Raw genomic sequence first — 72089 nt, forward strand, 5'->3', positions numbered from 1 at the left:
AATTGTCTTTAGGCTTGTATTCGTGAACTTGGGAGGATTACTAGCAGAAAGATAAACCCACCAATGCTTTCAAGAACAGCATTGGGTATCCAAGAAGCTTTCTCACCTATTGAAATCAAAATGTACAAGCTGCATATCTTCTGATATTTCCACTTCAACAGTTGCATGTGGGCGAGTCTACAGTTTCAAGAAATTAGGAAAAACAATTGTCAGAAAGACTACAAAGAAATAATTCCAGAGCCATGCACTATTATTATGTGCATTATCTAATTTTCTAATTTGAAGTTTCTTCCTTTTAAAATCTGGCCTGTAATATATAAATGAAGAGAAAAGAGACATAGTAGAGGGGAGGGGGAGAGGAGATGAAGACACATGGAGAACAGGGAAACAGAGGGAGGGAGGAAGAAGCGCAATTCAATACATTAATCTAAAAATCCTTGATTACAAACTAACCCAGCCCATTTTTATAGCATAATAGCCTTAACCCTAACTTCCTAACTAATTCATATTTTCCAATTTATTACATAGCATTGACCTTTAATTAAATTATAACAAGGCTGCACTCTCCTAAGCTCGACAACTATGATTCCTACCATGATCCACAACATAGAATTGTGAAAATGTAATCCCAAACAAATGGTCTGAGAGTTCAGGGAACCAAAAGTGCTGGCTGATATGGTTCTGGCAAATAAAATATCTTACAGTGAATATGACGAGAGTAGACCCACAAAAACCATGTCAGACAGGAAGACTGCTCAAACCAAGAAAAAACCGAGCAACAATTTCATATGAACAGGTTCACCAAAAAAATCAGAAGATAATGAGAAGATAGTATTACCTGTACAAGAATAAAAGGCAAGGACACACCTCCACTGGGAGCATTTCCTGAGCCATATAATTGCTCATTTCGTTGTATGAGATTCTGAAGACCTATGTACTTGATGTAATAAGACAAGGAGTCAGAAAATAGACACGAATAAAAATACAATAGAAGCCATTTGTCAACAGCTACTTATAACCAACAACGCATTCCAACAGGGAAAACTACAAAAGTTTCTTGAACTGGGAAATTGGTATTTGATTCCCAAAATCAAATCCATTAGTGATTACTGGCTTACTTGCTCCTCCAGCTCCTGCAGGTAGGCAGCTTTCTTTTCAATCCGATTCCTAAGCTGAAGGCGCTCTGTCTGGATATATTACACTGGAGGTGTCATAATCCTTCTAGTATTTTTGTATTTTCTCATAACATTACAGGGAAAGCATAAACCATTTGACCCAAAAAAGATCATGTGAAATGTATGCAAACCTTTAATTCTTCAATATCATTCAGACTGGTACGAGGGAGACCCTTCCATTGAATTTCCTTTTTATCCTTGGAAATTATATCCATTGCCATCAGAACATTCAAAGCATCATAAACCCTTCGACGAATGTTCTTCTCATCATATTGTTGCTGTCAAACATTTGCGCTCAGTTAGTCCAGAACATCTAACTTATTCTTCCATTCAGTATATTGCAATTGATAGTCTTAGGAGCAAACCTGATCGGGAGATGAAATGCTACTACTCGGGTCAGCAAATTCAGCCACAAGTTCATCTGCAACCTATCATAATAACTAGAAAACTTCAGACATATCAAATTGAATTAAATTAAATTATAAGAACCAAATCGAAGGTTAGCAACTTGTCCAGAGGAAGAAAAGACAATATTTTGCATAGAATTCTAACTCAATCAGTTCATAACTTCATGTAACAGGTTGGGGGGCGGACCTCACAGGATAGGTACCAACCTAAAAGATTTACTGATTGTCAATCTTCCCCCGAAAACCACTCAATCCTCAGACAATTCTAATATAAAGAAGCCCGATAATGTCTCCTAAACAGCTACATGTACAATACTAATAATATGCAACAATGCAAATTTTTATTACATTTCCTCAGTATTGTTATTTCATCCCACCAGATAACCCTATTGGCCATGTTGCATTGAAGAAATCCTGCATCAATGCCACATAGGCCCTTGTACCTTTCATTTAATATGCAAGATCAATAAAATGCTTGGGAGTTCCAAAGTTCACTGATTGAAAATCCCCTTCGAAATCCAAGGCCAAATAAGAGTATCTGATTTCGTAGTTACTATAAGAGACTACTGTAGTTTAGAGGGCTTAGCATGCATTACACAACTCCAAGCCATACCTAGCTTGATGAATTCTACTACGAGACATCAACTTATTGATAGAATATCAAGACCCATACAGTAGAAATAAGAGAAAATTAAGAGGATATAGGGATAGTTAAGTGTTGTTTGTGGTTGATTTCTCGTGTGGTTGTGCTGTCAATTTCCTAGGGGTTAGTTATGTTCAGTTATTTTAATGACGGTTATTTCCTAGCGATATACATGTGCTGCACTAACTATTAGGTCCCGTTTGGTTCCCAGGAATATTTTAAAGCAATAGGAAGAGGAAAATGAATTGGAATAAGCTCAAAAGGTATGTTTGATGTGAAGGGGGGAAAAAAAGAATGGAATCTTGAAATAATTTTTCTCTGAGAAAGGTGGTAGATCTATGAGGAAGCTTGATTTGCTGAAGAAAATTCAAGACCGTCGACAATGCCATCACAAAAGAGGGTAAGGTTGAAGGTGGAGGGTGAAGGTATGAGAAGGTTGCATCTAGGTTCTCCATCCATGAAGACGGCAGATTACTCTCCATAGGAACAGAATGGATGAAGATTATTTTCCAAGGAAAATAAAAATTTTCCAGCCTTTGCCATGAAAATCAATTCCTAAAAAGCCAAAATCATGCAAGCCAAACCACAGAAAATGGTTTTTTCTCTTCCTTTTCGTGCTATTGGGCCCTCTTTCCAGTGAACCAAAAGGGGCCTTAGAGAATGGACGTGAAGTATAATTCAGTATAATATCTTGGAGATTCTTCCATTGGCTTTATTGGACTCTGAACTTCAGATTCCAGTTCATAAACTGATAGAGAAATCTTTTATTCCCCTTCTTCCTCATCCATCTCTATTTCTTCAGTTCCCAAGAAGTTCCCTTGAATTTACTACAAGATCCACAGAAAATCCCCACAATCTATCATATTCACGACTCAAAATTTGATCACCTATGGCTAGATACCACGACCCCACCACCTTAAGACCATAACACAGAAAATTACTCTTCTTTGGTGGGTCCATCAATAACAGATTCATCATACAATCTATGCATAAAATTGAAGTAAAAACTAATGCACGTAACAGATTGCGAAGTAATCACCTAACCTCATTGTAAGTGGTTCTCCCCTTACTTTCCACCTTTTCACACACTGCAGGAGAAAAAGATAAATATATTACTAAGTAAACATAAGCAGCAACTGCATAAAATTGATGTCTAAGAGCAAAAGTTTGTAGTTATTGAAGTACACAAAATGCAACTCAGCAAGGCCAACATTAAAAACAAGAACATAAAGGGGAAATGGATGGATAATAAACCTTTCATGCTAAATTGGCGGAGCCCTCTTCCACTCTTGTCGCCTCCAACAGCACGCTGGCCTCTTTTTTTCTTCTTGCTACTGTTTAAAAACTAAGAATAAATAAGAACAGAATAACTTTGTAAACAAAGAACAAAAAAGCATATAGAGAATTGTAAAACCACATGAATTAACACTCGCAAGTATTAATTATAATTCACATCCAGTATCTAATTCTACAATGAAAGTAAATGCGTGAGCACGTGTTACCTTGAACCAAACTAGAAACAAAGCAATCCAGTGAATATCAGGAAATAAACAAATAAACCACATTTAAAAATGTAATCTGCTAGAACCTTAAAAAGGAAAGCCACCAAGGTCCAGATCATACTACATTATAACAACTACACATTCACTACAACCTCATAGAATAACAGAGAACTCACGCAACTGCTCCCTGAGATCCCGCATCATCACCATGGATGTCAAGATGATTTAGTCTTAGAAAAGTGTTATCACTGGCCGGTGTAGCCATTGTCTGCTCACTCCGACTGGATGGAGACCCAACACTTTTACTTGTAGAAATTGATTGGCCAGAAAGTGTTGTTCCACGACCTAGCAGCTCATCTTCCTCTTCCTCTCGACATGGTTGCTGAGGTCGTGTCCCCATTTTGGTAAGTTACTTACCTATCCTCCTGATAAGAAATCCCTATGATAAAAAAAGACTTCAATTGAACTGGAGATTCAAGGTAGAATAAATGGTTTCCTGCATGATATAAACAAAGATCAATTCAGTAGCGCCTCAAGCACCATTCCAACACTATTCAACATGAGAAGGTCCATACAATAGAAAAAGTATGACAAAGCACCAGGAAAGACCTTATAGCAACTATTCGATCACAATGAAAACATAAGATTTCTGCCGTACAGAGAACTCCATCAAGATTCATAATAACATATAATAATAAACTGAAGCAAGATAGATAAACGAATCAGTCAAAAGAATGACTTGGTTCCTACCACATAATATGAGTAGAACTTACAAAAATCAGCATCAACACAAAAGATTCAGACTTGACACAGAATTATTGAAGAAACATAATGATTCTTACCACATAGGGAAATCAATAATTTTTCTGATCCTGACTGCTAAAAGAAGACAGTTTGGATATGAAGAGACAGAGGAGAAGGGACATAAGAGCTCAGTAGCAATATGCTTCTCCGCATGCTCACCGCCTAAATTGAAAGTTACAAATATCAGTATAAAAATATAAAATGCAAGAGGTTAAATAGTTAAGAAAGGCAAATAGGCGCCCAATTAATTGCACAAATCTCTACTGACATGCATGACGCAATTTTGCAAATTGAAAAGCTACACGTTCTGTATCACAGAACTAAAATATCGAAATCAATAATCAAAGTTTTACAAAACAATGTCAGCTGGGATTTCCAACACTGTAGATAGAAAAGCCAAGATTGCTCAACTACAAGCTCTTGTTCAACAATTAAATTTGTTCCGGTCTCTGCCACAGGAAATATAACACTGAACAAAACCCTAGAGGATCTCACTCCATAATAACAATAAAACCCTATTAAAGTTCAACGCTACTATAGTAGCATATAATAAAAATCACTCATCAAACCAATAATACTTCCAAAGAGCAGAAAGTTACTCTGACCCCAATATTCCACTTGAAAAATAATATATATCTATGATAATATGCGTACGTACTCTAACAGTATCTTGGTACATAATAAACACCGCAGGAGGGAAAAGGATTACGGTATGAAAGAGTCAGTAGGTTGCTATTTAATTCTAGAGAAAACACAAAAGAAGCAGAAGGAAATAACAAGAACAAATAAACAAACCAGATGCAGAAGCAAACGAGAAGCATATTCCGAAAACGGAGGACACCGAGAGAACGCGAAAGCAAATCTGAACGAGATTCAGACACGATGTTTGACGCCGAGAACGAGAATCCAAACGCCGGGGACGAATCTGAGCTCGAGGCGAGAGATAAGAACGGCAACTGTGAGGGGAGTATGAGTGAGAGGGTGTCGAATGAAAAAACCTAACCCGTTTTGCTTGGAAGGAGAGAGAACGTGCGAGGAAACGCAAGCAGGAGAGAAAAACACCGCTTGGATGAGGAGAAAACTAAAAAGGAAGGAAAGGTGGGAGAGAAAATAGTAATGCCACACCACATTTGATACTTGATAGCGTGGAAGAGTGGTTAATGGAAATGAAAGTTAAAAAAAAAAAAAAACGAAAGTAAGAATTAAATGGATTTGCAATAAAAAGTTGTCTAGATTAACTTTTTAAAAATAATTTTACAGTTTAAAATAAATCTATGAGACAAATTTTACCTCAAATTACATAAAAATATTTTTTAAGTATTTACTAGAGTCTTCAAACATCCCGAATTTAAATCCCGTTTTAGCCATCTTTAATGCATGAGAGGACCATCGTTGACAAAAGCATTATAGTCAATTTCACATTAAATTACCATTTATTTTCATTCTTAAATATTAAACAGAAATTTTGAAATTATTTGGAAGTTAATAGATATTAAATTGCTAATATTTTTCCTAATTTTTTCAACGGGTTTTTTTGGGTTAACCATCATATATAGAAATATGATATGATGCTAAACTTTTAAGGACCTAAATTAAAAGAATTGAAGTGGATTGATTCCAATTTTTAAGGATATCACAATTAAATTTCTAATATTATTTATTAAAAATTATTTAGACCCTGAATTTTTGAATTTATGCGAAATGTATACGTACTTCTTAAATGTTTATAAACATTGTTATATAAATAAAAACAAAACTCTTTTCACATATTATTTATTTCTTATTTCCACTCATGAACGCTCCAGTTGCCATTCAAAACAAATCCTAATTAGAAAGATTTGATATTGACTGGTTATACTAATAATTGTTGGTTGTTGATGCGAAGTACTAGTTTTTCTAGTATCATGCTTATCATTGTGATTTGTGAACATTGTCTCATTTCCGTTTGCGTTTTTCTTTTTCACTTGGAATAAAATTCCACTTACCCTGAAATTATATTTTAGTTGATAAACCCATCACCAAAGATCACCTTTTTCGGGCACCATTAGTATGCAGGTGAGAGAGCGTAAACAAGTCCCTCGTCCATTTCCTTTCCTCAACTACGCCTCTAATAATCTCATTCCCCACTTTAATTCAAGAGACAAATATTATTAACTAGGATCAAACCCGCCACTGCCCATTTAACTTCCTATTCACAGAAAAGCTTCCATCCCACTAACCATAGCCCCTTCTAGCTGATTGAAGAACAAAATGCCCCTCCTAACCCCAACTTTCCAAAACATCACAGAAATTCCAAGAGCCAACCGACAAGATGATCAGACACCGGTGGATCCAAAACCGCCTTCACCTCTGGCAGTGGAATCCAAATCTTGAACCTCTTCAACCTCAGGCGTCATGATCCTCTCGATTATCAGTTGCGCGATCCTGTCTCCAATCTTCACTTCAAAATCAGCATCCGAATGGTTGAACAAAATCACTCCCACAGGTCCCCTGTAATCCGCGTCAATCACACCCGCACCCACATCAATCGAATGCTTCCAAGCCAAACCCGAACGTGGTGCTGCAGAATCCAGGAATTTAGCCGAATTAATCCCACAAACCAATGGCCTGAAATTGTTAAGAGATATTAAATTTGTCATTACCTATTCGAGCATAGGTTCCTTCAGGAATCGCTATGCTCAGGTCAGTTGCTACCAGAGCCTTCCCTCTTGCTGGCACCTTCGTCTCCACCGCGCTGCAACATTATTCAGAAAACATGGGTTTTTAGTTATTCACAATAAATCTGAGAGTGTGAGAGAGAGAGAGAGAGAGAGAGAGAGAGAGAGAGTTTCTGATCAGAGACTCACCTAGATAGATCGTAACCGGCGGAAAGAGAGGAAGCCCTAGAAGGCAAAACGGCCTTGTCAGAGAGCTTCTTCACTCGAAGAAAAGGCACAACGGTGGTGCCATTGTATTCAACCTTTTGGATATTGGGGGAAGGTTCCCGGGCCTCACAGCCATTGCTCTGCATCGCTGTTTGAGCCATTGTAGGAAGACGAAGACGATGAGGAAAGATTGGAAAGGAAAATGGTATGAGGCGAGGCGGAGAAGATGGAAGGTAGGAGTTATATAGAGGAAGAGACAGGAAAGATTTTAGGGCGCCAAGTTTTCCCGCCATTTTACTCTGTAGTATGAAATGTAGTCTCCATCCCCTGCTTAATGCTCAATCCTCACATTTCACGAAATTGCATTGAAACTTGGCAATGGCCATGCATTCTTTCTGCGACCCAAGATCAAACCCAACTCCTAAAATTAAAACCTCCGAATATCAAATGTCTAAATCCAAATTGAAAATGCTAAATTCAACAACTTCCTTAACTAAAATATATATACTTTCCAGAATACCTAATCTCTAAATAAATAAATGCGAGGGTGAGAACAATAAGAAACCTGAGATGAGGAGGAAGAAGAAGAAGCGAAGGAGCGTTGCGCGAAGGACGGTTTATGGGTTCTGATCTCCCAGGACAGGAATACGGCGGAGAAAACTCCTCCTTTCAAAGCGAGGGGGGTTTTCGCCCGAAAAAAAAAAACATAAAACAAAACAAAACAAAAAAGAGGCAAGTGGGATCAATTTTGGAGATCCTTGTGACAGCCTCTTTTGCGGGCATCAATTTCAATATTGTTATCATAAAATTTGGGCTTAAAATTTTAGTTGGAAAAGTATTAACAAATTTCATTGGTCTAGTTGTATTATCTATTAGATTTTCGATTCTAATTGTCTAATAATTATCTACTGAATTTTTATTCTTTTTGTGATTCTTATATGGTGCTCATAAACTATATTCATATATGTCACAAAAAAAAACCTATATTCATATAAATAAATATATATAATTGTAATAATTATTAAGACATTAGAATCTCATCCTTCCATCATTTTTAGATGAGGAATCAGATACAAGTCAAGAGAAAGCACCAACTGAGCTTATGGGGGTGTTTGGATAGAAACCAAAACATGGTTTCAAAAATGTTTTTACGGTTTACGAAATAAATATGTGAAAAAATTTGTCTCGTTTTACGAAAAAGTGCTTCTAAAACTATGATTTGGAGGTTGCCAAACACCCCCTATATTTAGTAGTCATGACTCCTTGTTGCTTTTACTTTTGTTATTTAAAATATTTAAAAAGGTTGAATTGAAATATATTATTTTAATAAATGAAAGCATCAGCATGCATTAAAGACTGCTGGCAAAAAAAAAAAAAGCTATGCATTAAAAACAGTTAAAAGCAAGCAAACTGATACAAAACGTAAAGGGAAAAACTATTCCTCTCATTAAGTTCCAGTCCCATAACCACAGTGGAAAGTACCCTAAACAATAAACACCCATGAAGATAGCAATAATAATGAACTTACAAACATAAAAGAACACAAGTAAAAAACAGTAAACAAGAAGACAGGAGCCAAAAAAATTATCATTCTATTTAATCAGCTTACGTTAATTCTGAGAGATATTTAGGTAAAAATCAAATCATGATTTTAAAAATAATTTTAAGATATAAGAAATAAACATATAAAAAGAGTTTCATACGCATGAAAATATTTTTTAAATGATTTTGGAATATCCAAACCAAATATTATTTGTTGTTGAATTAGATTGGTGTGGTGTCTTATTTGGTTTAGCTGATTGAATAGAATGGGGTCTTTACATCTTCAAATTTCTTCGTAAACATTGTAACACTGTTTTCGCGATGACCCCTTATTCATCCATCACATGCAACATTGCTCAGCTAGTTAACACTTGGCCAAGCCATCAATGTCGAAAGGACATTTTTCTGGCCGTTCGTTTCGAAAGGACATTTTGTTCCCACAATATATGTAGCCATTTTACATGCGTTTGTACCCGGTTAAAAAAAAAAAAAAAAGGTTCCACATACACACTTTGACTAAACCCCCAAAATCCTACGAGTATATGATACTGCCAATTACATATTTCAAAACAAGATAAAACTAAAGAGAAAACCCTATTACAAGGTTAAAATATGAGAAATTGAAAAATAGAAAATTAAGAGAAAGGAAAGGGATACAAGAGGCTAAGACAAAACAAGATCCAAATCTTCTAATGAGCAGAGTGGGTTGAGGATGTTTTCTTAAAATCAATCTTGTCAACCTTCACCTCTCCATCAATGAGTTCATAGACATAGACCACAACACGCAGGCCATCAATGTCCATGAGGACAAAGCTTGGGTTAACGTCGTAAGTGATGCTGCTGTAAGCACCTGTTGCAGAACCTGGATTTATAACGACACCACCCTCATGTTTGTAAGCGGTGAACTGATGGGTGTGACCAGTGACAAGGATGTCCACATCAAGCTGTCTCTGAAGCATTGCCAGTGAGTCTAGGTCGCCCCATGGAATAACCTTCATAAACAACAAGAACAAAGCATAAGAATCATGTAGCAGTACATAAGCTGGCATTATATTTGTTTTCCTCTGATTATATTTGTTTTCCTCTGACATCCCTTTGATATCTAATGATAACAATTAATTTACATTCAAGCATTCCTGATACCTCACTTATGGAGTAACAAGTCTTTTATTTTAAACTCAACCCAACTGGTACCGGTAAATCTTTAGCTTCTACTTGACTGAACCAACAATAATTACATAAAAATCCTACAAACTGTGGGAAATAGTTGAATGGAAAGTTAAGAAACAGTTGCAGGTGGTACAGTGTGAAACACCTTCAATCGGAAGACAATGAGAGATAACCATTGCCCATATGTGCAACATGTATTTGAACTAAGAAAAAATGGCATAGTTTATGCGAAGTTTCTTCAGGGGATGCTACATAAATGGGTTCAAAATATTCCTTCAATGCCAAAATATTTTCCCCGGTCTTAAATTATAGAACTTTTCACAGTGAAACAAATCCAGGAGTCAAGCCCTCTTACTGCCACAGAAATCTTAAACTGCACAATTTCTGGAACCTAGATATGTAAGGAAATAAAATGGCAGAAATAATAGCTGAGTCAAAAATTAAAAAAAAAAAGATAATTAAAATAAATAAAAAAAAAGGCAAGACCTGATGGCCATGGCATAGTCCCAGCTTAAATTGACCAATAGTTAGTGTTTTGGTCTCTGGATATCTTGTATCTTCATCATATTCTCCACGAGTTATATGCAAATCAGGACACAGAGTCTTCAAATAGTCATGAACTTCCTGAACATAATTGGCATTCAGTTAGCTTAGAAGTCCAAGGCCATATTATCTAATTGAACACCATACTGGCGACAAATTGCAACTCTTTGCATTATCAAATAATTTTTACTTTCGAAGCCAATTCCCACAGCCTCAATGTTCATTCAGTTAGTCTTACTACCTCCAGTCCTACTTGTAAGACCTAGTTTGTAGAGCAAATTGCACTACAAACTAGATCTTATAATTAGGAATGGAGACAGTACTATTTACAGTAGAAATCACTTCTGGAAATGTAAGTCCAATTGGAATGAACAATCAAAATAACTGACTATCCAGGTAAACAAAAAATTAAGTCTATTTTAAAATTCACAGTTTAAAATCTTTGTTCAGTTCACCTAAACATAAAATTTTTATCCAAGATCCCAGTATCTGGAGAAATCAGTATAAAAGTTTAGAAACTCCAATACAAGGTAGTTGTAAAGTTATAATCCATCCAACTTTCAAGGGAATGTGATCTCTCATAAGCATGTTGTCTGAGTTACATGAGCTACTACTGTTCTCCTTCACATAGCTCAAACTTTCAGTTTGAGTGAGGAGTGGGTTGTGACATAGATCAACAAAAGCTGAAACTGGCATCCTACCCACACGTTATATGATCTGGGTAACCAAATCCAAAAGAAAATCTCTGAATTACATGTTTTGTGACAGAGCGCCCACTTACAAAACATATACATAAGCGCTAGGAGAATAAAACAAAAAATTTATAATAGTAAGAGTTAAACTCCAGAAGAAGGGCAAAAAAAAAAAAAGGCTAGATATCATTCTTAAAAGAACACAAACTGTAATGACATCATGCTCCGTGCTAGAAAAACCCCTCGTGTGATACCATAAAATGTTAAATTAACTAACTGGAGCTTTCTAGCCTACTTTAACATGTCTGGCCAAACAATCTCATTTGATAGTTATCCACGAACATTTTGAACTATGGAAGTAGCAGTATTTCAGAGCCTAAAATGAAAAGAAAGGACTAAGAAGATGCAACTCATTAATTATGGGTTTCTCAACCCAAATGAATCCTAAATATGAGTTTGTACTTGATCCCTAGGAATTTTATTGATTGATTTATAACATGACTTGCATATGCCAGGATACACACACGTACTGTGTGAATGTAAGTATTTTGAGAAATCTGATAGTAAATGTGAATGTTTCATTTTTATTTAGTACTCTCCCCCTTCCAAAATACAAGAAAGATTTTTTCCCCATTTTACATGTCTTTTTAAAAGTACAATACAGCATTTATTGATTTTTTCCTAGTATAATCTTATTTATAATCTCAATTTAGCATTTTACACCTGTTTCTTTATTTTCTTTTCATTAATTATAAAATTAGCTAAGGGCAAATGTGGAAATGTAAAAGAAATTTTGCCCTATTAGTTGCATTTCTAAATCTGTGAGCAAAAAGCTTAAAAGACCTTTATTTTGAAAAGGAGGATGTATAAAATTGACAACCATTTCAATTGCTTTCAGAAAACCTATGACAAGCCAATTAATCACGAAGTTAAACACTCTTATTTAGGAAGGAACAGGAATGCCTTTACTAAGATTGTAAGTGTGCAACTACAGGTAGTTGGTGTATGCAGCTTTAATATGGCACGGGCGAAGACTGAAGAATAACTAAAGTATTTGAAAAGAGATGCAAAAACTAAAGAAATGAAAGCCCAAAATCCAATAAGCAAATAAATGCTTCAGCATGCCAGGCTATTAGCAACAGCAAAAAGAGCATTTTTATTGAAAGTTATTTTCTTCTTCATTCTTATTTTATTTATCATTTTCTTTTCTTTTTTTCCCTGACCAAATGAAATGTACTTTCATTTACTGATAAAATCGACGGCAAATTGACCAGTAGGTAGTGTAACTCTCAACATTTTAATTTAAAATGACATTAAATCACCATTATTCAACACCTAGTACAAATACTGAAGAGATTAAGTAATCACAATTTAAAGCAAATAGGAAGCAATAAACAGACAACTACTAATTGAGGGAACTATAAGACTGTCCACCAAAGAAAGTCACAAATTGATTCATATTCAATTAGAATGCATGAAGATATTTTAAGGATATACATTATTGAGTGATCAAGTTTTTTGTATGGCAATTACAAGAAGAATGCTGTTGGTCACAAGCAGATGTTATGAAGCTATTTTAAGGAAATACCTTATTGAACGGTCAAGTTTGTTATATGGCAATTTCAAGGAGGACACTGTTGGGGTCACAAACAGATGTTATGAAGGACCTCCATTAAGAGGAAGCAAAGAGTTGAAGCCACTCACACACACATATACTATGAATAATATGGATAAGCTCAGTAATATAGACACACTTTGTTAAATGATTAGAAGAAAGAAAGATAGACATACTTTGATACATAAATTGCCAGTGCAAATGATGTGCTGGATCTTGCCAGGAACAAGCATGGATTTGAACTTCGCTGGCAGATCAGGGGCCCTGTGCGGTATGTGCAAGTCCCCCAGCGCCAAGACCAGTACCATTCTTAACAATCAAAAACTGAAAGCCACTTAGGGAACCTGCAGAAACAGAGTATTGCTTGAAAACAGAAACAATGACTCATTTCAAATGTATCCAGACCAGTGGCTATTCAGATTACAGAAACAAAACGTAAGATAGGGCTCTGTGTCATCAATCATCATCAGATAAAACTTGTTCATCAACAATTATTAGCTAACGAACTAAATATTGTGGTTTCTGTACACAAATTATTTGATTAAGCTTGTGATAGAACAATCACATAAATATTACTGAATCAACAAAAATACCAAGAGAATTCCAATTCAGAGTTAAGAGATATAATCCTGATACAAAGCAAGTAGTACCAGCCAAGAAAACATAAGAGAAGAAAATGACATCAAACCACAACAGCAGAAACAAAGAACTAAAACCCTGCCTATCTTTTGAGAAGCAAAAATCACAGTCAGAACTCTCCTAGATTTATCCACACTGATCATCCCTTCAAAGATCAACCCCTGAAGGTTCCCCTGAGGCCCTGATAACCAACATATTCTCAGTCCTCCAGCTTGCCCCTCTCTCCTCAAGCTGCCATACAAAAGTAGCTATTCCCCTTGTAATTCCCTTCCTGCCCCTCTAACACCTCCTTGCTCTTTACTCGTGGAGAACATGATTAAAACTATTGACTCCACTTTTTAATTCACTTCCCGCAGACCTCTTTCTCTTCTCTTTTTTCCCTCCTTCTGCAATATTATTACATATATTAACAAAGGCTAGTCAGCTTTCAACAAAGAGATGTCAGTAATTGAAGTTTTCTCACTTATCCATAACCTTAACATTCAGTTTTCCGCCCATACCCATTTTACTGTTAGCGGAAAAAAAACTGACGCCTTTCTTTGCAATATGTAATTTTCGGCTCATTAGAGAGTGCGGCTCCATCATGTTGATTTGCATTAAAATGCAATGTAATACTTATAATCAATTTCCATTTTGCGATATTTTTTCAAGTATCACTTGTCTCCATTTACACTGAAAAAGAGGGTGTGAAATATTGAGTTGAATAGAGTTAAAAGCTATAAAATTCAATAACAAATCAGGAAATAGAATGATGGAAATTTACAGGACGTTGCTGGGAAATGAAAAAAATAGGGGACAGGATGATGGCCATGAATGGAGGCAACCACAGCGGACGTATATTACACTCAGTGGTGGCAGATGCCCCATTGGATATATATCCTTTTCATTTTTGTTCCAGATACTTTAACTAAGATGCCTTAGCAAGCGAATTGATTGAGGCAACTCCTCCAAGCCACTGAATGATTATCACTTAAACTCAACCTTCTACATTGTTAGACACAACTCGAGCCAAGTCATTTCCCAGATCATGCATAACAAATAACTTGAGAATTTTCTAAATAGATGATAATATAAAGAGATTAATATACAGTGCGAATACACAAAAAATCGAACATTACACAACAAAACAATCCAAACAATATAAGTCGCTGGAAATCAAAATGAAGAGGGAAGAAGTATAATAGTCGATTACACGACATTGAAGCAAAACCTGGTAACAAGAGTTTTCTCTTTCAAAAAGTGAAAGAATCTTTATTCAAAAACATCGATATCCGAAAGATCACACGACCAGATTCAAATCTAGATTCAAAGCCAGATCGAACAAATCAATCTCACAGGATTTTGGCAGTGGACAAAGCCCTAGGGTCCGAACCTTCTTCAATACTTGCCCGAGAACAACCACGCAGGGCTGACAACGGCGGACGGCGTCCGACGACGAGCCCGACTAAGTATGGAGCGCTTGTTCGTCAACGAAGAAAAATGGCTTCTATTAACTTTTTTTGTTTTTGGGCCAGTAAAGCTTCCATTAACATCTAACAACTATTATCACCGTCATCGTCATTTATGTATTATTACCTTGGGCACTTAATATAAGAAGTGATTCCCCTAATATAAATAGATTAAAAAACTAATTAAATTAGTTATTTATAATAAATAGATGTTATTTTTTTCCAAAATATTATCATTAATCAAATATATTAACTAAAAATATTATTATTATAAGAACTATTTTGAGAAAAAATAAATATGAAAAATAAAGTATATTAAGATCTTATATTTATACCAAAATAAAAATTAAACAAATTCTTATATTAAGAACTAAAATGATATTATATATGGATTTTTATATAGAATATTTAGTCTTCCTCGTAATTAGATAATATTAAAAAATATTGTTAAATTAGTTATTTGTAAATATATATGTTGATTTTGATAGATTACCTTTTTAATAATTTGCATTAAATACTGGGTGTGATATCTTGAATTTTAAGATATTAAAGAAAGTAGGAAGAATTATGAAGAAATAATTATTAAAATTATTTAATGTCTAAAAAAATTGAGAAAAAATTATGCAATATTAATTTTGAGAGTTTAGGATATTATGGAAGAGTTAATTTTCCCAAAAACGATTTAAATAATTTTGAAACTAATTTTTGGAGCAAAAAGGCTTATTTCTCATACATTAAAAAAAAAATTAGAGGTTTACATCTGGATTGAAATTTTTAGGATAATTATTATATGAGTTAAAGAAGCCAATTGAGGCAGAAAATATTTAAAATGAATTAAGTTTTGAAATTTAGTACTATTTTCTTTAAAAAAATTTTAAAAAGTTAGAAATTAATTTTTGATTCGGACTTTTCAGAGAAACCATCTGATGGGTCAAAGGAACTAGTAAAGAAAGGAAATTTATTAAAACTATCAAGGATTAAATTTTGGAATTTTAATTAATTCAAAAAATAGAGGATTTTAATTGTAACCAAATGGTGATCAAGGAGCATGTGGATAATTTCATTTGCTCTCGCCCACGTAAACCATCTGATTCCCTTCCCATTTTCACTTGTTGCGACGCTGAACCAGGGAGAAGGAGCGAGAGAGTCCGAGAGAGAAACGAGAGTGAGAAGGGGGTGATCGGAGGTCAATATCTTGCATGCAACCCGTGATCTAGAGTAAGGTAATCCTTCTGAATCTTCTCCTTCCTTCATTTCTGGAGCATGTTTTGTAACTGTTAAAGACGGTTAAATCTGGTTGTAAGAGAGAGAAAGTGCCAGTTTTTAAGGGAGAGAAAGTGCCCAGATAGGCTGTGTTAAACGGTCATGATGGAGATTGTTGAAGGGGTTTATGCTCATGCATGTGTATTATATGCTCTGGGTTACTGTCGCAGAAACAGGGGCAATGAGTTAGAAATATGGTGTCGGATATAGCTTGTGAAAGTGAAAAACAATGATCAAGTTTGTAGTGGTTGATTTAAGGGATTGCATGTGATAGTTCGGATCTTTGTTGGGTGTATTTCGGATCTGAAAATTTTCAGATTCATTGAATAAAGTTGTTTGAGAATTTCAGAAGGGCGTAAATGAGAAGAATGAAGCATTGTGGTTGGGGGGTGTGTGTATTTGATTACTTGTGTTTTGACCCTGGAAGCTGGAAGTTAAGTATTCTAATTAAGTAGACGACAGCGGAGACAATTAAATGATGGTTAAGGCTCATGGTAAACATGTATAAATATATATATGTATGTATATTATCGGATGTATGTGTATATATAGGGCTTGGGGGTACTGTTAGGAAATGGTTATTGTGGAAGTATGTGTGTGAGACGTGATAATGATCTTGGAAGCTTTAAGGATTTAAGAAAATACCTCTGGTTTGGTTGTTAGATGATCAAGGAATTCTAAATTATATGTGCGCGTATTAGTTGCTGCTCTGTTTTGTTAATGAGGAGTCTAAATGCAAGATGCTTTAATAGAAAGTTTATAGACTTACAAAAATGTTACATTATAGATATGTATATAAAAAATGAATCTTAAAAGGATGAGATTTAAGAATAATGCCCCTGGTTAAATGATCGCTAAGAATGAATTATAGGGAATTGAGAATCAGGTGTAAATATATGGTATGTTTTGGAATGTTAGAGTTTGAGTTTGTGGATATCTTTTTTCCCCTCTTTTGGACAGCATTGTATAACTGCGGGGAAGTTGAATTTGATTATATTTTTGAAGCTTCAAAATGCATTCAAGGTTGTTTGTTTGATGTTCCAAATGCTTAGTACTTGAACGAACTACATTTGGGAGCATCAAGGTGAGGGTTAAATCAAGTTTGAGATAGTTGAATAAATGCGGTGGTTTGATTATGATTTTGGAAGTAAAAAGATAAGAAATGCTATAAGATTGTAATTGAATGAGCATAGAAAACATAGGAGTTTTAGAATTTATAAAGAAAAGTTGTTTGAGGAATGTTAAAGTTTGAAGGGATTAGCTAGGTGAGTAGAGTAGATATTTGAAGTTTGGGATTTTGAGTTTGAGGATGAGATTGATTGAAATTCAAGTATGAGGTTTTAATATATTAGATATTTCATTTTGGTGTCTGTTTTGGGGACCAAAGTATTTAAGCTAGGAATTGACCTGAAATTATTGTTTGAGGTTTCCAAATGGTGGATGGAAATTTTAAATGGGTAGATTAAAGATTAGTGTTTGGAAATCATTTCAAAGGTATGCATTAGGAAAATTCTTAACGGCACAGTCAACGATTAAGGTATGGGATAAAATTGATAATTGATAGAATTTGTTAGAAAGGTTGTTGGAGGAATGTTAGACCAAAGTTTAAGAAAATTAATAGATAATTAGAAATTGAAATTGCTTGGCTTGGAAATGAGATAAAATCAATTGGTGCGATTATATATATAATGGTTTGTGTGTCTCGGCCATGCATGCAAAATTAGTGAAGTTGGGATTGGATGATTGAGGCATAGAGGGCACCTTGTTGTCCATAAATGTAATATATGTAAATAGTATATTTGATCAAGATGACTTGTTATTAAGTAAGATAACTGATTGGAATTAAAAAAGGAAGGAGAACATTTCAAAAGGTATATTATAAGTAAGAATTATTGTTCAAAATAACCAACTATTAAATAAAAGGAATATAATTTATTAATAGGTCAAGAGAAATTATATCTTGATAATAAAAGTTTAATGGACTAAGTATTAACCCATTTATATATGAAACTATATTATAAGATTTGATATTTGTCTGAGCCCACCAAGAAAGCTAGTAAAGCAAAAATCTGGACAAGATACCACCTCCACATGTCACCACCTCACAGGCCACCTTGTACCGTCACATGTAACTATGATATAATTTTTCCTCAAAGTGACTTCTTCACGAGTTGAACTAGGGGTCCCGTGTGTGCGTGCACACGACTTCACTAGTTGATCTGCAATAAACCTACAAACATATTATGCAAAATTTAATATATATATATATATCTGTGTGTGTACAATATTCTTTTACACAAACAATTATATACACACATATAAATTATTAAAAAACAAAAATAACACTAGATGATCATTTTAATGATAACTATTTTTATGACAAAATAATTTTAAAATATTTGTTTTACTATTTATTTTATCTTTTTTTTTAAAAAAAATATTTTAATATAATATTAATTTCTAATGACACTAATTTTTAATTTTAAATTGCACATAATGTTTTCATAAATATTTTTTTTTTAATATAAGTCATGGGTCCTACATCTTTTTGAAAAGATAGATTCATTTTCCCCACCATGACCCATGAAAAATAGAATTTTCAACTTTCACCAAAAAAGGGGCTTCAATTCAATATACACATCCAGGTCAAAAGAAAAAAATCACAACAAAAAAGTTCGAAAATTTAAAGCAAGAATGCGATTGACGCGGCATAATGATGACCTTTTGAATGAATAAGGCTAACCCTATGCTTGTTATGAGTTGTTATGAGAAAATGAGAGGAGAGGATAAATTTTAATGAGTTTGATTAGAAAAATTGAAGAAGTGAGAATCTAAAATTTTGATAAAGAGGAGATGTAAGATAAAAGAAGAGGAAAATTTAATTAAAATTTTTTAAACTCTACTTCTTTAATTTTTTAAAATCAAACTCATTAAAATTTTCTCTTCCCTTTCTTTTCCTTAATTTCTTTCTTACCAAATGGGTTCTAAAGGAAACATTGCAAAGAGGGAGGATGTTGTTTCAGCCTTTATCAGGACTTGCACAGGAGTTAAAGAGGATAATGCTAACGCTATAAGAAAAAACGATGCACAAAAATGTTTCAGATTTGATGATGATGATTTTTGGAATGAAGATGATGATTTGCACATGGGGATGACTTCAAGCTGGGGTAGACGGAAAGAACAAGAAGATTAGGTGAGGCTAGCATCCAAGGATTATTATTAGTAGAATCACAAAAATGTCCCTTAGGGCCATTATGAATTTTAATCAAGAATAAATTGATAAATTAATAAAAATAACATGTGATCTCCTAAATAATTGTTTAATAATCTGATGTGGTGGATCTGATTCTCTCGTAATCCTTCTTTTTTCTTTTCTTCTCAAAATCTCATTTCTATCTTTGGATTAAATAATAGATGGTTTGATTTAATATTTTAAAAAACAGATGTCCATCTTCTCTCCTATTTATGTAATGTTATAACAATAGTTTTATAAAGTATAAAATCTGGATCATTCATTACTTGATCCAAGTGTGGAGATCAAATTCTTAGAAGAAAAGAAGAAAGAAGGATTCTGAGAGGATCGGACTGTGACGTGGTTTGTCTTACCAACTGGGAGATGGAAGCTCTTTTTAGGCAAGGTGAAATAAAACTCAATTCATATTCTTATATTATATTTTGTAAATCACGATTATTTCGCCTTTAATATATGGGAGGGTAGGTGGCTTCGACACCGACATGGTTGGTAAAAAGTTACTAACTCCAGAATGGACCGTGTCTAACGCGTTATGGCAGGACGGAAGCCGGGATTGGTACAAGGCTGGTGACTTGCTTTTTGTGATATCCTAAATTAATTTTTAGGATTTATGTAAAAAATTATTATTATTATAACAAAATAATAATATTTTAATATATTAAAAAAAAAAAAGGAGACAAGCTGAGCCCTTGACTAAGAAAAAGAATTTGAGGGGAGAAGAAAGATTTGAGGGAGGAGGAGTTAATGCAAAGAGAAAAAATTGATGAAGGGTAGTTGGAATTGAAGATTAAAAGAGAGTAAAGCAGAAGGTGAGAGTGCGTGAGAGAAGGAGGAAAAGAGAGAAAGAGTGCGGAAGATAATGAGCAGAGCTGCGGTCATTTTGAAAAAGAGAGCAAACTTTAAAGATAATTTAGGTACATAAAATTACTTTTTTAATCAAATTTTCTTCACGAATATTTTTTATATATTTTAGGCTTCCTAATAATAGTATTATTGTAGTGCTTAGAGAATATTTTGAGACTTATATATGATATAAATAGGGAGTTTTGGTAAAATATGATCATCGAAATTTAGAGATAAATGAGTTGTTAATTTTAATCGGTTAAATTTGTCCATTTGTTGGTTTTTAGTACTTAAATTAATTTTTCTATTTGAAAAATCTGTTGTATATGATTTATATTATATTTTTACCAATTAAATTTAAGTTAAATAATTTATTTAGGTTGTTTGACATATTATTGAGATTTTAATCGGTTTAGTTTTATTTATTGGGTGACTGAAGGTTTTAAAATAATTATTTTAACTAAAAAGTTTATTATTTATGGAAATATATATATATATATATGATAGTTATACCATTAAAATTTTGATTAGATTATTTATTTATAAATATTTGAGGTGATATTGAATTTTTGATAGTTTGATTTTGAGATTTAAACTTAAAATAAGATTTTTAGAATTTAGAACATAATAATTTTATATTTGAAAATTTTGAAAAATCCTTTTTATTAAGATAAATAATTCAGAGGTTGTAAATAAATAATTTGGCTTATTAGAAAATTTTAAGTTATTTTTAAAATACTTAATTTTGGGTTATGAGAGTTGCAAAAATTTAGAATAAAAATTAAATTAAATTAAAAATCTAACTAATATATATAAGCTTAATTAATTAATTAATTAGATTAGATTATATTAATTTTGTGGTTATATTAATTGTGTAGATTAATTATGGGTTGAGCAAAAGATTAACCTTGTGGTAATTCTTTTTATTGATTTGGTGAGAAGTAACCACTTTCCACTTATTATATGTGCTAATATGTTGTTTGTGAGTATTTGACTATTTTTGGAATAATAATGTGTTATTTAAAAGCCAAGGAGATATGTTATATTTTTGGGCTATGAAAATCTTTCTATGGGATTTTTTGGATTTGTGATTGAGAAGTTTGAAAAAATATATGACTATATCTTATGGATTATACTGAAAAAAGATTGAGATATTTTTATCATATTGTGAATAATTGGTTGTTATTTAGATTTTGGATTAAGTCCGATCCTACCACATGATAAAGCCGCCATTGGTGCACATTAATTGACTTCCTTGGTCCCCTATAGTGAGGGATAAGCTTTTGTGGCTTCTTACTCCTCTCCCAAAGTGAAAGATAAGCCTATATGTCTAATTAATCTCCCATAATGAGAGATAGACTTATGTGGCTTGTGTGTTGGCCACTATAATAAGGTTTGGATGATTGAAGTTATGTTTCTATGGATATATCTATATTTCTCGAAAATTAATAACTGTCTCACTTAACACTCACGAGCACGTGTTAGTATGTATGATAAGTTGGAAAGTTGGTTACTGAGGTGTTTTTCTCACATCGTGGCCTATCAGGGAAGGCTCTGGAGGCATAATGTGCTGTTATAACTTATATAGCCTCCTGGCTTTTGTTTTATGTGCTGATTTATTATATTGTTACATAGGGCTCATCTACTTTAATGTTATAAACTAATACTTTTAATTATTACTATTTGATATGAGAGGGCCGCTAGAAGGCCAAAGACATCTTAGACTCTGCATGTGACACTCTTTGAAAGTGTTAACTTTTGACTAATAGGCTTTATAAGCTTATATTAAAATACTTTATTAGTTCGTAAATTTGAAAATATGAGTTTGGTTTGGGTTAATAATTTAATGGTATTTCTGGACTTTAGAAGTTCGAAGCCCAAGTTAACGATCGATATTACTTATAATATAAGTTTATTTTTTTAACCATGATAGCGATTTTATAAACTTAAGTTTTTTTCTTTTCTATCATGATTAATTTTGCGAATAAATTGTTAGATTTAATATAAAATTTTTTTGAAAGAACAGTCATCACACTTTCCAATTAGATCAGATATGAAATACATAGATTTGGACTGCAGAGTCTCTTTTGGTACTTTTCTCTTGTAGTACACGTCAAAAAAGTTATCTCTGTTTTCTAAAAATAATTAGTGCATCAAATAAAATATAATTATCAAATTTAAAAAAAATTATAGCCGGCCCAAAAAAATGAAAATTATTATTATCCAAGACAAGAATGATCTCTTTATTTCTTTGGACTGCTAAATCTTGCAATTTCTGCCTTAATAGAGACTTTGGTTTGAGAAACTTGAGCACAAAGGATGAGACAAGGCCTTGTATTTAATTTATTGGGAAAGATGAAGTTGTGGCTGAGATGGCTCTCGTAGTCTGATTTATTATTACAGTAAAAATGCCTGACAAATTGAAGGAACTTTACTTAACTTGGTAAAAATAACATAAAAATCAACTAGAAATTCTTTAAAAAAAAAGAAAGAAAAGAAGTCGTGAAATTCTTTCAACTAGAAATGCTGCCATAACTTTGATCTGATACGTAATTCCAGGCTAAATCAGGCTCTCTCTCTCTCTGTTTTTTTTTTTTAAAATACTATTATCCGGTTTTCTTTGATCCTATTACCAGCTATTCGAACAATCTACTAATCTAATTCGGGGTTGTGGCTACTCATCACAGCACAAGTATCTCCTCTGAAACTCAAACTTGAAACCCAAAAAAATTCTAGTGGAGCACTGCTAAACCAACTCTGTATTGCCGTGTGGTAGCTAAATCAGACTCTTACAAGCAGAAGAGTACAAGGTCTATTATACTCTTCCGACCTTTAATATAGGACCCAATTCTTGAGTTAGTTTTGGTTCTAAATATAAGACTATTTTTCATATTTATCAATTTTCTCTATATTATTCTATAAATACTCTCTCAACCATAATCAAGTAGAAGAGGGAGAGGGAGTATTAAGAAAGATGATTATAGTGTTTTAGAAAAAATGTGTTATTTTTTTATAGTTAACTAATTTACTTAACTTCTTTAATCTAATCAAATTAGTTAAATGGTATAAAGAATAACAAACCACAATCATCCTAATAAAGTATTAAACTTTTTCTAATCCTAGAGTCACTTTAGTTTGTTAAAGCCCTCAAATCGGGGCTTCAAAGAGTTTTTTCTATGTCCCAATTTCAAAGAACATTCGTCAGCTGATCAATAATAAAAAATTCTTGCAAAGTGGAAGACAGCACGCGTTTGGTTTGAAAAGAACATTTGTAAAGCTTGTTAAATTAAAGAGAAGCCTTGAGTTGACTTGAAAAGCTTCATCCTCAAAATGCAAATCTGTGCATAACGGGGTTTCATCTTCTTCCGATCAGGTCGCAGATCAAAGAAATCTTTCACTTATTTCATCCATCAGGTTCCTGTTTCTTCCTTTCTAATTAAGTATATATCTATTTTCTGTCATGGCTACCACGTCAGCTTAAGATTAGTTTCTATTATTTTGGTTTTTTCTTTTTTTTCCTTCTGTGAATGGATTTAGCCTTCAAGCATTAATTTTGTGATTATGCTTTCTTTGAATACAAAAATTTTGCTTTGAACTATAAATAGACCATGAGCCGTAAGAAATATAAACATAGTTAACCACTGTGCGTCAGCTCTCCCGGCTACACTCCCAGCCACGCCTTATTTTGGGGTCCTTTCTAAATGTTGTTTTTTTTAGTTTTTTTTTTTGTTATTAGATTTTGTATAAATTAACAATATTCAGCAATTCCTAATTAGGTCTTATGTCCTAATTAAGAATTTGTTAAAGTATAAGCCTCAATTTAATTTAAATATTTCAGCAGGATTTAATTAGGATTTTTTTTTTCTATGTCCCAATTTCAAAGAACATTCGTCAGCTGATCAATAATAAAAAATTCTGGCAAAGTGGAAGACAGCCACGCGGTTTGAAAAGAACATTTGTAAAAGCTTGTTAAATAAAAGAGAAGACTTGAGCTGACTCCAAAAGCTTCATCCTCAAAAATGCAAATCTGTGCATAACTGGGTTTCATCTTCTTCCGATCAGGTCGCAGATCAAAGAAATCTTTCACTTATTTCATCCATCAGGTTCCTGTTTTCTTCCTTTCTAATTAAGTTATATATCTATTTTCTGTCATGGCTACCACTGTCAGTTTAAGATTAGTTTCTATTATTTGGTTTTTTTTTTTCCTTCTGTGAAATGGATTTAGCCTTCAAGCATTAATTTTGTGATTATGCTTTCTTTGAATACAAAACGTTTGCTTTGAACTATAAATAGACCATGAGCTGTGCGTCAGCTCTCCCGGCTACACTCCCAGCCACGCCTTAATTTTGGGGTCCTTTCTAAATGTTTCTTTTTAGTTTTTTTTTTGTTATTAGATTTTGTATAAAATGAACGATATTTTGATATCTTACGGGCCAAAACTTATTCATTTTTCAATTTTATACGATTTTTGAAATACTGAAAGAAATTGGAAAGGGCACCCAAAATTAAGGGACAATGGGGGCACAGCTGAGCAGGTCAACCCCTAGCTCGTTAGTTATCAATTCAATTAACCTGGGATCTATTTTCTTCCTTGCCAATTCTTTTAGACTATCTTTGAAATTTTCATGAACTTTTGAATCTGCGAACTAGATTTATGTTCTGCCTCAAAGTTTTGCCAGATTCATAGTAGGCTGGATCAAATCACGCCTCTCATATATTTAGCCTGATCGAATCGTCAAAAATTGGTCCAATTTCTTCCGTCTTCAGTATCCCCCTTGCTGGTTGCTGCCCTGTTTCTTGAAGGTCCTATTATATATGCATTATTCTTTCTATTTTTATGTTTTTACTTTTGTACTTGGGTTCAGATTCCTAATCCTTGCGTTGCAATGCGCGTGATGCTGATGGAGTTGGGTGCTCTTCAAGTTCTTCTGGTTCAACTAAGAGAAGGAAGTATCATGTGTTTTGAGCTTTCGAGGGGAAGATACACGGAAAATTTTTCTGATCATTTGTATGCCGCTTTAAAACGCAAAGGATTAAAAACTTTCAGGGATGAAGAAGAACTTGAAAGGGGAGAATCTATTAATCCAAGTTTAGTACAAGCAATTGAAGAGTCTCGTTCTGCAATTGTTGTGCTCTCCCCAAATTATGCTTCTTCAACTTGGTGTTTGGATGAGCTTCAAAAGATCCTGCAGTTAAAGGAAGAGACGAGTTTTCAAGTATTTCTTTTTAAAAAATAGTTTAAAAATTTTAAATTACAATTTAATTTAGTTAATTATATCTATAATCATCTTAATTCAATTATTTATTATATGTATTATGAATAAAATAAGCTTTTTAAATATGATCTTAGACATGTAAAAGAAATCTAAATAAATGTATATCAATACATGCAATGAAAAAAATAAAATTATACAATTTCATTATATAATCAAAATTAATAATTAATTAATCTGATAACATATTAGAATGTTTGAAAACATATGCAGTAGAATTATTTCCTATTATAAAAAATTATGTTTTTGACAAATATAAATATTTAAATAATTTTATGCTAAATAAAAGTATTTTGGTCAAAGCAAAGGCTTAAAAGTTAAATTTAGATAGATGAAAAATAAAATCTCAAATATATAAGAGAGGGTTGTGTAAAATACATTGCAATTTGAAGCGAGGCTTAGGTATGTTTTTAAAAGATATGCAATATTTTTGTAATTGAGATAAAGTAGAAGGAATGATTAGTACTCCTCCATTCTTTATTATAAGAGACATTTGATACTTATGACATGTTTCTATATAAGAGACACTTAAAAGTTGTCTCTACTTTTTATATGATTTCCTATTTTACCCATATTTATTGTCTTCAACTCACTCTCTCTCATTTCCACTTCCTCTTTCTTTTAATATATTTACCATGTTTCTGATCATGTCTCTCTCCTATTAATGAAGGTATTTTTGGAAAAAAATTATATTTTTACATATTGATTGTTTTAACTAATTTTAACTGTTTTTTAAACAACATAATTCAGTTATTCATTCGTATAATAAGAAACGGAGGGAGTAATTAGAAAAATTAATGTAGTAGTTCTTAAAGTTTGTTCTGATTTTGAGTTAGGTTCTCTAGTTTTTTTTTCGTTTATGAAATTTTTATAATTTGTATATTAAATGAGCAACTCTTTCCGTAAAAAATACTCTCAACGCTATTAATGCTACGTGACATGGCATTAAAAAGGCTTGCTTTCTCTTTCTTTCCAAGGCCAATCATGAGCTTTTCTTTCTCTTTCTTCCACGTAAAAGATCGTGGCTCTCTTTCTCTCATTAATCAAGGGCCAAACACACCAGTCGATAAGAAGAAGAAAAGCTCCTCCTTAAACTATATTCACACATTTGAAGTCAGCTCATTTAAAAAGTTGAAAACATCTGCATATTTAATATATGAATTTGTTTACATATACTTCCTCTGTTTTTTATTATAAGATCTAATTTTTTAAATGGGTTTTTTTTATAAGATACTCTTTGAGTTTGTCTGAACATTTAATGCAGCATTATCTATTTTATTTCTAATTTAGTGTATTTAATACATTCTCTTTTTTATTTATCTCATTATTATTCTTTCATATTTTTCTATTTATATATAGGGGTATATTTAGAAAAAAACTGCATTTGTTAAATATTAATTGCTTTTAACTAATTTTAATTATTTTTTAAATTACATAATTTAGTTAAAAATATCTTATAATAAAAGACGGAATAGTATATCTCCAGCGGCTTATGGAAAAGTGAATACAATTTAAACCTTTTGGCATGAGACTGGCGTGGTTGGCCCTTAAGGGATGAGAGAGAGAGAGAGAGAGAGAGAGCCGCAGGCTTTTACTAGGAAGAAGAGAAAGCAAGTCCATGTAGCCTTTTAATGCTATGTCACCACATCATTAACCGTGTTGGGGGTATTTTTAACAGAAGGAATTGTTCATTTAATGTAATAAATATAAAAAATTCATAAAAAGAAGAAACAAAAAAATAAAAAGACTTGATTCAATATCAAATAAAACTACGAGGACTGCTAGATTATTTTTTTCCTTAATATTTCACCCATGTTATTTCATTATAGACTTGTATTTTTCTTTGTTGCTAAAATAGACTAGTAGCACTAGGTTGTAGATGATCTCTGTTTTCCAATTGAATTCAATTAATGATAGAATTCTGAAATGGTCATTTTTCTGAATATGTATTAGTAAAATTACATAATAATAATTATGTAATTCAACAATTAAAAAATTAATATTAATAATTTATAATGTGTTGATTAAGTGACTTCAATATCTAGGAGTTATAGTAAAGTGTGTGGACACACACACATAACCGTGTATGTCTGCAAATAATTATCTCCTGCCCCATTAAGTTAAACTAACGTTCACGGAAAACTTAAGATTGCTACAATTGTGGTCATGTTTTCTTTACATCTCACATCAAGTGTCTTTTATTGTTTATGCAAAAACTTCAAAATTCAATTGACTTAAACCGTCACGCTATTTTCATGTCCAAAAAAAATCATTTTACAATTTTATTTTCATATGCAGGTATGAAACAGAATTCATTGAAAGCATTGCTGAAGAAATGGGGTCAAAGTTACTTGATAAATCAGCATCTGGTCATGGCAAGTTAATTGGAATTGAACCAAAATTAGATGAATTGAAGTCAATTGTAGCAAGGGAATCAAAAGGAATTGGGTTTATAGGAATATGGGGCACAGGAGGCGTAGGCAAAACAACTCTTGCTAGAGCCTTTTATGAGCGGAAGCAAGAGCGCAAAAACTTTGAGATTCACTGCTTCCTGATAATATTAGAGAGGCATGGGAAAAAGAAGTTTGATTTCATTGCCAAGAAAACTTCTTTCTTCTCTAGAAAAAAAGAGTATGGAAGTGGCTGATTTTTATGAAGGAATGGGGTTAATAAAGAGAAAGTTGACTGACAAAAAAATTCTACTTGTCCTTGATGATGTGAGTGATATTAGGCAACTTGAAAATTTGGCTCCAAAGCAAGGATGGTTCAGTGAAGGGAGCATAATAATAATAACAACTAGGGACAGGCATTTGTTATCATCACATGGTGTATCTGCTGTGTATGAATTCAAATTATTGAGTGATAACGAGTCCCTTGAACTTTTCCTTGAAAAAGCTTTTAAAGAAGAGCATCCTAATGAAGATTATTTGAAACTTGCTAGAACTGTCATTAAGTATGCTGGAGGCCTTCCTTTAGTGCTCACAGTGTTAGGTTCATCTCTTTGCAAAAGAACTATAGTGGAATGGAAAGATGAACTAGCTAAGTTCAAGAAAGTTCCTCCAAAGGACATTTTGAAGATACTTCAAGTGAGTTTTGATGGACTGGATGATCAGGAAAAAACCATATTCTTGGATATTGCTTGCTTTTTCAATGGGATGGACAAAGATCATGTCATACAAATTTTAGAAACTTTGGAGAAGGATCTTCACCCAGAAACTGGGATAAATGTTCTCATTAAGAGATCACTAATAACTAATTATGAAGGGCATTTGTGGGTGCATGAAATTCTCCAAGATATGGGAAAATATATTGTTTATCAAGAATCACCTTATGACGCCGGCAAGCGTTCAAGGATTGTCTTTGGAGGATGCCAATCATGTACTAAAAAGAAATAAGGTGACATTATTCAACCGTTCTTTTGTTTATGTGCTTTTTTAATATAATATATTCCACAACATTTACCTTGGCTTGTTGTTTTATAGGGGACAGAAGCAACTCGAGGAATGGCCCTAACATTGGAAAAGTCATGTGATGCATTTGGGATCCTGAAGCCTTCTCAAAGATGAGTAATCTCAGGTTACTTATCATTTCAAGTCGCTCACATGTTTCACATTGCCAATTAAATCTTCCGCATGGGCTCAAGACCCTTTCCAGCGAGTTGAAAGTCATAGAATGGGTGGGGTATCCATTATTTTATTTGCCTAGTCAGCCTCAACTCCATGAACTTGTAGTACTAAAATGCAACATAGCAAATTAAAAAAAACTTTGGAGAGGAACACAGGTATTACGATCCTTTCATTTAAATTCTTTGTCCATAATTTAATAAATTATAATTATAATTAGTGTTTGGTTTTGAGGGCTTATTGTTTCCTATTTTTCTATTGTTAGCCTCTCCCAAGCCTAAAGTCTCTTGATCTATCTCATTCAAAATACCTCATCAAAACCCCAAATTTTGATGGAATTCCTCATCTTGAAAAGTTGATTCTTGAAGGGTGTTCTAACTTGGTTAAAATTCACCAGTCTCTTGGGCAACACAAGAAACTTGTCATTGTTGACTTGAAAGATTGCAAAGAAGTTAAAACCCTTCCAAAAAAATTTGAGATCAATGGCTTGGAGACTTTTATTCTATCGGGTTGTTCAAAAGTTAGAAAACTTCCTGAGTTTGGAAAAGATATGACCCATCTATCGAAGCTTGATTTAGAGAAGACTGGTATAGCCAAACTACCTCAATCACTGGGCAATTTGATTGGCCTCATTGAATTAAATTTGAGGAACTGCAAAAAGCTGGTCTGTCTTCCATGTAGTGTTAATAAGTTGAAAGCTCTCAAAGTTATAAAAATTTCTGAATGCTCAAAGTTTTCAAGGCTGCCAGAGAATTTGAATGAAAATGAAGCTTTGGAAGAGCTGGATTTGAGTGGGATTGCTATAAAAGGGTTATCATTTAGTGACTGCAATGATGAAGCACAATTTTCATCATCATGGAGTTGCTTCTCCCTTCTTCAAAGGCCATCAAGCTCAACAAATTTTATGCTGTTGCCGTCTTTGTCATCATTGACACATTTACGTTTAGTAAACTGCAATCTCCATGATGCATCACTTCCCGATGACATCAGCATGTTATCATCATTGGAAATTTTAGATCTAAGTGGAAACAATTTCATTGACTTACCATCTGGCCTCATTTCCAATCTTTCGAAGCTTAAGGGTATTGGTCTCTGGAGGTGCCCAAGGCTTCGGTCTTTGCCGCAACTTCCGTCAAATCTATCATATATATGGGCTGAAAGTTCTTCATTAATGAAACAATACGGATGTGCAGATCAATTATGGGATTTCATTGAATCATTTCAACCTCAGGTTTATTTTATTTGTTTAATTGTTCTTTCACCTCAATCATTTACTTCTTTAACACGCAAAATTGTTTCTTATAGGTTCACAACCATTTAAATATGAAGTCAGCAATTATAAGAGGGGATTCAGAAATTGTGAGTTTTTAGAATCACCTATTTTTTTCTTAATTTCTTTGACAATAAAATATAGTTTATTTTACTTGTACGTATGTTTTTTTTTTTTTTTGCTTTTTTTTGCCCCAGTTTTTTTCCCTCCGTCCACGTTGGCACTCATTAACAATTCCAGGCAGCAGAGTACCATCATGGTTTTATAATCAAAACTACTTTTGCGAGAAAGAATTCTGGTGGTGTCCAAATAATGTGTCGTTCATAATAAATATATCCCCTGATTATTGTGGTTCACGTGAATGGTGGGGCATAGCCATATGCTTAGTCATAGAACGCGATCTCACATTTGGAGAGGGGTGGGATGGAATTTGTTGGAGTTGCAGATTTCCTAATGATGAATTTCCAAACTCGTATTGTGGGCATAGTTTTCTACATCCGGCTATGAGTCCTCTGCTTTATATAAAATATATTCCTTATTCCTCTTTGGTTGTCAATGGACTTCAAATGGTATTTTTCTCTAAGAATGCAATGGAAACAAGTCACCAAGGATGAAAATAAGCAAGTGTGGGTGGCGAGCGGTGTGTAAAGAAGATGTTGAAGCATGGCGAAGAACAGGGGACGAAGGTTGTAGTATCATCAATAACTACGTGAAGATTGATCCAGACATCAACAGTGGAGGTTATAGTCCCCGGCCGAGACCTGATGATACTGTTGTAGAAGTGGATGGCGCCTATTCTCATTTAGATGACAAAGCAGCTTGTGGAGGCGTTCTTAAAGATGGCAACAATTGTATGAAGGAGGCTTTTCTTCTGAAATTAAGTGGCGGAGATATCCTCACAGCCAAACTATGGGGTTGCTTGATGGGTCTCAAAAGCGCTTGGGACGCTGGTACTGGAGATGTTATCTTGAGAAGCGACTCCGCTGAGGCTGTTCGATTGATCAAATTTGAAGTCCCTGAGACGCACAAGGATATTGCTCTCATCATGGAAATCAAAGGGATGTTAGAGTGGGATTGGTTTGTGGATATCCAGGTCTTTCACAGAGACGGCAATGGCATTGCTGAATTACTTGCTAAAAGAGCACTTAATGGGGCAATGGGTCTGCAAATACTGGGCCCCAGACAATGATGAAAATATTCAGGCCACTGATGTTAAACAACCTGACGTTGAGAAATGAATACACGACTTGAGAATTGAGAGTTATCAATGCTCAAACATCATGATCAGTTCGTTGTTGAAGAAGATGAGTCTATACTTCCAAGGTACGTAGATCAAGCCTTCTGGTTTTAGATTAAAATTTATATTTTATATTAATGCATGCTTGATGGATATTTAAAATTTTCCTGATACATTAATTTAATATAATCTATGAAGAAGGTTGTTACGTCATTTTTATGTATTAAGGACTATAGAAAAGGATTCAGGAGGAAGTATTAATATATATACGATCCAATGGCCGTAGGTCAACTATCTATTATGCATATTCACTGTTCTTGTTTTGTTGTAAGCAAGTGCGAATGGCCTGTGTTGTGTAGAAATGTTCAAAGATGGCAAAAATCCTGTAATGGCCTTAAAAGTAATGTAAAATACTGCCTCTGGTTTTAATATAAGAGTTAGAATTTGGTCCTAAATGTAAGACCTCAATTACTTTGTTCTCAAATTTATTATTTTTGTTCTAAAAGATCCTTATTGATCATAAGGCGTCGTTTCTATCAAATGATAGTTCCAGTGAACATGATTAAAAAGAATAATTTAGGAAAGTCAGCACATGTTTCTTACAATTAACAACTTAATTAATTTTTTTTAATCTCTTCAAATTAGTTATCTAGCTCTCATATTAAAAATCGGAGGTATTAATTATTTAATATTTTGATCATGTGTTGTAAATTTTTAATAAGATCGATTGGTAGTCTAGGACAAACATTGTTTATTGTTTGTTGTGAATCCTACCGATGTATGAGACAAACTTTTATCATTTTAATTCTTTACACACACACACTTTGCAATCACCATAGTCCTTTTGTGCGTGTATATATATGTTTTCATGATATTTTTCTCGGCTTGTTACGCTAAAGGGAGTGGAGAAAAAGAGAGAAGCAACCTATGGAGAATTAGAAAAAGGGGATCTCAGCCGCAGTTCCTGTCAACCTCCATCCTCCTTATATTCACTGCCGCGGTGGTTGCGCCGTTCTCCTTCCAGCCGTCGGCCTCTTCTTTGCTTACTATTCTTGAGAAATCATCGTCATTTTTCTCCTCCTGCCATTGCCGTCCGTCACCTTGATGGTGTGAGGTGAGCAGTTCGCCTCTTGTTTCTTCTTTCCTTGCTGCTTCTTAGTGATTCGTTTGAATTTGGCATTGCTCTGTGCGCTTTCCTCTGTTCCGCCGCATCTCTGTTTTGTTCGTAGGTGAGCCCTCTTTTTCTTCTTCTTTAATTGTTTCTGTAAGTATTGATGTTTGAAATATGATAAATGAATTGGATTTGGCTGTCCGAAGAAGGAAGGCAAAACTTTTTCTCCATTTAATACATTTTTTCCATTTTGCCTTTAATGAATTTATTCTCCTCCTTTGTCACTCCCTCTTTATGATATTTTTTCATATATTCTCTTTCATCTTTTTTTCTCCTTTATTATAAGAGCAAACAAAAATATATTTTTTAGCTATTTGTTACTTTTAATTAATTTTTTGATACATGAAAATTAATTATTTAAATGTTATAATAAGAACACAAGGGAGTACTGATTAAAACAGGGAAGAATTTCTTCCAGTAAGAATTTATTGTTGCATAGCGTGTGAATGTGACCCTCCTTCAAATGCTGTGTTAAGAATCCCTTGTCTTTTTTTATTTTCCTTTTAGGGAGAATTATTATGAGTCTCAAGCAAAGAATATAATCACTAAAAAGTCTCATTGACAACATGAGCAGCCTTGTAATGACAAGCTCTAAGATAGTAAATGACTACTATTCACTTGTCATTAGGATTTACTGGTAATTATTTTTTTCTTTGAGATCTTATTGTAATTCTCCCTTCATTTTGATTTTACAATTTCTTTCAAAGAAAAATGCAAGTACGAGATGATCAAGGTCTTAATTACTATTTTCCCCTAGTCCAAGTCCAATCATGATTCGATTGCAAAACATTACTGTGTATCAAGGGAATAATCCATCAATGAATTTTACATTCCTTCAATATGGATGCTTAAATCTCTCAAGTTCACAGAATATAATCATTTTGCAAAGTCAAAGCAAGAAGTAGAGGTTTCAAAACTCTTATTATTTTGCACAAAATGTTTCTAATAAATTTGTGATTATTAGGCTGATTAAGTAAAAAAAATAACTTAGGATAGAAAATATGCCTGCCTAGCTACTATACATAACTCCTGCCCAATACCACTGCAGAAAACAACCTGATGAACAACAAACACCCAATAAACAACAGAGTAAAAGTGTGAAAAAAAAAACTTCATCCATTTAATCTGATATAGGTTCTAAGCTAAATCAGGCTCTTGCATGCGAACCTGTTCAATATCTAAAACACAAAGGAAAACTAACTATAATCATATATCCCAATAAGGTAGTATTAAAATTTTTCTAACTTAGAGTCCGTATGTACACTGTTTAGCCTGTTAAAGCCCTCAAATTGAGACTTCAAAATACACTGTATTTTTTAAGTCCCATGTTAAAATTTGTAACAGCTAATCATAAGATCACAAGTATCAACTTAACTCTGATTATCATCAAACAAGATTTTCATAACTTCCATGTCTGTATTGATTCAGTGTTGAGACTTGAAGAATAATCTCCTTTATTGGTTTTTCATATTCCACCAAAATCACCTTTACTTTCGATGCCATTGGATGCTGGCCTCAACAAATTTTCTACTTCCTATTAAAAAAAAAAATCAAATGTTTAAAATGTGCTGAGATGTTGCTGTTTAATTATGTTCCTCGAGAATAAATAAGTTTGCAGAGTGTCAGAGAGCAGCGCGGTTTTGAACACGTTAAGAATAGGCTTGAGCTGACTCCAAAAGCTTCATCGTCAAAACTATGCAAATTTGTGCCCAACAGCTTCATGGCCACCGTTCTATTATTCTGTTTTAATATGTTCTATGAAATGGATTTAGCTCTTAAAGCATATGATTTGTGTGATCATGCTTTCTTTGAATGCAAAATTTTGCTTGAACTATGAATAGACCGTAAGGAATATAGACAAATAGTTATCAATTCGGTCAACCTGGAATGTATTTTCTTCCTGTCCAATTCTTTTTAATTTATTAGTAAAATACTACAAACGGTAAAAAAAAATCCCAAAATACTACATGTTAAAAGAATTACACCCAAATACTATATTACAAATAATTCACACAAGAATTTGTGAAGCACTCGTTGAACAACTTTCACCTCTGACGTTTTTTTTGTATTGTAGACAAAAAGAATGAAATCGTTCAGCACTAGACCCCATTTCTTCTGTTTCCTTCAGTGAAAACTACAATTAAAAAGACCCCATTACCCAATTACTAAGCCATTTGTACTCTTTCCTTTTGACTGCGGCCCCGTAGACATTGAATTCCCTCAGCATCCTCTCTCACCTTTTCTTCCCCGTTCCTTCCAACCCCCCCCCAAAAACCTCTACATTTAAATAATAAATAGTTTGATTTAATATTTTATAAAATTATTATTAAAATATTTTATAAACTAATTTTTTTGGGACTATAGGTATAAATTGCCCAAAATAAATCGTAATAGTTTAAATTTATTTATTTACATTTTAATAATATTATATAAATATTATATCTGAACCATTTATTTTTCATTTAATGGTGAAGAAGAGATTCTTAGAGTATCCAAATCCATAACTCTATTCCTTCAATATCCACTCCATTCATTTTTCCCTCTAAATTTAATTAAGGGGATAAAAAATATTCATTTTGAAAAATCAACTTATATACTTATTAATTTATAGGGAACAAATAGAACAAAGAAAAAAATGGAAGGAGTAGATATTCAAAATCCTTTCTCCATCCTTAGATGGAAAATGTATAGTTCAGATATAATATCTGATACAATATTATAAAAATATAAACAAATAAATTTTGTTATAAATAAAGAAGAAGAATAGAGAAGAAAAGAATATCAATAAGAAAGAGTATTTCTCATTCCATTCAAGGGTGCTGAATACATTATACATGGTTTCTATTTATAGACATAACTTTACATCTTTGACAGAATCTACAGATATAATAATAAAAGATAATGGGGATAATGGGAAATATTGAGGATACTGGGAAATAAGAGAGATAATGATAGATACATGGACATCCATAAAGATATTATATTCATAACACTCCCCCTTGGATGTCCATAACTAAATATGTGCATCATTAAAAAACTTCTGCAAAGAAAACCCTGTGGGACAAAACCTAGTAGAAGAAAAAGAGTGCAACATTTATTGATATATATTTCATAGTGCTGCCTCGTTAAAACCTCGCTAGGAAACCCAATGGGAAAACCATAGACAAGGAAAAAAGAGTACAACATACATTTACTCCCCCTCTTGACGATGTCAATTGACATCTCTAAGACTGCGAAGCCCAATGTCATGAACAAGTCTCTCGAACGTGGTGGCTGGAAGTGATTTGGTGAATAAGTCTGCTAAATTTTCAATATAACGAATTTGCTGGATATTGATTTCACCATCCTTTTGAAGGTCACGAGTGAAGAAGAATTTTGGGGAGATATGCTTTGTTCTATCTCCTTTGATGTACCCTTCTTTTAGTTGGATAATACATGCAGTATTATCTTTGCATAGTGTTGTTGGGATCATTTTACCAGAAGACAAGCCATAAGTAGTTCGTATGTGATGTATTAAGGACCTTAACCATACACATTCCGACTTGCTTCATGCATTGTTAGAATCTCTGCATGGTTAGATGATGTGGCTGATATAGTTTGTTTTATAGATCGCCATGAAATGGCTGTACCGCACATGTGAATAGATAACCAGTTTGTGATTTACCGACATGTGGGTCAGACTGAAATCCACATCTGCATAGCCAACAAGATCAGTCTTGGATGCATTCGAACAAAATAATCCCATGTCCATCATACCCTTAAGATAACGAAAGATGTATTTAACTCCATTCCAATGCTCTCATGTTAGTGAAGAACTATATCTTGCTAGCAAGTTACTTGCAAATGATATTTCAGGTCACGTATGATTAGTAAGATACATTAGTGCTTCAATTGCACTCAGATATGGTACTTCTGGACCAAGTAGCTCTTCATCACCTTTTTTCCCAATTTTTCAAGGTCTAAAAGGTCCTTATCCACCTCCAAAGATCTTACAACTATTGGAGTACATAATGGATGTGATTTATCCATATAAAACATTCTAGGATTTTTTTGTATAAGTTTCTTGATATACAAAAATTTCATTTTTCAAATACTCAATTTGTAATCCAAGGCAAAATTTTGTTCTTCCTAGATCCTTTATTTCAAATTCTTTCTTTAGGCAATTCACTGCCTTTTCAAACTCTTCAGGACTTCCAATAATATTTATATCATCAACATAGACAACAATTATAATGAACTCATTGCCTGATCTTTTCATAAAAATGCATGGGCATATTGTATCATTTTTATATCCTTCCCTGAATAGATACTCACTAAGCCTGTTATACCACGTTCGCCCTGATTGCTTTAATCCATATAGGGATTTGTTTAACTTAATTCAATATCGTTCTCGAGAGTTTGAATTATATGCTTCTGGCAATTTCAGCCCTTCAGGGAGTCTCATATAAATGTCATTGTCAAGTAAGCCATACAGATAGGCTGTAACAATATCCATTAGATGTAAATTGAGCCCTTTATTTACTGTGAGGCTAATCAAGTATCAAAAAGTAGTTGCGTCCACTACTGGTGAATAAGTTTCTTCAAAATCAATACCAGGTCTTTGTGTAAACCCTTGGGCAACAAGTCGTGCCTTGTATCTTATGATTTCACCCTTTTCATTTCTCTTTCACACAAAAACCCATTTATATCTGACCGGTTTTACATCTTCAGGTGTAAGAACTACTGGTCCAAAAACTTTTCGCTATTCTAGCAATTTTAATTCTGCCTCAATTGCATCTTTCCATTTTGACCAATCCTTTCTTTGTTTAGATTCACTAATTGACTTTGGTTCATGATCTTCATTATCATTCATCACATCGAGCACTACATTATAAGAGAAAATATCATCAACGTCGACTTCACTTCGGTCCTATCTTATCCCATTCATAACATAATTAATTGAGATCTCATCATTATTTCAAGTACCTGACTGTCTTTGAGAATTGGGACGTTAGCATTGTCTAATGACTCCTCTGGAGTTACTAACTTTTCTAAATTATTCTCGACTAGGCCATTTATACTTTTAACTCCTTTTTTCTTTTGAGGATTTTTATCTTTAGAGCTGATGGGCCTGCCACGCTTCATGCATGCTTTAGAATCATTCACAATTGGTTGTCCATTAAGAACATCAATTTTAATAGGAGCATTAACAACTAGAATATGTGATTTTGTTACTCTCTTCGGGTCAGTAAATGCATTTGGTAATTGATCAGCTAAACTTTGTAAATTGAGTATCTTTTGAACTTCCAGTTCACACTCTTTTGTGCAAGGATCAAGATGAGATAGTGAGAATTCTTTCTAGCTAATGTCCTTTTCCAACTTGTTATTTTCTCCCCTTATTGTTGGAAAAACTGACTCATCAAGATGACAATCAGCAAATCGAGCCATGAACAAATCTCCTGTTGACGGTTCTAGATATTTTACTATAGCCAGAGACTCATATCCAATATATATTCCCATCCTTCTTTGAGGCCCCATCTTGGTACGTTGTGGGGGAGCAATTGGAACATATATAGCACACTCAAAGGTTCTTAGATGGGATATATTGGGTTCCTAACCAAAAACCACTTGTAAAGGGGAGGACTTGAGATAACTTGTTGGCCTGATGTGAATTAACATTGTTGCATGCAAAATTGCATGTCCCCAAGCAGAAATTAGGAGATTTGATCTCATAAGTAATGATCTTGCAATTAATTGTAAACGTTTGATCAATGATTCTGCAAGTCCATTTTGTGTGTGCACATGAGCCACAGGATATTCAATATCAATCCCAAGAGAAATACAATAATTATTGAAAGCTTGTGAAATAAATTCACCAGCATTATCAAGACGTATTTTCTTGATAGGAAAATCAGAAAAATGCGCTCTTAATTTAATTAATTGAGCCAATAATCTTGCGAACGCCACGTTACGCGAAGATAATAAACAGACATGCGACATCTTGTTGATGCATCAATTAGAACCATAAAATATCGAAATGGTCAGCACGATGGGTGTATTGGTCCACAAATATCTCCTTGTATACATTCTAGAAAAGTGAGAGGCCCACTTTTTAGTTTTCCTGGTGATGGCTGAATAATTAACTTTCCCTTGGAACATGCATTATATGAAAAAACATTGGATTGTGGTATTTGTTGACTTTTCAATGAATGTCCACATGAATTCTCAATTATTTTTCGCATCATAATTGTCCCGAGATGGCCTAACCGGTCATGCCAAACATTAAATTTGTTATCATTTATAAACTGTTGGTTTATAATGACGTCTACTTCAATTGTACTAATAATTGTGTAGTACAAGCTAGAAGAAAATGTAGGCAACTTTCTAGTGTGCATTTTTTACCTGAGGTTGACTTTGTAATTGCAAGATATTCTTGATTTTCCTCAATTGTTATTTCGATATGGTATCCATTCTTATGGATATCCTTAAAACTCAACAAATTTCTTTTAGACTTAGTTGAGTAAAATACACTATCAATGTATAATATTGTTCTTCCAAGTAATAATATATTGGCTCTTCCGGAGCCTTCAATCAGTTCTGCACTTCCAGATATAGTTTGAACGTTGGCTTCTTGCATTACCAAAGAAGAGAAATATTTTTTATTTCTAAGTATTGTATGAGTTGTTGTACTGTCAACAAGACATAAATCTTCATGATTGACATCGATAGGAGACATTCTTCGTTACAAGGAACATAGTCAAGAGAGGGGGGGAAAACAAAATTAATAAAAGGAAAATACTCATAATTTTATTAATTTGGAAAGATAACAACATTGAAAGTAGAAATTTTATAAAGAAGATGACAAAGGAAAAAAAATAGAGGAATTTAACTTCACTAAAGCAATTTATTGTTGAACATTCCCATCACCAATTAGGTGATCAATCTTTCCATTAGGATCAGCAAAAAAATTAGCAATATCCAAATGAGTGATATCCATGTTGCCATAATCAGAATCGCCCTCTTCATCAGCAAAATTGGTTTCTACCCTTGGCATTTTTCCGTTGCCTTTACTTTTATTTTTAAGCAATCATTGATAAAGGTCAACCAAATGTTTCGGTGTACGATAAGCACATGACCAGTGAACATTCCCACCACAACAATAACACAAGTCTTCACAGTGGTTATTACTTCCACTAGTCTTTCTTTTGCGATTCTCATCATTCTTTGCCCTCCTTGACTAGGAATTTGAACCACCTCGATTATGACCACGACCACGTCCACGGTTAATGTGATGACCTCATGCACATCCATGTCCTCGTCCACAACCACGTGTTAGTCCATTTGCTACTACATTAGCTTTTGGGAATGGAGTGGAGCCGGTTAGACGGGATTCATGATTTTTCATTAAAAATTATTATTTTGCTCAGCTACAAGAAGGCAAGAAATTAGTTCAGGATACTTTTTGAAACCTTTTTCATGGTATTGCTATTGCAGGAGCACATTGGATGCATGAAATATGGAGAATGTTTTCTCTAACATGTCTTCATCAGTGACTTTTTCTCCACATAATTTCAGTTGAGAATTGATTCTAAATATCGCAGAATTATACTCACTAACAGATTTAAAATCTTGTAGGCGCAAGTGCATCCATTCATAATGAGCTTTTGGGAGAATGACAGTTTTTTGATGATCATACCTTTCTTTCAAACTATTCCGAAGAACGAGTGGGTCTTTAATAGTCAAATATTCCATTTTTAGTCATTCCTGTAAATGATGGCGTAAAAATGTCATGGCTTTAGCCTTTTCTTGATTAGATGCCTTATTTTTTGCCTTAATTGTGTCTCCCAAACCATTAGCATTTAGGTGAATTTTCGCATCTGGTACCCAAGATAAGTAGTTCTTGCCAATAATGTCAAGAGCCATAAACTCAAGTTTTGTAAGGTTTGACATGATGATACTACCACAAAAGAATATAATATTAAAAAAATTGGAATGTATGAAAATTACATTGCTCTTTGCTAATGAGAAGAAAAGAAAAAGAATCATAAATTACAAAAAGAAAACAAATGAAAAGAAAATTAAATGAGAAAGGGACAAAATTTGGTATATTGTCTCTGTGGATATAAGCATTTTAAAATCATATCTATCAAATCAAAATAAATATATACATGGCTTCGAGCCATTTAATCAGATAAAATCAAATTTAAATGACTTCTGGTCATTAGTTAAAAATTATATAGCTTCTGGCCATATGTTAGAAAATCAAAATTATGACTTCTGGTCATTAAAATAGAAAAATCAAAATTATGGTTTCTGGCTGTAAGAAAGAAAACAAAGTTTTTTTGGCTTCTGGCTATAAAGTAGAAAATAAAGTTTTATGACCTTGGCCATAAAATAGAAAAACAAAGTTTTTATGGTTTCTGGCCATGAGAAAGAATAATAAAGTTTTATAGCTTTTGGCCATAAGAAATAATAATAAAGTTTTATGGCTTCTGGTCATAAAGCAGAAAACAAAGTTTTATGGTTTGTGGCCACAAAATAGAAAAATTTAAACCATATGGCTTCAAGCCATTTAGGAAAAGAAAAGAAAAGAAATACTCATAGTGTAAAAGAGTATAGAGGATAGACGATAAATCATGAAACATAATACATAGTAATAATAAGAAGGTGATAAATCCTGATTTTATATAGATTTTCCATATCTTCTTTGGGATTTTTATCAATTAAATTGGGTTTAATTGCATTTATTATGATTAAATTGGATTAATTGTGATTGGATGAAAATAGTGCTAAAAAGGGGTAAAAATATCATATTTTTATGATTTAGTTTAACTGATTGATCTTCTTGAAAAAAATATATCATATCACATTATCTTAGATTTTGTTATAGAAAATTTTGGGAGATATTGCAAGGTTTGAATTTAGGGTTGCACCATTATCACCTCCTGGAGGGAAAAAAGGGCGGAACAGTGGCGGCAAGGCTTGATATTATACACCTTTATATATATATATATATATATATATATATGACCGAGGAGGAGAGGACGCATTCCATTCCCTATTCCACGACGCACACGCCACACCCATCCACGCTTATCATCATCTCACGGATTCCACCCCCCCATTCACGACACGCTACCTCCACTCACCATCACCCACAATCATTATCATCCCATCTCACCTTCCCCTGTCCCCATCGTCTTCAACGCGGTGAGAACTGGGAGCTGGAAACAGAGCTCGGCAGAGGCAGCGACCTTCAACTGATTCTTCTCATCCACCGTACCATCAGAGTCGTGATTCCATAGCCATTGCCGCCGGCAAGCCCTGTTCTGCTTCTGTCATTGTATTCGGCCTGACAGTATCACGTTCCTGATCATCCATGGCTACCGTGCATTTCAAATCTGTGGTTGCAAAATTTGAAATCATGTCCAGCTAATTTCATCGAGCTTCTTGGAGATGGAGTATTGGGTTTGAGCTTCAGAGTTAATTAGGGGAGTTTTTCTGTTTCAATTCTTTTAATTTAATTGAGTAATGGATTTTCTGAGTTAGAATTGATATTATCTAATTAAATTTTCTGAGATTATTAGTTGTAATTCTTAGTTTAGAATTGAATTTTTGTGATTGAGATTGGATTTTGCAATTTGAGATTTATATTTATATCCAGTTTGGAGTTCTATATGGTTATGCTATTTTTTCATAGTTTGGATGAATGTTATAATTGTATGGTACTTATTGAATATCTCAAGTTGAGTGTTCTTTGCATAGAGACCCGAATTGCATTAATCTAATCCTAATTGCACACTAATCGGTTTTCAAAGGTAATTTTAATTGGTAGTTGTAGCTAGAGTTTTAGGACATCTATTAATTGAAATTGCTTGACTTAATCAGTGATTAAGGTTTTGATTTTAAATTAGTGAACAAAATAACTCTCAAATCATTTTGAGCAAGGATAACCCAATTTCCATTTTCCAAGAAGCATTATCTCATATCTCCTTAAAATCCAAAATTTTCATTTGCTACTTTTTAATTAATTTTCTTTCAATTTCAATTTCAAATTATCTTTTCAATTTTTTTTATATTAAAAAAAATCCAAAAAAAATATTTAGAATTGTTTTCAATTTATTTTACAAAGTAGTTTTTAAATTAAAAAAAAACAAAAAAAACCCCTTTTTAATAGCAATTTTGATTTTTAGTTAATTTAGGACCTAGTTAATTTTTGGCTCCAATAAGAGAACGACTTTGGTTTGCATCACTTGCTGCATTCTAAATTTAATTTAATTTGATCCAAGGCGACATTGAGGATCAAATTTTACTTGAAGTTGAACTGCCCTTAATTGTCGCTTTGGGGTTACTCCAAAAATTAACCGAATTAATACAATATAGTGCAAAACTCGGGTCGTTTCACTTTGAGGAGCCGAAAACAAAATTAAACCCTAGTAAATGAATGCAAGTAACCTAAACTATAAAAAGAGATTTTTGATTTTGAAAAGCTGTTAATTAAATACTACGAATCAAATTGAAATTAAAATGCTTTTTTTTGTTTTTATATAAAAGTGATTAAAATGAATGGAGATTAAAGAAATGAAAATGAGACACACAGATAACACTGATAAAAATCAATCCTCCAATTCAACAACGCAGACAATCATCACTCTAAAAGATGTGGGAGTTAAAAACAATGAATTAAGAATTATAATTAAGCTTTTGATCCAACAACCGAGCCACCTCGAGTTGCCACAAAATATTTTCCTAAAATCCCAATTTACTAACTGCAACCAGAATAGTAAAATGGGATTAAGGATGCTAAAAACCAATGCTTAATTAGAACTCTTAAATCCAAAATAACAGAATTAAAGCTAGCAAGAGACTATATGATCCAAAATTCCAAGCCACCTTAGAAAATCACAATATATTAATTCCAAAATCAATATAAATGTCATAACCACAACATTATAATTGAAATCAAAACTATAAACAGCCCAATGTCAAATACTAAGCAATAATTCAGTCACAATAATCTCCAAATATAATCAGATTAAGCAATACAAGATTTTCTAATAATCAGAATAACTATCCTAAGACCTAGGAATTGTTAAACAATTATTAGACAGGAAATTAAAGTAACTAAACTCCCATTTGATGATCTAAGCTCCTGTCATTATTGTTGAATTAGAGAATTGTGAAGCTAGCCACGGTTTGCCATCAAAAGTGCCATAATCAGTCTTCCGCCGTATCCAGCCATGGAGAACACAGTGGAGATATCAAAGACAGCGACGGAACAGTGCACACGGTGAAGACTGGTCCTTTGCTCTGTCACTCTCCCTTGCTACTGGTCTCGTACCAGGTCCCTCGCGCCTCTGTTTTTGGTCTTCGCTGTCTCCAGCTCGCTTCCGTGTTGTCTTCAGCTTCTGTCGTGCTCGGGAGAAGACGAAGGTGAAGAATGGTGCCGTCACTCTCCCTTGCCGTTGGTTCTCGTGTGCGTCGCGTCTTGTTGCTCTGTTTTTTACTTCTCAGCCGCCGTCCAACGTGTGTCTCCGTCGAGCGCCCCCTGCCACCAGGAAGGTTCAACGGAGAAGATGATGAATGGTCCTTCCTTTCACGCCGTCGGCCAGCTCTTTCCTCTGTTTCGCCTCTCCGTGCCCTCCAGCCGCCTCGCGTGTGTGTCGTTCTCCCTCTGTTTCGTGTGTGTCGCGTCTTGTTCCGTGTTCAGCTTCTCCGCGCCTCGCGTGTGTGTGTGTGGTTTTTTTTCAGTGCCGCCTTCTCCCTCCTCTGTTTTTTTCTTCGCGCAGCTCCAGCTTCCCTCTCGTTCGGCCGCGCCTCCAGCTCTTCTTTTCGGCGTCCCATGAAGAAGAAGATTAATTGAATATTAGGTTGGGGGAGCAAAACGCAACGTTTTGCTCCCCTTTTTCTTTAATTATTTTTTTTCCTTTTTTTTTTCCTTTTCTTTTTTTAAATTTTCATTTTTATTTTTAAATCTTCCAAAACCTGTAAACAAAATTCAAGAATAAGGTAGCATTAATTGTCCTTAAAAATCAATTAATCACAATTAAACCAAAATATGACAATTTTGCCCCTATAAAATAATAATTCAAAATAAAACAAAATAAATCAATTAAGGCAAAAAGAGACCAATTAAGCTGACAAAACTCATATAAAAGATACCAAAATATATAAAAATAATTGAGTTTGTCAGAAGGTCAGAATAGTATACGATCGTTAAAGCATTTGTGCTGATAACATGTTATAAATAAAGAAGAATAGAGAAGAAACAAATATTAATGAGAGAGAGTATTTCTCATTCCATTCAAGGGTGCTGAATACATTATACATGGCTTTTATTTATAGGCACATCTTTGCATCTTTGATAGAATCTATAGATATAATAATAAAAGATAATTGCACATAATGGGGATAATAGGAGATATTGAAGATACTGGGAGATAAGAGAGATAATGAAAGATACATGGATATCCATAAGGATATTATATTCATAACAAATTTAAAATATTAAAATTTATTCTGGTGAATTTATACTATAGTCCAAGAAAATTTAGTTTATAAAATATTTTAATAATAATGTCATAAAATATTACATCCAAACCATTTATCGTTTTAATGTAAGGGAGGAGAAAGGATCAAAGAAGAAAAGGTGCAAGAAGATGGTAGGAGGATGCACGTCTGTGGGGCCTTAGTAGTAATTCTCTCCGAAAGAAAAGGAGAGAGAAAAGTGGTGAAGAAGTTGTTGAATGGGGTCCTAATCGTAATTTTCGCTAAAGACAAAAGGAAGAAACGACGTCGTTGTTTTTTTTCTCCCCCAAAAAAAGAAAAGGTGTGCAAGGAAAAGCAGTGTTGAAGCCGTTCAAAAAACCAAAAGGAACGATTTCATTGTTTTTTCCCCTAAAAAAAATGTTAAGAGTTGAAAGTTGTCCGAGTATGAACAAGTTCTTCACAGATTGGAACTTGTTCTTTATGCGAATGATTTGTAACATAATATTTGTGTAAATTCTTTTTAATATGTAGTATTTTCGTTATTTTTTTTAATTGTTTCCATTATTTTGATAACAACACCACTTTTGAAATTATTCGGAGCTTTAAATCTAAGCTCTATTTTCTGTCTAAAGTTTTTTGTTTCACAAAGCAAACTACCAGCTCTGAGGACTAAGTCATGCGCAGTCATGCGCTGTCATATATTTAGCCTGATCTATCGGATTAGGCATTAAACTAACATGATTTTATCATGCATAGTGTTTAGCTTAGTTTAATTTCGTGCATGAATGACAGTCTATATCATTTGCCTTATTATATACTATTTTTGGTCTTCTGTAAACATATTTCCAAACACTTATACCAGAACTAAGTAAGAAGGATAGCTAAATCATTAGATTTGTTTAAAAATAAAAAAATTATAAATTTAATCATATTTAAAATCATGAATTATACCTTGGATTAACTCGTACTTGCTAGTATAGAATTGCTGAAGCTATTAGTCTGAACTCAGTGATGAAATAATGAGGAGCATCTGTATTATTGGATTTTTGAAGAGGCAGGAAGAATTCTATACAAGGATTTGTTGGCTAGGAGAGCTCTTTGCTAGTTTGAGTTGGTTTTTATGATGTCCTCGTCCGGTCCTTAATATAAGATCTATTTAATTAATTTGATTGGATTAAAAAAGTTAGGTAAGTTCGTTAATTATAAGAAATATGATATATTTTTCCTAAAACATCATAATCATCTTTCTTAATATCTTTTCTTCGTTTTCTACTTGATTATGGTTGAGGGAGTATCCATAAGGATAATTTTGAAAAAAATTGATGAATATAAGAAATAGATCTTATATTTAGGACCAAAATCAATTCAACAATTAGGTCCTATATTAAAGACCGGTAGAGTATTATTTAGTGTCTAGTAAAAACAAATATGATTCTGTTGTTTGAAGTCTAACTGGGCAGATGTAATTGATTTTGGATTTTAAAATATGATAACTTTAGGAAATTCATATCATTTTGGCACAATTTTCTCATATTTTGACACACTTTCTGAGTTGAATTGTGCATAAGTTAGTTTTATACAATGAAAATGTGCATTCATTCTGAGCTTAAGAAAATTATTTAAAACATTCTTGGTGTAAATGTCAATATATTGATCCATCTTGGACAATTGAGAATTTTCACAAAATTTTGTGTTTTGTAGGTAGAGAGAACACCATTTTTGAAAGCTTTGAAGGACCATAGGAAGAAAGGAACAAGACATACATGATTTTGAATTCCCCAGCGTCTCTCCTTCAATTAGAAGTTTAGCAACAAACTCTTCGGTTCCCCAACCTTTCTCCCTCCTCCAATCTTTCAGAATTCAGAAGAGTTGGGTGATGCCTTTTTGGAGAGAGTTTTTGGGCTTAATAATGACTTTGTATATTAGAAACAAGCAAAAGTACATGGTTACTCCGTTTGCCTCTGTTTTTGTTGGCAGAAAAGAAACAGAGCCAAACAGAACTTTTCATATGGCACACTGATTCTAATTTTTAATACGAGGCCCAACTGACTAATTTAAAAAGATTAAAAAGTTATTAAATTATTTAATTATAGTATATGTTACATAATCTCTCTAAAACATTTATATGTATCATTAGATTACATATATCCACTTATAAATGGACCAAATTAATTTGGGGAAAAAAACCATGAATATAAATACTGTAAAGTACCCCTCCTTCCCCTTTTATAAAGAACCTTGGACTCTATCATGTATATCAAAAAATTAGTTAAATATAATAAATGGGTACAAATCAAAAATTCTTTTTCCAAAATATTCTTATTTATAGGAGAGAGATTATAAGAAAGAGAATAAAAAAATTATAATAAATAGAATTATGAAAAGAGAAAATGTAAGATAGAAAGAGATGATAGTTTGAAAAATAAGATGATAAATATATCGAATATTAAAATAAGTAACTAATGAGGGCAAAATAGAAAATCTTTCACAAAAATTTAAGACAACTTACAAAAGTATAGCGAGTGATTTATAAGCTTTTAAAATGTAAGGACCACATTAAAAGAAGAGATCAACTATAAGGACTTCGATTAGCTTTTCCTTTAAAGTACTTCATCCATTATAAGATTCAAATAATCAAACTATCTGGCTTAAGAAAACTATTAAAATTAATTAAAAGTAGGAACTGTACTTTTTATTTCAAATATATTCTTATTTATATGTGGGCAGGTGAGGGTTAAAAAAAAAAACAAGATGAAAGAGAATGCATGAGGGGAAAAATAATGATAGAATATTAATTAAGAAGAAAATAGTAAAAATACGGTTAATATTCAAACAAATTAAAGGGTATTTTATTAAAAAAAAACTAATTCAAAAAATTAAATCTTAAAATGTTCTCGTGCCTTCTAAATATTCGGCGCTGCTCCAAAGCCCAATGAGCTTTTCTCATCCTTGGTATTAATCTCTAAGTGGGTCTTTCGATCCATATGATTATTGGGCCTGTTCATGATCATAAACAACAATGAGCCTTAAGATTCAGTCCGACGCTGAAATTACTCTCACTTCATTGACTAATGTTTTCTCACATATAATAAATTAATGGTGGGTTTGAATACAAAATTGAAACCAATGTTTTCTTAAATAATTGTAACATAATAACGATATATAGTCATAAAAAGTAAAATCGAACCAAATAAAGCACTGAAGATAATTTTTTAGCTATCAGTTTTCGAAAAAAATAATTTTATTATATAAAAATCATCAATTGAAAATTCTAAATCTAGACCGTTGAAATTGTTTTTGGGCGGTTTCAATCTCACTACAGCAATGAGCCTGTGGTATTTCGCGATTCTGCTGGACTATATCAAATCTAAGTGACTGGTGAGGCAAAGCCATATGCTTGGCAATAGAAAATGATTTCGCATTTGAAGCATGTTGTTTGACATAAAATTTATGTAAATTTAGCAAAACTTTGAAAATATAAATATAAGTTACTATTACTTCCTTAAAAGATCTATACATTTAAAACTCAAATGAATAATGGAACTAATTCCAGTGCTCACACTAAAGAAATCCGTACCGTTCTACTAAAATTTTTAATGATTTAAACTAGAAATCTTCTCCCCATTTAAATATTTGATACTGCTGAAAAAGATATTCTATTATATCCTTCCCCCTTCTATTATAAAGCAAATTCATGTTTTGATATTTATTTTTGAAAATATAATTTGATCTGAATAATTCAGATTTGATACTCATCAGTTAGGTGATGAACACCCAAACACAATCCAATGAATGGGTTTAGTGCTTATCATATTAGATGAGTATTATGGTGCTCATCGTAATAAGAAGAAGTCATTTTTTTTTAAAAAAAAAATCATAATTAAAAGACTATCTTTATTTTAAATTATGTAGTTCTCCAATCCTTAATATAGGATTTAATTGTTGAATTGATTTTGATCTTAAATGTAATACATATTTATCATATTTATCATTTTTTTAAAATTATCCTTATATATATTTCTTCAATCATAATCAAGCAGAAGAGAGAGGAGGAAGATATTAGGAAAGATGATTATGATATTTTAAAAAAAACCTGTTATATTTTTTTATAATTAATTAACTTACCTAACTTCTTTGATTTAATCAAATTACTTAAATAGGTTTTAGATTACATTCAGAACATAAGGAGTTTAGAAAAATATTTTTTAAAAAATATAAAAGTGAAAAATTAAATGTGAACAATTTAGGTTAGATATGGAGGATCCGGATTCTAGATGAAAATAAAATTGACAGGTTAAAGCAAATGATGATTGATGTCTTGCATCAAGATTTAGGGTCCCTCGCATCCCTCCCATCCAAAATTTTACTTCTAATTAATTTTTTATCCACTCTATCTATCTTTTCCTCATGTTACACTATCATTTATCTCATTGTTAGTATTTTTTTTCTCTTATTTGCCTCTCATTGAATAAAGGCAAAAATCAATTTTTACATAATTATTTTTTTAATTGATTTTAACTGTTTTTTTAACTGCATTATTTAGTTAAAAAGATTTATTTTATAAAAAGGATCTGAGCGAGTATATAATTTCCAACTCCTACTCATTAAAAAAAAAATTATAAATTTACAAGTCTTCCGACGAACTCCAGTTTGCCGTAGTGGAGGCCGAACCGAGGACGTCATATTTAAACAGGTCACTCGTCCATCAATTGTGTCAGATTTTGTTGGTTCAAGCCTTTGAATTTGAGTACTTTGAGGTTTTGGCACACTCAATTTTGAAAATGTATCAGCCACTCCATGTACTTTCTTAACGCGTTTCATTCAAAGTATTATTCCGTTCTTAATTATAAAATCTTATTTATATATTATAAATTAGGTTTTTTAATTAGGATCAGAAGCACTATAATATTACCTCTAGTTCTTAATATAAAAATTAGATAATTAATTTATAAATATTAAAAAAATTTATTAAATTAGTTATTTATAATAAATATACATTATCTTTCTCAAAATATTTTTATTGATGATATGCATATGAATTACCCCTAGATAGATATTGGAAACAAAATAGATTTAGGATTTTGTATTTAGGATCAAATTAAATTTTTAATTAGTTTTTATATTAAAAATCAAAACTGGTATGATATAACAGAAGTTTCACAAAAATTCTTTACAACCTTCACAATGCGCTCACCCTCTCTTCAAATTGCTCATTACCCCAAGGCCAAATAGTCCTGTAACGCCTCAAATTTTTGGATTTGGAAAAAAATAGAAAAATTTATTTAAAATTATTTAGAGAATAAATAAAATGGGGAAATTATAGAATATTAACTTTGAAGCTTGAAGATTTTTATGAAAAGTTTTATTTTCTCAAAGATGGCTTAAATAATTTTAAATTTAATTTTTTAGAGCAGAAATGACTTATTTTTTCAGAAAATTTATGAAAAAATACCTAGAGGTTTCTAATTAATGTGGAAATTTTACAAAAATTATTTTAAAATAAAATTCTTAAAATGAACTAAGAATTAATTTCTGAAATTAAGATTCTTTGAAAAAAAAAATTTAAGAAAAATAGTTAGGAGTTGACTTTTGACTCAAAATTTTAGATAAATTATTTTATGGGGTGAAAGGAGCTAATGAATAATATAAATTCATATAAAAAAGGGGAAATTGCAAAAAAAGACCTTGGAATTGTAAAAACGCAGATAGGGACCCTTGACAACTTTACTTTGGGTTTTGACAAGAATAATATGCCCTGAAGTTGTCAAAACTCAAAGTGAAGTTGTCAAGGGTCCCTATCTGCGTTTTTGCAATTCCAAGGTCTTTTTTGCAATTTTCCCTATAAAAAAGTATGAATTAATTTTTGGGTTTATCTTATGTTTCAGAAAAATAGGAGGAATGGTGGAAATGGACGAAAGCAAAGAGATGTCCTCACGTGAAACCCACGTGCGCCACACATTCTATCTAGCTTCAGAAATTTTTCTCCCCACCTCATTTGCCGCCAGAACGCGAAGAAAGAAGAGAGAGAGAGAGAGAGAGAGGGAGAGGGAAGAAAGAGCGACGGCGGAGAGAGTGAGCTCCCCAGAAGTGGTGATCGGAGGAGCTATATTCCAGGTCTGTGCAGAGGGTGGCCGAACAGTGGCCATGATTCTGCAAGTTTGAGCTTCAATTCTTTGCTCTGTTTTGTGGCCATGGATTGCATGTAGTTCTTCTTACTCTGTTATGATTACAGAAAACAAGGACCATAGTTGCTGTTAGCTGTCGGATTTATGGGTAAAAGAAAGATTGATAATATATTCCTATATATGCTGGTTTTTGCTGAGAGCTTTGGTGCTGATTACTCTTTGGTTGTTGTTCTGTGTTTGGCCGAAAGGAAGATTGTGTGTGTGTGTGTGTGTGGCTGTCATGAGGATTGAGACTCTAGAATGTAAGGTGGTGGAAACAAGTGTTAGCTTTGGTGAAATGGGTTCAAGCCAAATAATTTTGATCTTCAAAGGGATCAGATTTGTTTATAAAGAAAAATAAAATAAAAGTATAGTAATTAGGCTTTTTGAAAACTATAAATACTATAGATAATATAGTTTTGAAGGCTAATGATTCAAATAACTTGTATTATCAGAAACTCTTGACTATAATAAATGATGATGTGGTATGTTTGTTTAAGAGATTCATGTTCATTAGATAGAGGCATCTGTGTGTGTATATGTATATATTATATTCCTTACTTTTATTATATTTGTGTTTATTTAAAGTCTTAGCTTTATTCTTATGATTGTAATTATCTTAATTTGATATCAATTGACTTAACATGTCAGAAAGCACAATAATAAAATAGCTAGTAGTTATATTAATTTCATATAGCTTCAATTTGTTGAGATGACGCTACAATTGAGAGTCATATTCCTAGTATATAAGGTACGAGAATTTACTTTTTCTTATTATTTTATATTCATATTTCACATTTCATTAATTTAAAGTTTAAATTTTTATTCTTATATATTTGTAATATTCAATTTTATATATGTTAATATTATAATTTTATGTTATTAAAAGAGTTTATATTTTTTTCCAAAATTTTAAAAAATAAATTGCAGTTACAGACCCCATTTCTTTTCACAAAAAATTATGCTCTTTAGCCCTTTTTTTTTTAACTGATCTCCTCTCTTATTCTTTGAGGGGAAATTATAACTAAATATCCCATCACTCAATTTCATTTGTTTTATTCAATAGAAAAGATATGAAAAAATTTTATAAAAAGATATCTTTTATCTTTAAAATTAGATTTTGGGAGAAAATATTAAAAAAAAATTGATTATATTTTACTCATTATAATGGATTTTTCTTTACAGTCCAATCAACTTCTTTAGATCATAAAATTTTTTTTTTATTTTATTTATATGGGTAAGAATATAATAATGAAAATCACATATTGATTGAGACTCTAGAAAAGTCAGAAGTATTATTTGACCTTTGAACGGTGTGTGAATTTCTCTCATTGGATAAAAAATAATGATATAAGGCTCAAGAAGAAGGATATCATGGTTTATTATTCCCATTAATGATTGAGAATAATAATACATGTGTGAGTTTCTTCTATTGAGTAAAAGATGGAAATATGAGGCTCCAGAAGATCTATATTATATTTTATTATCCTATTGATGGTTGAGAATAATATTATAATGGGTGAACTTCTCCCATAGGGTGATAGATGAAAATACAAGGCCCTAAAAGAGCTATATTATGATTTATCATCTCCATTGATAAGTAGAAGTTTATCAATATTTGAGAATAATATTACAATGAACCGAAAGTTCATATGTTTATTGTTTGACATGACCAATTAGCTCATTCCAGATCATAATGATGCAAAATGTTATGAAGAATGTACATTGAAATTTATGTGCTGCTTGTTTTTAAAAGAATTAACTAAGAAAACATCACTAGATGTGCTTGTAATTGGATCCATGCATGTATATATAGTGGATCAAGTTTATATATTGGCCCATTGAGACATCATGTGGACCAATTCAATACATTATAAAAGAAAGATGCATCTATAAAATGGTTACATAGGTGATTATGATCAACAAAAAGGACTCCAGAAGATGTTAATCGTAAATAAGAAGATTTGTTACGGTGCAACCTAAAGTTTGCAAATATGTTCAAACAATTACATTTGGTGCATAAATGCATAAGTCCCATATTATGCAAATGATTCCTGTTGAAATAGTAGTAATTGTTCCTTGACCTCTCAATGATTATATGCTTAGTAAAAGCTTCCATAAGTAGTTAGAGCAAAACTTATGAGAATAAAATTCCCATTTTAGTATTGGGATGATTGATTTTATATATTTTTACATATAAATATATCAAGCCAACAATGTAATGTGATTCCCCATCATAATTGGCTTTTGGTTAGGAGCCGGATATTTTCCATCTTAGAATATGTAATATCTATTATTCAACCGCAATAATGCATACAAATGGATATTAAAAGTAAGTTGGGATCAACGTTGAATAAGAATCCTCTTATTCTTGTTTGTCTCTAAATGAAACAAAATAATATTTCTAAAGGAAACTTATGGATTTGGGAGACCTATACTGCATATTCCCAATATGAGGGGGAGAAAATGAGTAGCTGTCAAAGAGAACACATAGAATGCATTTTTACTATTAAATATAGATCTTCAAATACAGTAGTATGAACTAAAAGTTTATAAAGTATCGTATTTATAAAATATTACTAATACATGTTATATGTAATTATTGACTCAAATGAGAATTCTTCATTCTTATATTCCAACTAAAAGTGCTTCTATGTTTTTAAGATATACTAAAAGTATGAGAGTAAGATCGGTTGCAAAAGAAAAGAAAAAGGAACAAATTATCAAGATGATCATACTAAGAAGGCATGAATTGCAAAAGAGATTAAGACATAACTATTTGATCCTTGAAGAGGTTTAAGTGTCTGAAAGTAATAAGGAGACTTCAGTATGTTATGTCATAAAAGAAAAGGGAACCAATAAAAAAAAAATGGTCAACAATAATTTTAGTAATCATATCACATGATCAAATAAGGATCTTATATATAAATTTGTCATGAGATACAAACAAAAAAATGGTTGGCCCACAGAAAAGAAAAAATGCAATATAATAGGGATTTGTATATCTCTAACCCAAGCACCTGGAGTGTAATGTTAGTATTATTTAAATAGGCATTCATACATGAAAAGTGAAATGCAATCTTATGGTGGATTAAATTTTTGTGTATCTCATCAATCAGACAATTTGATAATGGATGAAAATATTTCATATGCGTCTAGAAAATATAATGACTCGTTATATAGTGAAATTTTATATGAATCTCAGAAAGATTCAAACCCTTGTTTGAGTTTAAAATGATCCAATATACGAATTGTTAGATTTTTGGGCTTGGATCCGCCCTTGATGGGTCGGATTATTTGACCGGGTATAAAGAAAATATATCAGTCAAATATCCAAGCGATATCGTGATATGTTTGACTTGGTCAAACACCCTGAATCATATCCAATCGGTTACGATATAAATCTAATTAATTTATATTAAATTAATTAATTTATATTGTGTAGATTAAATATATATTAAGTATATATATTTAGAATTAATTAAGATTGATTCTGGATTTGAATTCAAAATATCATGATATTATGAGATAAGGATATATTATATCTTATCTCAGATTTTATCTGATGGGCTCAGTGGATATTTTTATGCTACCCAAAATATCCCTGACAAAAGCTATAAATAGAGGCTTCCCCCCATCAGTTCAAATCACTCCAGTAGTAGAGCTTTCCTACTATCTCTCTCTCTCTCTTATTTTCTTTCTTGCAAAAGTGGTGCTCTGCTGTGCACTTAAAAGCTTAGACTTTTATAGTCTAGCTTAAGCGTGAGCTAAGGAGATCCGACCGACCCGACCCGAGATTCGACCCGGTATGTTTTCGATCCATCCTCAAATTTTTCTTACATTGGTATCAGAGCCGAGATGTTCTTGAGGCTCTCAATATATGTGTGCATATATATATTACACGCTCATTTTTTTTCCGCTGCATTGTGAATATGCCGTATGCAATTCGAACTCTATATGCTTGTGTTTTAAATTCACATACACACTCCGTTTATATAAGTGAAGTTCGAAAACATTACCTGTTATTCCGTAAGGCTTAAAAACGTGATCGAAGTCTACTTTCTGAAGCTTTCAACGTCGGCCGTTCGAACATTTTTTTGGGTCTTTAAAATTGATGTTTTTTAAAGAAAATAAACCCATAGAGTTGTATAGCACGAAAATACGAGTCCATAGACACCTAAAATGCATAAAACGGAGCTCGGAGGAGGAAGATACGGCGGTTCGAAAATGGCGGGTCGCGATGGACCCGCCGGAGCTCCAGCCGGATCTGGGGCGACCCGGCTGGAGGTCAGGGACGACCTGACCAGCCCAAAACGGCGTCGTTTTGGGCTGGCCAGGACGCAGCGTTTCACTTTAAGTGAAACGCTGCGTTTCGGGTCCGTGGACCCGGATCCCCCTGGAAGTCGGGTCAGTAGACCGATCCAACCGACATTTTTTTTAAAAAAAATTTTATTTCAAAATTTTTTTTTGAAATTAAAAAAAAAAGTTTTTTTTGAAATTTTTTTTGGACGCGCCATGTGGGCGCGTGGGATCCACCTAGGGACCCTTTGGTCATAAAAAGCACATATATAGACTCCTTGAGACGTGAGGAATCAGATGGAATAGGTCAGGTGACGGTGAGAGGCCGTAAAGGCGGCGCGTGTATGACACGCGCCGGTCCCGAGAGTGGGCGAACCTAGCTCTTTAAAAAAAAATTTTTTTTTGCTTATTGGGGCGCGTGAGGACGCGTGAGGGGCTATTTTTGAGTCCTGTTTGACCTGAAATATTTCTAAAATCATGAGCTATGAATTAATATATTATGTGCTGATTTTTTTGTGACTTTTTGGGTATGAAAAATAGCAAATAAATGTTTTAAATATTTATTTTTATATTTTTCTTAACTTGTTATTCTTGGGTTTAGGAAATGGCCAACTCAAACTCAAATTCTAACTCCTCTTTTGGAAAATATCCAACTTATTCTCCTCTTTCTGATGCTCTGAAATCCTCAAATTATTATGCTGCCAAAAGTACAAATAAAAGAAAAGCGCCTCAATCACAAGTAAACTCTAATGTACCTGAGGGGAGCAGTGGTAAAAGGAAATGTGTTCCTGACCAACAAGAGGAAGAAGTCTGCAGACCCAAGGACATAAATTTAATAGAACAGATAGCAGAAAAGCATGCTGATGAATACAAGCATCAAAAGTGCCTCTTTTCAAAATTGACTTATTATGCTAAACAAATTGTCAATGAGCAAGACGCACTCTTTTTCTCAAATATTGCAATCCAGTACAGAGAGGAACTGGCGAGGAGGGGAAATGTGTTCCTGACCAACAAGAGGAAGAAGTCTGCAGACCCAAGGACATAAATTTAATAGAACAGATAGCAGAAAAGCATGCTGATGAATACAAGCATCAAAAGTGCCTCTTTTCAAAATTGACTTATTATGCTAAACAAATTGTCAATGAGCAAGACGCACTCTTTTTCTCAAATATTGCAATCCAGTACAGAGAGGAACTGGCGAGGAGGGGACACATATTTAGTGAAGCATTTTTTAAACAATGTCTCTGTAGATGCTGGAAAGGTGTTAAAGAGAGTTTAAGAGAACTAATGATAAAATATATCATGAACGAATGAGTTTTTGTTCACATTTATATTTCTTTTCATTTAATGTTTACTCTTGAGACTTTATTTTTGGAATTATCCATTTTTTTGTAAACATTCATGCTTCAATAAATAAAGTTTTTTTTTATTTCAAATGCTTTATTTGAGTGGGAGTTTCATGAGGAAAACTCCAAATTGGGGATATGTTCAAGGAAAGTCAAAGGTAAGAAAGGTAAGAGACTAACCAGGAGTAATGGGATGGGAGCCAACCTAGTTGTCTCCTGATCATGAAAATGGTGAGACTCTTACCCAGACGACCTATGACCTACTTGAATAAAGTGTGTATACTGCATACCGTACTAAAATGCATTGTTGTCTATGTGATAGCACGATGTCTCAAAAGGAATCAAGTCCATCATAGCTGACCTCGTAGGAGGTGACAAGCTGAACGGAGACAATTACAGCATGTGGCGTCGTAAGATATCGTATGTCCTCGAAGAACAAGAAGTCACTGATGTGTTGACTACTTTTCTTCTAGAGCCTGAGGCAAATGCATCGCGAAGGGATCAGGACGGCTACGCGGCTTGGAAAAGAAGGGACACTATCACCAGAATAACCATGCTAAGTGCCATGACTGACGATGTGTTGGTGCAATTCGAAACACACTCTTCAGCCTCTGCCATGTGGGCAGCACTGAAATCTGAATTTGACGGTACCTCTGCTGCGAGGCTTAGGAGACTCACCGTCAAACTTGATAATTTCAAGCTGGGTCCTAACACTCCCATAAGGCATCACCTAAGGGCAATGCAGAACTTAATAAGGGAGCTTAAGGAAGCCGGAGGCGCTTTATCTGATGAGCAACAAATTCAAGCTGTCATGAGATCTCTCCCAGCAAGTTGGGATACCATGAAGTACACCATTACTCATAATGAGAGTATAAAAACCTTTGCTGATGTAGCTCGCCACCTCCAACTGGAGGATGATCGGATGGAAACTGTGAAGCCTGTCAGTAAGGCATATTTAACTGAAGGAAAGGGAGGGGCAACCTCCCAAAACCAGTCCAAGAGAAGCAAAGGCTCTCAAAATAAGAAAGGCGGCCCTAAAGTGAAGAAAGGAAAGAGTTCCTTCAAGAAAGGTAAGAAACCTGCAAAGAAGCAGAACATAGCAACCATCAAATGCTATGCTTGCCAACAAAAGGGACATTATGCCAAGGACTGCCCTGAGCAGAAAAAGGTATTGGATTCAGATTCAATACATTTCTCTTATGTTTCTAGCACTGCGTTTATTGCTGAAACTAATCCTGTTTGGGTTATAGACTCAGGGGCCACAGACCACGTGAGCAAGGATCGTGGGAACTTCACAGAATTTCGTCGGTTACCAGCAAGAAGCAGATGGCTTTATGTTGGGAAAACGCGAGAGTAGAAGTCAAAGGGATCGGTACTTGTGAGCTGACCCTGCATGGAGGAAGGACCCTAGTCCTGCAAATGTCCTCTACGCTCCGGAAATCCGACGAAATCTTGTGTCTGTTATTTCCTTAGTTAAATTTCATTTTAATGTCTTTTTTCATGATTTCACAGTAGACATTTCGTATGGGACCAACTTTTCAGTTTCTGGTTATGTTTCAGATGGTTTCTTTGTTTTAAAAATTTCAATGATAATTTTTCTAGTTCTTGCTATGCGCTTTCTTCCGATGTCAATTACGATATATGGCACGCTAGATTAGGACATATTGGTCAAGAACGCATGACCAAACTGGCAAAAGAGGGTTTGCTAGGAAACGTGTCCAAAAAGGAAATGTCTCTGTGTGAACATTGCCTTGCTGGCAAGAGTACAAGGAAGCCTTTCGGAAAGGCAACCAGGGCTAACCATCCTCTTGAATTGGTACACTCTGATATTTGCGGACCAATGAGTGTTAGGGCACGTCACGGAGCATGGTATTTTATTACCTTCATCGATGATTCTTCCCGATATGGCTATACTTACCTGATTTCCCACAAATCTGAGGCATTAGAGTGCTTTAGAAAATATCTCAATCTAGTGGAAAATCAGCTAGGTTCAAGAATCAAAGCCTTAAGAACTGACCGAGGCCGAGAATACCTCTCTGATCAGTTCAAGGAGCTCTGTGAAGAAAGGGGCATTGTTAGGCAACTAACAATCCCTGGCACTCCTCAACAGAACGGAGTTGCTGAAAGGAGAAATAGAACTCTCCTCGATATGGTTAGATCAATGATGGCACAAGCTGAGCTTCCAACCTCATATTGGGGAGATGCTCTTTTAACCGCCACATTCATACTTAACCGAGTGCCTTCTAAATCAGTCACCACAACCCCTTATGAATCATGGACAAACCGCAAACCGGATCTAAGCATCCTAAGACCATGGGGGTCAGCGGCCTATATTCGTGATTCTTCCCATAAATATGACAAGCTAGAACCGAGGGGCAAAAAGTGTATCTTCATAAGATACTCTGAGAACTCTAAGGGGTATGTCTTCATTGGTGAAAATGATGACGGCTCAGTGACTGAGATAGAGTCAAGGGACGCAACATTCATAGAAACCGAATATCCTAGCAGAGGGAGTATTGATCGAACAAGCCGTCTTTATGAGGATGATGGCAATGAGGTACAACAAAGTGTTCCTCAGTCTACTGATCCAGTGGGAGGGTTGAACCATTTTCACAACAAGGTTTAACCCAGTCACAGGAAGTAAGTCCTACAACAACCCCACTTAGGAGAAGTAACAGAGACAAAACTCCTAAGAGACGCTTCTCAATTGAAGGAGCAACCTTCATCGTTAGTCCAGAACACGATGAAGAAGACCCCGTAAGTGTTAAAGAAGCACTAACAGGACCTGCTAAAGAAAAATGGCAGAAGGCCTTACAAGAGGAAATGGATTCCATGGAATCCAACCAAGTATGGGAATTAGTTGATCTACCACCTGGCCGAAAGGCAATTGGGAGCAAGTGGGTTCTCAAGTACAAACGTAAGGCTGATGGATCAATTGATAAACCCAAAGCAAGGTTAGTTGCCAAAGGGTATACACAACGGGAAGGAGTGGATTACGCAGACACCTTCTCACCTGTTGTACGTTTCAACTCGATACGACTGATACTGGCTTTAGTAGCAAGTTTAGACTTAGAGTTACATCAGATGGATGTAAAAACCGCCTTCTTGAATAGAGAACTAGATGAGGAAATCTATATGGAACAGCCTGAGGGCTTCATACAGAAAGGGAACGAACAAAAGGTTTGTAAACTCTTGAGATCCATTTATGGACTCAAGCAATCATCTAGACAGTGGTACTTAAGGTTCCACAAAGCTATAAGCTCCTATGACTTTGAAATGATCGAGGAAGATCACTGCGTTTATATCAAGCGGTTTGGAGACAACTTTGTCATTCTATCCCTCTATGTCGATGACATACTACTGGCTGGTACCAATCTTAAACTAATAAAGATGATCAAAGAGTGGTTATCCTTGAACTTCGAGATGAAAGACATGGGCGAAGCAGAATATATCTTAGGCGTTAAGATAAGAAGAGATCGTTCTAGAAAATTGCTGTCATTGTCACAAAAGGCATACATAGCAAAGATTCTTGAGCGTTTCAATATGAGAGATTGCAAGCCTATGGATACCCCTGTGGTTAAGGGACATAACCTAAGTGAGGAAATGCGCCCTACAAAACAATGCGATATAGAACGCATGAAGAGAGTCCCATACTCAAGTGCCGTTGGCAGCCTAATGTACGCCATGTTGTGTACCAGGCCAGACATATGCTTCGCAGTTGGACTTGTGAGTCGATTCCAATCCAATCCAGGAGTCAAACACTGGGAAGCTGTAAAGAGGATTATGAGATATCTAAAAGGAACCATGGACTATGAGCTATGCTATCAAGGAAATGGCCTTCGTGCGGAGGGTTATTCCGATGCTGATTGGGCAGGAGACCTGGACGAGCGACACTCGACGTCAGGCTATGCTTTCCTACTGAATAACGGAGCAATCTCCTGGAGCAGCAAGAAACAAACGTGTGTGTCTCTTTCATCCATGGAAGCAGAATATGTAGCTTGTTCTGCAGCTGTCCAAGAAGCTGTGTGGCTCAAAAGATTCTTAGTACGATTGGGAATCCATGGTGGGAGTGAGGGACCAACTCTGATTCACTGCGATAGTCAAGCAGCAATAGCCTATGCAAAGGACCCTAAGTACCACAATCGTACTAAGCATATAGACATAAAGTATCACTTTGTAAGGGATATGATCGCTAAGAAACAAGTGACAGTTCAATACTTGTCCACTCATAAGATGTTGGCAGATCCCCTAACCAAGCCTATAGCTAGAGATCCTTTCGTTAAGCATGTAAAGGCCTTGGGCATGCGTAGAGCATGATGTATTGAACTCCTTTTTCTTTTTGATCCTTTTGTTCAAATACGCAGGCACAAGGCATGTTGTACTGAACCTTTTCCTCTTACTTAGTAATTCAATGCATTTTATCCAGTTCAAAGAAATTTTTCTTGTATATTTGTGTATTTATACATCATAGGCACAAGGTATGCAATACAATTATGTCGTACAGGTCACAAGGTTGGCTCACTCACACGAGCAACCGCCTCGCTATGTTCTCATGGGATATAGAAGGTTTGACAGCAGATGATCACCATGAGATGGTAGAGAAGAATCACTGCGCAAATGTCACCTCAGCTAGACTGAGATGAGACCCATAAAAAGTTTGGGCCGAATCATGGATAATGTGTCATCCATGAGACCTGTAGCCAGACAAGGAACTCTTTACTAGTGAGACGTCATATATAGTTGTGATGAAAGAGCTCCTGGTTCAAATGTTGAAGTGCATTTGGAACTTAAGTCTGTACGGTGCTATTAAAACCAAAAGCGACATACTCCACTTGGTGGATTGAGCACCGTAACATGCAATTCATACTGCATGAGCTCACTCAAATCCGCAACAAGGGACGTAGATGGAAGATCCCTGATCCATTACGGTGTGAGTCCCAGAAAGGAAATAAACCTTTCATAATGCCCTTAAGACTTAGACAACATCACAAGGTTTTGGTTTAGTGGCAGCTACTCTAGCCTAAACCCCATGGTCAAGAATGATACGATCTAACGGGTCAAGACTGAGAAAGCGACTATGCCAAATCTAAATGATGAATAGTCAGAAGGAAGATTTATCCTGAAATACACATCTACGTTGGTGTCTGTGACATGTCCCTTGCAGGTTGAACAGAACAACTAAGCAAGTGTGGATACCATACGTATGAAAAAGGCAATCTGAGTAAATAAAATAACTCGAGAGGGATTAGATATGCCACAAGTAAAGTGTATGGATAAAACTAGGGCATTTGAGGCAACAAGCATACAATTTGCAGGTACACCAAGGGTGTTCTTGTGTGCTGGTCCTGCATAAAGGATTCCTACTGCACAGGCGCCCGAATCGATGACGTCATGCCCACGCGGTCACGGCAGACACCTAGTATGAAGCAATGAAAGATTTAGCTATTGCACGATGGACAGCCCATCAAGTGCGAGTGGGAGATGTTAGATTTTTGGGCTTGGATCCGCCCTTGATGGGCCGGATTATTTGACCGGGTATAAAGAAAATATATCAGTCAAATATCCAAGCGATATCGTGATATGTTTGACTTGGTCAAACACCCTGAATCATATCCAATCGGTTACGATATAAATCTAATTAATTTATATTAAATTAATTAATTTATATTGTGTAGATTAAATATATATTAAGTATATATATTTAGAATTAATTAAGATTGATTCTGGATTTGAATTCAAAATATCATGATATTATGAGATAAGGATATATTATATCTTATCTCAGATTTTATCTGATGGGCTCAGTGGATATTTTTATGCTACGCAAAATATCCCTGACAAAAGCTATAAATAGAGGCTTCCCCCCATCAGTTCAAATCACTCAAGTAGTAGAGCTTTCCTACTATCTCTCTCTCTCTCTTATTTTCTTTCTTGCAAAAGTGGTGCTCTGCTGTGCACTTAAAAGCTTAGACTTTTATAGTCTAGCTTAAGCGTGAGCTAAGGAGATCCGACCCGACCCGACCCGAGATCCGACCCGGTATGTTTTCGATCCATCCTCAAATTTTTCTTACACGAATAGATTTGGGTCATAATATATGAAAATTCTTGAAGGATTCAAGTTTTGAGAAGCAATTATGTAAAAATATTTCAAATTGTCCATGTATATGAAAAGATCTGAAAATGGGTTTCTTTCCATTACTGATATAAATAGCATCAAAACTTCTGGTTCACAAAAACTGAGAATTGCTTAAAGAAAGAATTTGAAATAAAAGATTTGAAAGGAATAAACATGGATAAATCACATCCATTATTTGGATAAGTCACATTTCTTATGTACTCTGATAGTTGTAATATTTTTAGATGTGGTTTAAAGATCCATTTAGACCTCCAAGAGGTGGTAAATAAATAATTGGTCAAGAAGTACCATATCTTACTGTCACTAGAGCACTTATGTATCTGGTTAGCCACACAAAATCTGATATGTCATTTGCTAATTAGCATGATATAGTTCTTCAGGAATATAAAGACGTTGGAATGAAATTAAGCACGTTCTTCATTATTTTAAGGATAATGTGGAGGTGATATTACCTGAATATACTCAAGGCAAATCTTATTAGTTATATAGATAAAGGATTCTTATTTGATTCTTATGTCAAGAGATTATAGTATGATTCATATGTTGGAAGACCATAAAGAGACTATTTGCCTCATAATTTTTTAAAAATTATGAAATTTATATTGTGTTTTTATGTCACTATAATATGCAATTATTGTGTATAAATGGAAATTTTGTCCAACAAAATAAAGGAATTAGAAAAGAAATAGGATCATAAGAGAATTATCAAATTTAAAGTATCAACATGTTTCGTAAGGGCTAGGGATGAAAAGCTTGCTCGTTATATTAGGCTTTATAGGTTTGAATATGTCAACTGATATTGTCAAGAGAGGAAATTGATATATACTGTATTCTTTTTTCCTTATCTATGATTTTATCCTACTGGGTTTTTCTAGAAACGTTTTTAATAAGATAGCATTGCATAATAGATCAATAAATGATGTACTCCTTTTCTTTCACTAGGTTTTTGTCCCACAAGGTTTTTCCTAGTTAAAGTTTTTTTAATGAGACACGTTCATATATAATAGACATCTAAAGGGAAATATTATGAATATAATAATATCTTTTTGGATGTTCATATATCTCTCATTATCTCTAGTCCCACAATTATCTCTTATTATTATATAATATGTAGATTCAATCAAAGATGTAAAACTACGCCTATAAATAGAAACCATGTATCATGTATTAAGCAACCTTAAATAAAATAAGAAATACTCTTGTCTTCTATTCTCCCTTATCCTCTTCTCTTATTCTCTATTGTTTCTTTAGTTTTATAACGGTAAACAAATAAATAAGAGCATTCATTAAATAGTAAAATATATATATATTTAGTCCTTTGACTTTAAAAAGAATATTTTTATTCTTTTAACCCTGAAGTCATTAGTCTTAAATGATGATTATTTGCAACAATCATGATTGTCCTAAAATTAAACTTAATATGTTAATATTTGAAAATATTTTATCAATGTTTAAAATCTTAATGTCATCATTTTTTCCCTTAACAGTTATAGGATTAAAGGAATTAAAAAAAAACCTTTTAAAGTTAAAGTAACAAATCAAAACTTTGTATAAAGTTAAAGAATTAAAAGTATATTTTTATCTTAATTAATTAATTAATTATTTTTACCAGGGGCATTCGTCATTAATTAATTGATACATTGGAAGTTTGTCTTTAAATTTGGCCCAGGGGTTCTTTCTAAGCATTTACAGTTTCAAATGGCTGGTAACATAAGATAAAGATAGACTTCTTACTAATATTGAAGGCCAAGCAAACCGTTAGCTCTTGATAGTAATGTGCATTTTTGGGTATGTGGTGAGGAAGAGACACTTCTTCAAAGAAACTTAATTTTATCAGAGAAAATAGAATATAAATATCTGAAGTCAGAACTTGAATATTACCCTCCGGAGGTTTATTTTGATTTTCAATTTATAATTTGATAAAATTACTTCACCAAGATCAGATTCAGTATAGTCAGGTCGAGCCAAGGGAGTGTCACGAAGTAAGGTTATAGGGTGGCTATGGATAAGTCCATGGAAATGGTAATATAGGAATCGGCTTTTTCCCTATTAATTTCTTTCATTTTCCATATTGGAATGCCTCACAAGGCAAGGCTAGTTTGTAAGTTCAAGCTGTTTTCCTAGCTAATATTTTCTCTAATTCTATTTATAAGTTTTAAATTTTGAGAGGAGTGCACTTCACTTTTATAAGCTTTATTTTGGATTCGTTTAATCATTTAGTGTTTTTTTTTATTTTGCCATTAACTACTTTATTTCTCTCATTTGTTATTCTCCCTCATTACATTTTTCTGTACATTTTTTTCATCTTTTTTTTTCTCATTTATTAAAAAAAACATATTTAGAAACAAAAATATATTTCTAACTTATTTATTGTTTCTAAATAATTTTAATTAATTGTTCAGTATATGTAAATCAGTAATTTGAAGCTTATAATAAAGATCTGGAAAAGTATCTTGGGTCTTTGGAGTTGAACTCTCAAAGAAATACTCCTTCAATCCTTAATACAAGACCTAATTGTTGAGTTAATTTTGATCCTAAATATAAGATCTTTTTTTTTATATTTATCAATTTTTTCTATATTACTCCTGTGATTACTCTCTTAACTATAATTAAGTAGAAAAGAAAAAAATGATATTAAAGAAGATGATTATGGTGTTTTTAAAAAAACATGTCATATTTCTTATAATTAACTAACTTGCCTAACTTTTTAATTAATTAAATAAGTCTTATGTTAAAGACGAGAGAATTATATTGTCATCTCACCTAATATATTAATATTTTAGAATTGAATTCTGTGTTGAAAATTATTAATCTTTTAGAATTGAATTCTGTGTGGAAAATTATGATGGGAGAATTTCACTCAAGTCCTATGGAAGGGACTTTATCAAAAATAAGACCCAAAACATTCTGAAATATTAATGGACTCTTTAAGGCCTATAATGAAATTAAATTAGAACGTTAAAACACTATGTTGGCCTTAATATTTGAAAAAAGGAAAGGGGTCAATATTATAGGGCATAATCTTTTTACTTATTCTTAATTCAGATAACAGAAAAATAACAACTCAAAATTTGAAAATTTACAAGGAATTAGGTAAGTTATAATTGGGATACAAATTTTAACAACAAAGTACATAAAAATAACAACTCTATCTCTACAAATTTACAATTGCTTAAGTAAGTTGAGGATGCAAATTTTAACAACAAAAAATAGAAATAAAAGTTTTCTATATAAAAATTTACATATAGAAAAGTTATATATGAAGATTTACAACAAATAGTAAAAAAGTAACAATTCAACATATAAAAATATTCAAATAAAAAAAGAGAAAAACAACAACTCTACATAAAGAAATTTACAGCTCAATTTACAAATAAGTAGGGATACCAATTTAAACAATAAAGAATAGAAAAATAACAACTTTACATATAAAAATTTATAATTCAATTTACAAGTACTCAAGTAAGATACAAATGAGACTACAAATTTTAATAATACAGCTTTGAAAAATGACAACTTTACACACGAAAATTTACAACAAAAAATAGCAACATAACAACTTTATATGTGAAAATTACAACTTAATTTACAAGCAGGAATGAATTTTTATTATCCATTGTAGATGTTAAAATTGTCCATGAATAACTATCTATCATTCACAATCCAGTCACGATGCTTGTTTGAAGTTTTTCCCTGCCTTACCCTTCACTTTATGAAGCAAATTTGTTTCTACAAGATTTCTTAATTCTCATATGTTATTTTGTTATCAATGTTTGAATTATAATCTCATCCTCATACATCGTTTTTTCATATACAAGTATTCACATATTGTTGATACCATATGCCATGTGTCTTTATGATTCATAATTATGTAAATCTCAATCACTTAGCAAAATCGAAAAAAGTTAGAAAACTAAGGGCATTTCTGCAAAAAGACTAGTTTCACAACTAGCATATTGACAACATAAAATTAGCATTTTCACAACTCAAATTCTAAACTAGTTTCCATCAATGTCCAGCATCTTTCCCAATTCATTTAACAGTCTAGCCGGAGAAAAAAGAGCTTTCTAGAATCCAAGTTTAAAATTTACCTCAACCACAACACAATTTCCTGGATCCTAGAGCTCAACCCTGTTGTAACTGGAGTTCGCACAATGACGCGATTTCAGACTTAATAAAAGAAAACTCTAATTCATGCTGCCTTAAATGATTATGGAACGAGAATCAAATCGGAGAAATGGCAGATCTATGTTGAGTTGTATTTCACGCATACATGATTTTTCTTTTCCCTCCATTATTCTTTCTTTCAACTAAGGGCATTTCTGCAAAAAGACTTACCAAATTAATTTCATTATAGGACTGAGAGACTAATTTGAAGTTTCAGAATAGTTTGGGACTTTTTGTTTATTAAGTTCAGATTGTGGGACTTAGCAGAAATTTTCCCAATTATGATAGGTTCCTCATCTTTGAATGTGAATCTGGGGAATATACTGGAAATTAAAAGAGTAATGCTCTGGTTTTCCCTTGATCCTATTAAAAAGAAAAACCCAATAAAGCACTGACATAGGGTCACATGGTTCTGTCCTTCAGCAAAATGGAACGCTTTAGTCCCTTCTGTAACACGGTTTCAAATTTGAACTCCCAAAGACTAAGAGACGACAAAGACTTGAGCTAATTCCCACCACTAAATTAGAGTAAGATACAAAAGCAAATAGGAAGCAGTTAACAGACAACGACTAATTGAGAGAACCATAAGACTGTACATCAAATAAAGTCACAAATTGATTCATATCCAATTAGAATGCAAGAAGGTATTTTAAGGATATACATTATTGAGTGTTCAAGTTTTTTGTATGGCAATTAGAAGGAGAATGCTGTTGGTCACAAGAAGATGTTATGGAGCAATTTCAAGGAAATAGCTTATTGAGCGGGCAAGTTTGTCACGTGACAATTACAAGGAGGACACTGTTGGGGTCACAACCAGATGTTATGAAGGTCCTCCATTAAGAGGAAGCAAAGAGTTGAAGCCACACAGACACAAACTAAGAATAATATGGATAAGGTCAGTAATATTGACGCACGTTTTTAAATGATTAGAAGAAAGAAAGATAGACGTACTTTGACACATAAATTGCCAGTGCAAATGATGCGCTGGATCTTGCCAGGAACAAGCATGGATTTGAACTTCGCTGGCAGATCAGGGGCCCTGTGCGGTATGTGCATATCCCCCAGGGCCAAGACAAGTAACAATAAAAAACTGAAAGCCACTTAGGGAACCTGCAGAAACAGAGTATTGCCTGAAAACAGAAACAATAACTCATTTCAAATGTATCCAGACCAGTGGCTATTCAGATTACAGAAACAAAACAGAGTATAGGGCTCTGTGTCATAAATCATCAGATAAAACTTGTTCATCAATAATTATTAGCTAATGAACTAAATATCGGGGTTTCTGTGAACAATTTATTTGATAAAGCTCGTGATAGAACAATCACCTAAATATTACTGAATCAACAGAAATACTAAGAGAATTCCCGTTCAGAGTTAAGAGATATAATCCTGATACAAAGCAAGTAGTACCAGCCAAGAAAACATAAAAGAAGAAAATGACATCAAACCACAGTGGCAGAAAAAACAGCAGAAACAAAGAACTAAAACACTGCCTATCTTTTGAGAAGCAAAAATCACAGTCAGAACTCTCCTAGATTTATCCACACTGGGCACCCCTTCAAAGATCAACCCTAAAGGTTCCCCTGAGGCCGTGGTGGCAGATGCCCCACTGGATATATATCCTTTTCATTTTTGTTCCAGATACTCTGACTAAGATGCCTTAGCAAGCGAATTGATTGAGGCAACTCCTCCAAGCCACTGAATGATGATCACTTAAACTCAACCTTCGAAATTGTTAGACACTGATATGAGTCCCACATTGAGGAATCTCACAGGTTTAAGAGACTTTTCTTCTTAATAGACTAGTCTTTTGGGATTGGACTCTTCTCTTAGATTTATGCTCTGCTTGGGTGAAAAGAAAAGTTGGGAGGAAAGAAAATAAAAAGAAGAAAAATAGAGAGGAAGAAAAACTGGAGGTACGAGTAGGGCTGTGCAAAAACCCGGTGGTCCGGTATGGTCCAGTCCAACCCGAGCAAACCCGGTCCAGTCCGGTCCAGAAAATATTAGCCCGAAACAAGACTGGACCAGACTGGATCGGACTAGTCTCATCGGGCTGGACTGGACTAAGGACTGACCCCTCAGACTAGTTAGTCCAGTCCAGTCTAGTCCGGTTTTTTTTAATTATTATTTATATAATTTTAATTTGGTTTAATTTTTCTAGATAAGTTTTTGTCTATTCAAATAATCAAGATTTATTTATTAACTTCCTAAGTAATGAGCATGCGTATATATTTTCTATAATATAAGATCTATATTAATGAGGATTAATTAATAAAACATGACATTATTGGGAAATTGAAAGAGAATGATTAAATTTGATGAACTTTGGATTAAAATATGTACAAAATTTTATATAACAAGTTACAATCTTGTCTCCTATTGAAGGAAAAAAATTTAAAAAAAAAAAATTAAATTTAGGTCCTAGACTGCCTGGACCAGTCCAGGCAGTCCAGAGGACCAAGTCCAGTCCAACCCGACCTCGGGTTGGTATTGGACTGGACCAGACCTCGGGCTGTCTTTTTCAACCCGAGGTCTTTACTGGACCAGACTTCGGGTTGATAACAAACCCGGTCTAGTCTAATCCATGCACACCCCTAGGTACGAGGTTATCATCCCTCTTGCTTGGATAGATGAAAGAAAATAGAGAGAAAAGAAAATTAACAAATGTCTAAATAACTAAAATGTCCTTATTAAAATATATCATATTTAAAATTAAATTAAATATTACAATAGAAAAATTATACTAACATTAAAATCATCAAATAATTTAAAATCAAGTTATTGGGTTTACATATTTTCAAATTATTATATTTTAAAACCAAATTATTTAATAAAAATATTATTTTAAGATAAAAAATAAAAAGTGAATAACTTTTTAAATATAATAAAAGAAAGTAAATATGAAGAGGAAGAGAGAGGGGTAGTCATGGAATTCTTATTTTTCTTTCCAAATCTCTTCATATATAAAGAGAAAATTTGAAGAGAAAATGAAACATGGGCCCACTTTATTTTCTTCCTCACTTTTTCTTCCTCCCACATTTTCTCTCCTATCCAAGCAAGAGAAAACTTGTTTCTCCTCATATTTTCCTCTTTAGTTTTTTTTCTCCCTAATTTTCTCTCAATCCAAGCAAGGGATTATACTCATCACATTGGTGTTTTCATTAAAAGTCGGTCAACCGAAAAGGGCTATCTCGAGAGTGTGCTCTGTTATTAGTTCCAAATTGGGAAATCTTAAAAGTATTGTAAGGTTTATTTAAGGAACTCTCTCTCCTAATAGATTAGTCTATTGAGATTGGGCTCTCTCTTTGGGGTCACGCTCATCACAAACACAACTCGAGGCAAATCATTTCCCAGATCATGCATCACAAATAACTTGAGAATTTTCTAAATAGATAATAATATAAAGAGATTAATATACAGTGCGAATACACAACAAATCCAACATTACACATCAAAACAATCCAAAAAATATAAGTCGCTGGAAATCAAAATGAAGGGGGAAGAAGTATAATAGTCGATTACACGACATTGAAGCAAAACCTGGTAACAGAAGTTTTTTCTTTTAAAAATTGAAAGAATCTTTATTCAAAAGCATCGATCTTCAAAAGATCACACGACCAGATTCAAATCTAGATTCAAAGCCCGATTGAACAAATCAATCTCACAGGATTTTGGCAGTGGACAAAGCGCTAGGGTCCAAACCTTCTTCAATACTTGCCCGAGAACAACCACGCAGGGCTGACAACGGCGGACGGCGTCCGACGACGAGCTCGACCAAGTATGGAGTGCTTGTTCGTCAACGTAGAAAAATGGATTTTAGGGAGTATTAGCTCACTAATTAATAAAATTTATATTTTGTTAAATAAATTTATACTTCGAAGGAATAAGGTTGGCTTCTATTAACTTCTTTTTTTTCCCCCGGGCAGCAAAGTTTCTGTTAACATTTAACAACTATCGTCATCGTCATTTATGTACTATTACCTTGGGCATTTAATATAAGGATTGATAATCTAGTTAAGTTAGTTATTTATAATAAATAGATATTGTCTTTTATAAAATATCATTGCTAATCAAGTGTATTAGATAGAAATACTATTATTATAAGAACTATTAAAAAAATATGAAGGGCACAGTGCATTAAGGTCTTATATTTAATATCAACATAAAAGTTAAACAATTTCTTATATCAAGAATCGGAGGTGATATTATATTTATATAAGATCTGTAGTCATCTTCATAATTAGATAATTTAAAAATATTGTTAAATTAGTTATTTGTAAATATATATGTTGATTTTGACGGAGTACCTTTTTAATAATTTGCATTAGATATTAGGTGTAATATTCTGAATTTCAAGATATTAAAGAAATGAGGAAGAATTATGAAAAAATAATTATTAAAATTATTTAATGTCTAAGAAAATTGAGAAAAAATTATGAAATATAAATTTTGAGAATTTAGGATATTATCGAAGAGTTAATTTCCCCAAAAATGATTTAAATAATTTTAAAACTAAACTTCGGGGCAAA

General features: G+C 33.3%; 4 protein-coding genes and 1 long non-coding RNA gene across 6 annotated transcripts in view; 2 read left to right on the plus strand and 3 right to left on the minus strand.

The window, feature by feature from the left end:
* The window catches only part of LOC114727624 (transcription factor-like protein DPB), a 6393-nt gene extending 1023 nt beyond the window's left edge, over positions 1-5370 (minus strand). The window contains exons 1-10 of the mRNA XM_028914314.1: positions 5327-5370; positions 4570-4693; positions 3904-4223; positions 3480-3559; positions 3270-3313; positions 1541-1603; positions 1307-1453; positions 1119-1187; positions 839-937; positions 107-177 (exon numbers count right to left, since the gene is read on the minus strand). Of these exons, the coding sequence (XP_028770147.1) occupies positions 107-177; positions 839-937; positions 1119-1187; positions 1307-1453; positions 1541-1603; positions 3270-3313; positions 3480-3559; positions 3904-4127 (797 nt within the window). The 5' untranslated portion in view covers positions 4128-4223; positions 4570-4693; positions 5327-5370. The remainder of the gene's footprint in view (positions 1-106; positions 178-838; positions 938-1118; positions 1188-1306; positions 1454-1540; positions 1604-3269; positions 3314-3479; positions 3560-3903; positions 4224-4569; positions 4694-5326) is intronic.
* Positions 5371-6592: 1222 nt separating this feature from the next.
* Positions 6593-8009, minus strand: LOC114727607 (deoxyuridine 5'-triphosphate nucleotidohydrolase-like). Its single transcript, XM_028914300.1, has 4 exons — positions 7961-8009; positions 7378-7816; positions 7174-7265; positions 6593-7091 (listed from the first exon to the last, which is right to left on the minus strand). Exons 2-4 carry the CDS (start codon positions 7686-7688, stop codon positions 6847-6849), a joined length of 648 nt encoding a protein of 215 aa, XP_028770133.1. The 5' UTR covers positions 7689-7816; positions 7961-8009; the 3' UTR covers positions 6593-6846.
* A 1344-nt stretch (positions 8010-9353) lies between these two features.
* Positions 9354-15066, minus strand: LOC114727609 (vacuolar protein sorting-associated protein 29). Of its 2 annotated transcripts, none has more exons than XM_028914301.1 (4): positions 14932-15066; positions 13134-13301; positions 10594-10731; positions 9354-9929 (listed from the first exon to the last, which is right to left on the minus strand). In XM_028914301.1, the coding sequence occupies exons 2-4, from the start codon at positions 13263-13265 to the stop codon at positions 9627-9629; spliced, it is 573 nt and encodes a 190-aa protein (XP_028770134.1). In that variant the 5' UTR covers positions 13266-13301; positions 14932-15066; the 3' UTR covers positions 9354-9626. The 2 variants fall into 2 exon arrangements, with proteins under 2 accessions (XP_028770134.1, XP_028770135.1); XM_028914302.1 differs by having other exon boundaries at positions 14969-15064.
* A 13270-nt stretch (positions 15067-28336) lies between these two features.
* LOC114727620 (TMV resistance protein N-like) lies at positions 28337-31758 on the plus strand. Its single transcript, XM_028914309.1, has 3 exons — positions 28337-29032; positions 29565-30381; positions 31154-31758. Exons 1-3 carry the CDS (start codon positions 28337-28339, stop codon positions 31756-31758), a joined length of 2118 nt encoding a protein of 705 aa, XP_028770142.1.
* A 12685-nt stretch (positions 31759-44443) lies between these two features.
* LOC114727611 (uncharacterized) lies at positions 44444-58310 on the plus strand. The gene is made up of 3 exons (XR_003738596.1): positions 44444-44559; positions 56896-56905; positions 58300-58310. It is a non-coding gene; the product is annotated as an uncharacterized LOC114727611 (long non-coding RNA).
* The last annotated feature ends 13779 nt before the right edge of the window (positions 58311-72089 follow it).

The sequence above is a fragment of the Neltuma alba genome, unplaced genomic scaffold, assembly GCF_004799145.2.
Source record: "Neltuma alba isolate B1F8T4 unplaced genomic scaffold, ASM479914v2 tig00012499_pilon, whole genome shotgun sequence".
Lineage (NCBI taxonomy): Eukaryota > Viridiplantae > Streptophyta > Magnoliopsida > Fabales > Fabaceae > Neltuma > Neltuma alba.

Excerpts from the sequence above, each read along its gene's own strand:
- LOC114727607 (XM_028914300.1), bottom strand. The coding sequence starts at position 7,688 with ATGGCGGGAAAACTTGGCGCCCTAAAATCTTTCCTGTCTCTTCCTCTA. Across the intron at positions 7,266-7,377 it reads GCCGGTTACGATCTATCTAG|CGCGGTGGAGACGAAGGTGC; the intron begins GTGAGTCTCTGA and ends ATAATGTTGCAG. Across the intron at positions 7,092-7,173 it reads AGGAACCTATGCTCGAATAG|CACCACGTTCGGGTTTGGCT; the intron begins GTAATGACAAAT and ends TGGATTCTGCAG.
- LOC114727609 (XM_028914301.1), bottom strand. The coding sequence starts at position 13,265 with ATGGTACTGGTCTTGGCGCTGGGGGACTTGCACATACCGCACAGGGCC. Across the intron at positions 10,732-13,133 it reads CTGGCAATTTATGTATCAAA|GAAGTTCATGACTATTTGAA; the intron begins GTATGTCTATCT and ends AATTATGTTCAG. Across the intron at positions 9,930-10,593 it reads GACTATGCCATGGCCATCAG|GTTATTCCATGGGGCGACCT; the intron begins GTCTTGCCTTTT and ends TTGTTTATGAAG.
- LOC114727620 (XM_028914309.1), top strand. The coding sequence starts at position 28,337 with ATGGGGTTAATAAAGAGAAAGTTGACTGACAAAAAAATTCTACTTGTC. Across the intron at positions 29,033-29,564 it reads CCGGCAAGCGTTCAAGGATT|CCTCTCCCAAGCCTAAAGTC; the intron begins GTCTTTGGAGGA and ends TTCTATTGTTAG. Across the intron at positions 30,382-31,153 it reads CAATCTTTCGAAGCTTAAGG|AATGCAATGGAAACAAGTCA; the intron begins GTATTGGTCTCT and ends TTTTTCTCTAAG.